We start from the raw sequence: 65284 nt of genomic DNA, 5'->3' as shown, positions 1-65284 counted from the left end.
AACATGACTTAAGAAATTGCAATTTGAGTTTTCTTCAAAGAGGTACTCCCTCCGTCGCAATTTAAATGACGTTTTGGATTGTTGCACAGACATTAAGAAATTTAATAAATATGCACAGATTATAGGTGGAAAAACCCATTGAAAATCACTAAAATATCCTTGACATTAATTATTTAATTCATAATTAATTAATGAGGAGCGATAAATGGCAAAATAATATGGAGTAAGAAAAACTCTAAAATGACAAATAATATAAAATGTAAGGAGTATTAAAAGAAAATGTAAAAATGGAAATTTGAAACCGAAAACGATGTTAGATCACAAAAATCTAATGTGAGTCATCAGCATGTACGCTATGAGTGTATTGTACTATTGTTCATTAATTTGGCTTGGATGTTTGGCCTGGATTGTGTCCCATCACATAGAATGGTCTCCCCAATAATTTTGTTATATTCATTACAAGTATATATTGAGTTTTTTTTGGTCTCCCCAATAATTTTGTTATACTCATTACAAGTATATATATATTGAGTTTTTTTTTAAAATAATATTAAGGGTAAATTACAACCACCCCATGAGGTATGGTTAAATTACGAAAAACCCCTTTTGTTTGGGTAATTACAATTACCTCCCTCAACTATAAATCTTCTTACACGTCCATCCGTGCAGTTTCAAATTTAGTGGAATTTTCTAGATTATATGAAATATTATCACTTTTGTACCCGTTTTACCCAATTCGAACTCCACATTTTGATGCAAGATGATCATAATATGTTTTTTTTGGCTTGTATATATCAGATTGTGGTGCATCAGTAACTGTATTTTTACACAAAATGAGTACAAATTAGAGCACATTCCATGAAATCTAGATGATATATTGCATTTGACGAGTGTACGTGTAAGGAAAAATCATAGTTGAGAGGGTAGATGTAATTATCCAAACAAGAGGGTTTTTTTCTCGTAAATTGATCATACCTTAGAGGGTGGTTGTAATTTACCCTAATATTATTATATATATTGCCCTCTCTAGAAAAATATTAATTTATTTTTTTAATTTAAAATTCTATGTAATTTACTTCTAACAAACTTTTTTTATAACTAATATTTCATACAATCTCAATCCCTTTCATAATAAAAAAAAAGAGTACAAAATTGAAACTCTCGTACAACATTTGAATATATTTTGGGAGTTATTCTCATTTTATTTTGAGAAAATATGTTTTTAGAGAATAATTACACGGTAGCGGTCAAATCTTGTTCAAATGTGTTAGAAAAATCTATTGTACAAGAATAAAAATAATATTTGCTTATAATTTGAAATAATACAAAATGCACTATAGCGGTCAAATCTTGTTCGAATGTGTTAGAAAAAAATCTATTGTACAAGAAGAATTTGAAAAAATAAAGTAACGTTTGTTTGTTTTTCAGTAAAAACAATTTTTACCGTAACAGTCACATCTTTTTACTGCTACAGTCACACCGTGCCTCAAGGAGAGAAAAACTTTAAAAGTTGTTTTAAGAATTTCTTTTTTGGCAAACTTCAAGAAACACGAATTTGTTTCGACTAAAGAATTATAGTGCTTCAATATAGTTTGAGGAGCTTCAATAATCGAATTTTGGTATTACATATATGCACCTTGACAATTAATCATTCAATTTAAAGTTTTGGTATACGACTATTGAGTTTGAATGACCTCTTAAATTAGTCTCCAATCCTATTAATTTAGTTTGAATGGCTTGGTTTATTGAGCTTGACATATGCTTGCTGGGCTTAAAATTTAAATTGGTTTTATTAGTATGGCACATCAATTACGACATATATAGTAACGACTTGTTATAATCATTTTTATTTTATTTTTTTTGTTTTTTTTTTGAATTGAAAATAGGGAATTTTGGGGTTTGTGGAATTATCAAATTAGAAGATGCTGCGAAATTATTGGTTCCTAATTTGGAACCTTACACATTACATGTGCTTCACCCCTCCGCCCACCACCGGCCCCAGTACTCTACAACCACACAAACTATAATAAATAACTGTGTCCCGTAAGGGATCGCCTAGCAGTTGGAGCAAGTGAGTCTGTGTCAATTGATTGAGGTTCGAATCCCCTTACCAACGGTCGTTATGTCGAACTTGTCACACATAGTTAGTCTAATGTGGTTTACGTCTCTCGTATGGTTTGCAAGTTATTATACGAGAGTGTATGTTTACTCAGTGCACCCCTGAAATGTATTAAGGGTTAAATACACTTTGTACCTCTGAAGTATTACATCTGAAACACTTACCACCTTAAAACATCATTTGTAACACTTGATCCCCTCAACATCAATTATTTTATATTTTAAAATTTAAAACATATTAAACATAACAATCAAAGTAACTATTGTATCCTATACAATTGAAAAGTAAATAAAATTACATTATTAAAAAAGAATTAAAAAGTAATATACATTCTATAATTATGAATGAAAATATATTTTAAGAAATTAGTGAACTAAAAAAAATTTAAATACTTGAGATTACTATTAGTTATGTATTCTTAAAATATATCGATATGAATATTCGATTAATTGGTTCAGCAACAATTAAATGTTATTTATTAAATATGTACCCAACGCAAGATAATATTTCTATATTTTAAAGTTTTCCAACATTTTTTTTAGTTGTATAATTAATTATTTTTTTAGTTATTCATTTTAGCAGGCCCGTTCCTAGGAATTCGGGGGCCCAAGGCGAACTATGTAGATCTTTAAAACGGGGGCCCCAACCAGGGGCAACATTGCTTTTTTTTTTTTTTTGTTCGAAGTAATATAACATAGTAGGTTAAAAACTTGGGGGTACGGGGGCATCGCCCCCGATTTTTTTTAGAGGTGATGAGTGTAAGTTTTACACTCAATTTGTATTTTCTTATGAGGATTTTTGTGGAATTATAGGATTTCGATAGCACTAGGAAACTCTTATATATTACCAAGTCTTCACTACACCTATATAAGATAACCTTAAAGACGAAAAACTGGACTTTTTCTACGCAATCTTAGAACAAGAAGAACGAGATAACGGAGAATCGAAGACAAAGACTTGACGAATCTTCATCATAGTTCTTCTTTTATTTCTCTTTTATGAATGTATGTACTTTTATTTTATATATATATATATATATATATATATATATATATATATATATATATATATATATATATATATATATATATATATATATATATATATATATATATATATATATATATATATATATATATATATATATATATATATATATATATATATATATATATATATATATATATATATATATATATATATATATATATATATATATATATATATATATATATATATATATATATATATAAATACTAATGTATAAGGACTATTTTTCTAAAATCGGGGGCCCCTAAAATTCATAAAAAATCGGGGGCCCAAGGCGACCGCCTTTCTCGTCTTCCCTCAGAACCGGGCCTGCATTTTAGTAAAAGAGAAAATTTTAAGACATTAGAATTTAAAATACAAATTAAATTATGTTTGATGGGGTAAGTGTCACAAATAATACTTTAAGGGGTAAACGTTATAGAGGACATACTTTAGGGGTTTAAACTGTATTTAAACTTTTAATTAACTTAATTCTCAATCTCACATTGCATATGCGTGTTAACTGTTTCTGTCTAGATCATTCTGTTTTTCAGTTGGCACGTGTGGTCGACATACGCTCCTCCGTGCTATATGCCGCGACTCACGCTCTTTAGCTTCTTGACCAAAACCAGCGTTTTTTGTATTCAATGAGTTGCTGTAGGGCAAACGCGTTTTTTGGATAATAATAATAATAATAATAATAATAATAATAATAATAATAATAAAAATAATAATAATAATAATAATAATAATAATAATAATAATAATAATAATATTAATAATAATAATAATAATAATAATAATAATAATAATAATAATAATAATAATAATAATAATAATAATAATAATAATAATAATAATAATAATAATAATAATAATACGTGTATGAATTAGGAGATGATTGTGAAAGCTATATGACAGCAAATAAGTTGGACCCCCTAGTACAAAAATAATTCAAAGAGAACAAAAATGAAAATAGCATCAACTGTACTATTACTCATTCTTTGGTTTCATTGTTTTAGGTGTCTTTTATTTTGTATTTTTTAATTTATTTTAGGGTCATATTTTTTAAATATCTATTTTGGAATGGTACGCAAGATAACTAGATAATTAGTTCAAGTTAATAAAAGTTGAAACATGCATTAGAAGTTAATTAGGTAATTGAAATTAAACATGATTGTACGCGGAGATGTCGTCACCTTATAATATATTCGGTTAGTTGTTGGTTCCCCAATTCAGTTTTACTTAACCTAATATATCGAGTCCTACACCCTTAGAAAAATAAATTTAAACAATATTTGAACATTGGTGAAATGCTTCAAATATTGAGTTCTATATATAGTTGTTAAATTGTGAATCAGATCGATTTTTTTTCTTCAAAATTATGGATCTTATATTTTTTTTCAAAATATATAAATAGCATATTAAATGATATGATAACATTTTTAATTAAAAATAATGATATACTAACATTTAAAAGAGATTGCAAATATTTTAGCACAAGTCCATGCCATACAAAATTGTATTTAAACGAAAACAAATGTGAACATTAAGGATATTTTGCACTAAATCTCATTTGTTAATTTTATTGCGTACAAACCAACATATATATCATTTTTCTTGATTAAATTTCTTCTTTTTTTTTTTGTTTAACGTTATGTTTTACATAAGTGATTAGAAAAAAAAAATCAAAATGTCCCAATTGAAAAGTCTTGCATCCAAAAAGTCTTAAAATAGTATTCTTATATATGAAAAGTCCCAAACCAAAAATATTAATAATAAATTGGCCAAACAGTCAACTTTTTCAATTAGTCCTATTAAATTTAATTTAGTGAAATCTATTACCATTCATTAAATATTATATTCAATTCATAATAATAAGTGATAGTGTAAATTCCACTTTCTCCTTGTACTGTGGCTAGGGGTGGAGATCGGACGGATCGGATCGGAAACCACCGGTTTGGAAAAAATCCGATTTTTTTCGGAAGTCAAAAAGCAATTCCGAATCCGATTCCGAAAATTTCGGAATAGAAAAACTCATTCCGATTCCGATTCCGAAAATTCCGGTCGGAATTTCGGAATTTTCGGAATTGACGGTTTACGGCGACTCTGTTGCTTTTCCGCGACGGAGCAACGACGATGGAACGATTTTGAGGCAAACTCATTTCCTATTCCAAAGACACCCTCTTCCGCAAAGAATCTTTCAAATCTTGAAAATGCTTGTGAAATGATGAACGGGCGGATCTTGACAAGAAAATGGAAGAAAAATGTAGAGAAAAAAGGAGGCGGCGAAAGAAGACGTCGCCTGCAAGAAGATTTTTTAACGAATAGAAAAGAGAAGAAGAGGTGGGCGGAAGAGGAAGAAAAAAAAGGGGCAGAGAAGGGGGTGTGTGGCTGGTAGCGGCGGAAGAAGAAAAGAAAGAAAGTTAGGGTTTTGATATTTAATGTTCAGTCATTTAAAATTATAAACATAGAGTTTGGGTTTGGGTTGTAGTTTGCTAAATGGGCTGCAGGCCTATTCTTTTTAAACATGAGATGGGCTTTCTTGAAATTGAAGAAGTAGTAAATGGAAAACAAAACTACAATATAATTAATAAATAGCAATAATTTCGGAAAAAATCGGAAAATTTCGGAATTATATTCGGATCGGAATTCGGAAATTCCAAAATTTTGATATGTATTTCCGATTCCGATCCAATTTTTTTCGGAAATTTCGGAAATCGGAATTTCGGAATTCGGAAGTGAAAAAATCGTTCCAAAATCGGAATTATTCGGATCGGATTCGGCGGAAATCGGAAATTTCGTTCCGATTTCCACCCCTAACTGTGGCTAATATCACTTTACATCTTTCTACTTTCAATTACATCGATTTGCTTTATGTAGTTGAAGAAATTTATCAATGTGGCCTTCGCCATTAGTTTTTAGACATTTAACATTAACACCGTTTGAGTAAAGTCTGAAAATTACCACACAAAAAAAAAAAAAAAATTATTCCTCCCAATTTAAATACTTATTAAAAAGAATTAAAAGATTTAAAAATAATTTGTGGCTGTCGTCGTGGAGACGTGGACTATGTTTTCTCGTTGTCTTGATTTTTTTATTTTTTTTATTTATTTTTTGTTTTTTAATAATTATTTAAACTGGGAGGGGTGGTGTTTTTGTAATTTCAGAGCTTAGACCAAACGGTGTTAAGGTCAAATGTCTGACAACTAACATCGATGGCCACATTGATACAATTTTCAAGTACATGGGCAAATCGATGCAATCGAGAGTAGAATGAGTTAAAGTGATATCAAGACAAAGTACAAGGGGAAAATGGAATTAACCCTAAATCATAATAATAAATGTGATTTGCATGTATATTTTATTGGGCTTGACCCATTACGAGTGAAGGCCCATTAGATATCTCAACGGCTCTCTTAACAAATTCAAATTTGAATCTTCCATTTGTACCTCCTCTCTCTCTCTCTCTCTCCAATGGCGACCACCGGCAGCGGCGTTAACAGTGGAAGTACCACCGATTTCCTCAATACCCCCACTAAAACTCCGTCGGGCGAGAAATCAGCTTCTCGGAAACAGCACCGCCACCACCAACCAATGGACACTCTCGAGAAGGCCGCTTCCGAATTCAAAAAGAGATTTGAGGCCTACAACCGCCTGCAGGCCGCCGCCGTTGCATTTGGGGAGAAACTACCTATACCGGAGATCGTCGCAATTGGCGGCCAGTCCGATGGGAAGAGTTCACTGCTCGAAGCCCTACTAGGGTTTCGATTCAATGTGCGGGAAGTCGAAATGGGCACCCGACGCCCGCTCATTCTTCAGATGGTCCATGATTCCAATGCTCTCGAGCCCCAATGCCGTTTTCAGGTTCTCTATTTTATCTCTTCTGTTACTAAGTAGTATTGTAATTTGAAATAGTTACTACAATGGAGTATTATTTGAAATTTATAGTGAATTTCTAAATCGGGGTTTCGTACATGTAGCTCAGTTTTATAATTTGTAAAGGTTGAATTGTGGAGAAAAGTGAAATCTTGCTGTAATACTCAATTGCCTTTTTGTCTTCATTAATTTGGTTTTCGGGTTTTGGGTTTCGGTTTTTTTAATACACTGGATTCTGAATTTCTGATGTGATTAATTGAACAGGATGAGGATTCAGAAGAATACGGCACTGCCGTTGTATCGTCTACCGTAATTGCGGATACCATAAAATCTCGTACTGAAGCGCTTTTGAAGAAAACCAGAACTGCAGTTTCGCCTAAGCCCATTGTTATGAGAGCAGAGTATGCACACTGTCCTAATCTCACCATCATAGATACTCCGGGCTTTGTTCTCAAGGTATGCAGGGAAATTTGGACAATACTATGACTCGGTGAAAGATTCTTCAGTTTGTTGTTTGCTTTTCGCAATTTGGTTGGGAAATGAATTGAAATGTTGAAATGTAACAGGCAAAGAAAGGTGAACCCGAGAGTACACCGGAAGAAATTTTGTCTATGGTGAAGTCCTTAGCTAGTCCACCACATCGGATTCTTCTATTTCTTCAACAAAGTAGTGTTGAATGGTGCTCGTCTTTGTGGTTGGACGCTGTTCGTGAAATTGATCCATCCTTCAGACGAACAATCATTGTTGTCTCCAAATTCGACAACCGTCTTAAGGTAAGCTGATTGGTGTGCCTTATATTTTAGCATATTAGACTACTCGACTTGTGTTAATTATTTCTGGGGAAAAATACAGAAATTTGCTGACTTTAATAGCTGTGATAAATTAGAAGTTTATAATCTTCAGGAATTCGGTGACCGTTGGGAAGTGGATCGATATTTGAGTGCGAGTGGATACCTTGGAGAGAACACTCGGCCGTTTTTTGTTGCACTGCCAAAAGAAAGAAGCATAGTTTCTAACGACGAGTTCCGCAGGCAAATAGCCCAGGTAGATACAGAAGTAAATCGCCATTTACGTGACGGGGTTAAAGGTGGATATGATGAAGAAAAGTACAAATCCTACATAGGTTTTGGCTGTCTCAGAGATTATTTAGAATCCGAGCTCCAGAAGAAGTATAAAGAAGCTGCACCTGCCACATTGGCCTTACTAGAACAGCGCTGCGGCGAAATAACATCTCTTTTGACCCGAATGGAGAGCAAAATACAGGCAACTTCCGACGTTGCCTATCTTCGGAGATCAGCCATGTTGCATGCTGCTTCTCTCTGCAACCATCTGGTGCATATTTATATCTATATTTTAATTGAAAATATTTCATTTTATATGATGGTTTATTTGGATATATATGAAAGATTAACATAATGATACTTGTAATTGCTAAAAGGAAACACTTCTTGATGGAGCAGCAGATCCAGCACCTGAGCAATGGGGTAAAACAACCGAAGAGGAAAAACTGGAGAGCGGTATAGGTGGTTGGCCGGGTGTTACTACAGACACAAAGCCTCCCAATGCAACTCTCCGTCTTTATGGGGGCGCTGCATTTGAGAGAGTGGTGCACGAGTTTCGCTGTGCCACATACTCTGTGGAGTGCCCTGTGGTGTCGAGGGAAAAGGTACTTTTTCACCGAGGTGAACTTGTTTTTTTTTTCATTTTGAAATTTGGCTGATGTTTCGTTCTTTTTTACCCGATTATTTGACAGGTGGCCAATATCTTACTTGCACATGCTGGAAGAGGTGGGAGCAGAGGAATCGCAGAGGCTGCTGCCGAGATTGCACGTGCTGCAGCTAGGTCATGGCTTGCTCCTCTTCTTGACACAGCGTGTGACCGTCTTGCTTTTGTTCTGTGCAATCTATTTGATATTGCTATCGAGAGAAATCGCCATCTTCACATTGGATGTAAGTTCTAAAACCACCAAATTGTTTTCCTTCACTTTACAATTTCTAGAGAAAAAAAAAAAACAAGTCTTTTTCTCATGGTCGACCCACAAGGCGTAGTTTTACTACTATCATAACTTTCACATTCATCCACTCAGGTTTAATAAAGTTAGGATAATACCTGAATGTTAAATAAAGGTGACAAAATACGCAGATGGTCGTCTAGTTGAAAAGGTTATACAAATACCAATATTATTTAAAATGTTAGCATATTCACTTATTCTTTTATATTTTCTTATGATTGTATTGAAGATGGTCAGCAATCTGGAGACATGGATGGATTCGTAGCTTTTCATGCTGCATTGAGGCACTCTTACTACAGCTTCGTAAAGGATCTTTCTACACAGTGCAAACAAGTAGTTCGACACCACCTAGATTCCGTTACTAGCCCATACTCTCTTGTTTGCTACGAGAGCGACATGATATCAGGCAGTTTTAGTTCAAGTGTGAACTCAATTTTTCGAACAAACCAATCATTCGGTCTCGATCTATCCGATGGGGCCCGCATATCGCGCAAGGAAATCATTAGTGACCAAGAAAACATCCCCCCTGAAAAAAATGAAATAACTCCAGGAAAAGTAGCTGAATCGAGAGAAGCTCTCCGAGAATGCCAGATGACTGTGCCTGAAACCCCATCGCCAGATCAGCCATGTGATGGTAACTATGCGGTTAAGAAGGAACTGGGTAACTGTATCGAAGTTGGTGCAAGAAAACGCCATTCGAGAATTGCTGGCAATAACAGGAATTTGGATCATTTTAGGGCACAGAATGGGGGTGCCCTTCAATTTGGGGGTGGTGAGAATGTTGCTTCGAGATCTGGTTCGGCTTACACAGAGATATGTTCGTCTGCTGCACAACATTTTGCTCGAATACGTGAAGTTCTTGTCGAGAGGGGCGTGGCGTCTACTTTAAATTCTGGATTTTTGACACCATGGTATATACATATTTTTTCGTTCGTGCTTATTTATGTTAAATGATCGTGCTATTTAAATTTCTGATTATTACATTCCGTTTACTTGTGGTGCAGCCAAGAGCGGCTTAGTGTAGCACTTGGATTGGATTTGTTTGCTGTTACTGATGAGAGATTTATGGACATGTTCGTTGCTCCGGGTGCAGTTGATGTACTCGAGAGCGAGAGGCAGTCGCTCCAGAAACGTCAGAAAATACTTCATTCGTGCTTGAATGAGTTCAAAAATGTAGCTAGAGCACTTTGAAGAAACCCTCTGGTTGATTATTATATATATGCAACGCAATGCAGATTGGATTTGACGAGAGATTCTTCGAATATTCTTTGTTTTCACAACTGGTGAAAACATCAGATGCTCTAATGTGTTGATGATACATGCACACTTGTTGATTCATGGATTTTTTTTTTTTTTTTTTACCAGTTCTCTGAATATATCTTGTTGAATCAATTGCAGTGTGGTTCTGGATCTACAATGTTATTACAGAAGAACTGTTGTTTAAGGTTTTGCACATGTGTTAAAAAGGTTGATAAATGTGTATTGATTGCAAGAAAAGAGGATTTAATTTCCCTTTCAATTACTAGTTCTCTTACTATTTCTAGTTGTTATAACTAATATTTGATAAATTTCAATCAAAATAAAAAATAAAAAATAATAATGTTTGATAAAATTTAGGGTAAATTACAGCCAACACCCTGAGGTATGGTCAAATTATGAAGAAAAAAAACCCCTCAAGTTTAGGTGATTACAACCATCCCTTAACTATGAATCTTCTTAAACGTCTATCCTTACAGTGTCAAATTTAGTGGAATCTTCTAGATTATGTGGAATATTCTCAAGTTGTTACCTGTTCTACCCCATTCAAGCTCCATACTTTTGAACTAAGATGGTCATAAAATGTGTCTCTTGGCTTGTAAATATTAGATTGTGGTGAATCAGAAACTGCATTTTTGCACAAACCGAGTACAAACTAAAGAATATTCCACGAAATCTAAAAGATTATGCTGAATCTGACACCATAAAGGGTAGAGGTGTAAGAAGATTCATAGTTGAGGGGTGGTTGTAATTACCCAAACATGAGGGGGAGTTTCGTAGTTTGACATTACCTTAGGGGGGTTGGCCGTAATTTTCCCTAAATTTTATGAGTAATAAGGGGCAAATATGAAAGGAAAAAGAAATTAATCTAAGAGAGAATCTTTGAATCAGTTTTAAAAGTCAGCTTCTTAGCAAGTACTTGGTAGTACAATAGAGTTCTGACCTTCCTCATGTGTTACTGTTAATAATAATAATGTTTGATTAATTAATATGATTAATTCTCTAATATATATATGTGAGATATAAATGAAATCACCTTTGAATAAAGACTGACATCTATATATAATATTTATCAGGCGCATGCCTAGTGAGAACTGAGAACTATCCAAGAACTGAGTAATGAATATTATAACTTATAAGTTGTTGGATTTGATTAACAGCCTGTTTGGCTAAGCTTATAAGCTCCTAAAAACATCTTATAAGATGTTTAGGAGCTTATAAGTTATTAAAAGGTGTTTGGTAAAAAATTGTAAAAGATCTTATTTTTTCAAAAAATAAGCTGTTAGGGAGCTTATAAGATGTTTTTAAAAAAATATTCCTACCCCACATTTTTTCTTTAAGATCTTATTTGCTTCTTTACTAAAACACTTAAAATACAAAATTACCCTCAAATACTTTATTATATTACATGAATACTAATAATATTTATATTTTATCAAAACAACGTATTATTGTAATCAATATTAATAATTAGTTAAATATAATTATTGTTATTATCATAATAATTGTAAAAAAATATTCTCTATTTATATTTTATATGTATATGAAAATACACGAATATTCTTATTATCTCCATAATAAATTATATTTCTTTCATCTATAAAAAAAAATTATATTTCTTTTACAACTTTTATTCTATATTATTATATAATTTTATATTATTATTATTATTTGAAAAAATAATTTGTAAATATTATAATAATATTTTATGAACAAAAGTATTTGAGTCAAATAAGTTTAACAATTATACTGGCGTCATGTACTTTTTTGTCATTATAGCAATAAACAGACCTTTTATTTCCAAACACATGAACAACCTATAGAAACAAAAAGTAACTTATAAGCTACATATCCAAACACCTTAAAAAATAATTTTTAAAATAAGATCTAAGAGCTTATCAGCTCCCAAAACATCTTATCAGATGTAGGAGCTTATAAGATGTTTTAAATAAGCTTAGCCAAACGGGCTCTAAATTGTCCCATTCAACTTGTTTCTTGTAAGCTTAGGGAAATTTAATATTTTACATTTTCTTGGAACGTTTCAAAATAAAGGCTATATTTGAATGTTAATTAATTACTTTGGAAATTAGTTTCCTCATTTTAAATTAATAATGGAGTACCACTAGCTGCCAACAATTACTTATAAGTATACCACCTCAACAAAAAAATTCAGGTTTTAGTAAAATGTATTATTTAATATTAATATCTTCAGTACATTTTCTCAGATGAAGACAAATTACATTTGAAACCTACACTGAATGACCATCTTAATTAAATATTTCAAATGTCGGTGAAATGTATTATTTAGTATTAATATCTCCAATAAATTATAAGAATAATAAATTAATTTTGATGAATAATGAGAGTGGAATTAACAGTCACAAACTGGGAATTAAACGGCTGTGACGGTGAGATGTTAGGCCACCACCCAACCAGTCAGAGTGCAGAGTGGTCTGAAATTTCCTGGTTCCATTATTATTCAAAACTTTAATTAATATATTAATTACAAATCAATGTTTTCTCATCTAATTATATTTGTAATTATTATCTCAAACTTCAAGTCAAGCCGGCCAACTTAGTGCAATTTTCCTTTTCCATTTTAAAATAAGTTCTTTATCGAATTTGAAAATATGGTAAATTACAGCCACCCCTAAGTTAAGATGAGATTACGAAAAAACTACTCGTGTTTGGGTAATTACAAGTTTACAATCATCATCTTAATTACGAATCTTTTTACACGTTCAACTTTACGGTATCAAATTTAGTGGAATCTTCTAAATTATGTGGAATATTATCCAATTTGTAGCCGTTTTACCTCATTCGAGCTTCACAACTTGAAACAAGATAATCATAAGATGTGTCTCTTGGCTTGTTAATATCATATTGTGGTGCATCATAAACTGCATTTTTGCACAAAACAAGTACAAATTATAGAAGATTCCATGAAATTTAGAAGATTATGTTGAATTTGACACAACGAGGGTGAATGCGTAAGAAAATTCGTAGTTGAAGTGTGATTGTAATTATCCAAACAAGACCCTTCAAAATAAGTACGCATTACTAAAATATTATTAATTATGTATGTATAATCGTCATATTAATATATATAAGAAATTTTCGATATTCACCAAACTATATAGATAATAATATTAGATAATACTCCCTCTATTTCATTTTAAGTGTCACTTTAGCATAAAATTTTATTTTCGTATTAAGTGTCACTTTTTAAAATTGTACTTTAGGATAATTTGTTTTTTTCAACTTTACCCTACCAGTAATGAGGTACTAATAAAGAAGATATAAATCGCAAATATGGTAATTTTGTCAACTACGATTCTTTTTACCGCTGAAATCAATAGTACTCCCTCCTTCCCTCAATAGTTGTCACTTTTGTTAGTTGCACACATATTAAGAAACTCAATAAATATGCATAGATAGTAACAAAAATTATAGTAAATCACTAAAATGTCCATGCCATTAATTGATTTTTAAATAATTATATTTCAATTAATTATGAGTAAGAAAGGGCAAAATTGAAAAAATGCAATTAATTATTCATTGGAATAGTAAAATGACAAATAATTTGAAATATGAAAAAATGGCAAAAGTGACAAATATTAAGGGAAGGAGGGAGTATTTAATAAAATCTCTTCATTAGTGTACATTAACTTTAAAAGACACTTATTTTAAAACGGACGGAGTATTATGTTGATGTCGTGACGTTTGAAAACATAGGTTATTTATTACGGCTTGAAAAGACTCGTTATTTTGAGTGGAGTGAGTTAAGACAATAATGAAACCTACTTTGGTCGTGTTCTTTTCTTTTTTCTTTTTTAATTCTATAAGAGCATTCGATATACAGTTATACCTTTTTAAATTAATATAGATTTCATTTAGCATAATATTAAGTAATCGACAACAAAACTTATTAATTATTTAGTTTATAAATTAATTAAGTATTAGTTTATATGCCTATATTAGGCATCATTAATTAATAACACGAGTCACTTTAAATGGTTTTGAGTGGGGAACATGAGGCTATATCTATCATATTGTATTGTTGAAATTTTAAAAAGTAGATTCGAGAAAATAGATTATAATATTATATTTTTATTATTATTATATTATTATTATTATTATTATTATTATTATTATTATTATTATTATTATTATTATTATTATTATTATTATTATTATTATTATTATTATTATTATTATTATTATTATTATTATTATTATTATTATTATTATTATTATTATTATTATTATTATTATTATTATTATTATTATTATTATTATTATTATTATTATTATTATTATTATTATTATTATTATTATTATTATTATTATTATTATTATTATTATTATTATTATTATTATTATTATTATTATTATTATTATTATTATTATTATTATTATTATTATTATTATTATTAGTATAGGCTCTAATTGCAAATGAGAACATTGTAAGTATTTTTTTTGGCACTTATGTTCCCTACTTTATTTCGATTTATATTCCAATTTAATGGGAATTTGATTCTTTTATCAAATGTATTGGGGAATTTAATGAACAAAGAAACCTAATATATTCAGATACACGTCATAATCTTAAGCCATAAGTTTGAGAGCAAAAAATTATATTCTTTCTATTTATTTATTTATTTTACAACTCTTTCTATTCATATCTTAGGCCATATTGAAAGCAAAGATATATACTATACTCTTTTTATTCATTTAAAAACTATTTATTTGATCGATTCAGAATTGTGTCAACACTTTTTAGATCGATCTCATCGCATATGACTTGTTCAGTACTGTTTATAATTTTAGTATATTTTCTGACTTCCACCCAATACACTTATATGATTGCATGTTTTTTTAACAAAAAAAAGGGTACATTAACAAAAAAATAATATCCTGAACTAAGGTCTAATTACGGCGAAAACACCTTTCAAGTATATTCATAATTTATTATTAAAACACCAAATTTCTTAATAGAAATATGTATATCAATAATGCACTTAATAAGATAGCATATAGAGATAGTTGGCAAAATGCCATTTGTAGGACTATAGTGACAACTCCTTGTATCCCAACATGAAAGTTTTGACTTTTTTTTGGGTAATAATTCCTCTATTTGTATATAATTTGGAAATGTGAGTGTAAATTATTCCTTTATTTATGTATAATTTGGAAATGTGATTATAAATTATTAACGTTTTGGTAAATAATTGCAAAAAGAAATAGAAAGCAGTCTGTTTATAGATCCTTTAATAATTTTAGTTAATAGAGTATACTAAGTGTAGAAATTTCAGGTAATATGATTATCAAGTGAAACATGTCTAAAATTCTCAGACATATGCAAAAAATAATGGGTTTTTTGCAACAAAATAAATAAATACATTGCCAAAAGTAGTGTGGATGAAATACTGAATATGCATGCATTCATTAAAAAAAATATCGAGCATGTGTTTTAATATCAGTGGTGGAGCCAGAATTTTATGTGAAAGTACTAAATATACACTATTGTTAATCGGTAGGGAGTTGATATTAGTTTGATTTATTTAAGTTAGAGTAATATGACCCGTGCAAAGCATAGTTTAAACCGTTCAGATGATATATAAGTAAGTTTAGTTAATTAAAATATTTTTTGATAATTTACGACGATCAAAATAAATTAGCTTAAGTAACTTTTTTTGCAAAAAAATTAACCAAACTTTACTAATTTAAGCATTTAAAAAAAAACGTATATATTTTTACTTGCGGAAAAACTCGATGTTTCATATTTTTGCTATTTTTCTTTGTATACATATATGTTTAAGAAACTTGATTTATTTTTATTTTTTATTTATAATATAGGAATTCACAGCCAACTGTATATGTGCATTGGGTAAACCTACAATTTCGTATAATTGTCTGCAAACCGAGAGATGTAAACTTAATATTATTTCTATTTATTGTTGATGATATTTTATATGATGCCAAATGTTTTTTATTTAAAGTACAAATTTGAGAGTGGGTATTTTGCATAAGATGATGGATGGAATCAAATGTTGACATCCCAAATCCCAATCAGGGCTCTTAAGTCAATGCGCCAATTTTATCCAACTTGAAATTTCGAGTTTTGATGCTCTCTCTACCCCAAAAATTCGAAACCCCACTTATACCCTAGGTTTCATTTATGCGACACTCGATGAAATAAATCGAATGATTATGCACTATTGATCTCACATAATAATGCATACATGTGTATGTATATTTAGTGGATAATTATTTGTATAGATCAATAGTGTATAATTATACAATCTATTTCACCAGGTATAGCATCTCATAGATATATAACCTGTTTGTCTCCTGTCTCTTTCCTGATTACTAACAAAAAGAAATGGTTTTTAGCCGTCTACTTTTCTCCAACTTTTGGATTAATTCCGATGTGATATACATTTTTAATGTTTCCAAGTTAGCTAAATTCAAACTTCTTTTACTTTATATTCTTTTATAAAGATTTTAAAATGGAAAAAAAGAACTAAGAACATCTATTTTTTGTAAAGTAAAATAATTTCTTTTTACTAGAAGTATCTGAAATTCATTTGTGCAAGTATACAAACTGACTTGCATTAATTAAATTTGTAGGTTAAACTCAAGGTCGTCTTTGATATGATTAAGTATTTACTATTTATTATTAAACGTTGAATTAATATAAGAATGATTAAGGGCGATGTTTTGAAATGCTTTAAGTTTTTTTGAAAACTAAAGATTAATAATATCTGAATAATACTTTATTCTATCGAAATCTTATAAATAATTTAACAATTAAGTTGTTGCAAATTAAAAGTTTGAGTTACATATAGGAAAATATAATTTTTTTAAATTTTATTGGAAAAAAAAAACAAAAAAAATGTATTACATTACATCTTGTGATGAGAGAGAAAGAGAAGAAGAAGTCTAGTAAGAGAGAGAGAGAGAGTGAAGTCTAGAGAGAGAAAGTGTGGCTGAAAAAAGAGAGTCAGTATTATAACTTCACACCAAAACAAAAGCAAAACAAACCATCTTTTTCCCACTGTCATCAAAGCCTTGTTTTTCACTCATTCCTTCTCCTAAACTAACACACAACCTCTCTCTCTCTCTACTCTCTCTCTCTACTTTCTCTCTCTATCTGGTTATCGGAGGTGGTGGTGAGTTAATTCTTAATTATCTGCAAAAAAAAAAAAAAAAATGGAAATCAATTCATCACCAAGACCTAATAAAGAGAGAGAGAACCCAACTCCGGCGACCTCCCCCACCAGCAATGGCGGCGGCGGCGCCACCGGTAATGGATCGTCGCACCACCTGATATCCACCACCCCACCACTAACACCGAAGCCCATCTCCAGATCTAACGACAACAATCCTTACCCAACTACTTTTGTCCAAGCAGACACCACCACCTTCAAACAGGTGGTGCAGATGCTCACCGGCTCCTCCGAAACCGCCAAACTCGCCTCCAAGACCGAACCCCCTCCGCCGCCGCCGTCCTCCGCCACCGCAAGATGCGGCAACGGCAACGGCAGCGGAAGCATCCCGCCCATCAGGAGCACCGGGCAGAAGAAACAGGGGTTCAAGCTGTACGAGCGGCGGAACAGCCTGAAGAACGGGCTGATGATCAACACGCTGCTGACGGAATATTCGCAGAGCGCGGGCTTCTCGCCGCGCAAGCCGGAGATCCTGTCCCCGAGCATACTTGACTTCCCGTCGCTGGTGCTCAGCCCGATGACGCCGCTGAATGGGGACAATTTCAGCAACTCGTCGCCGTCGCCTCCGGTGGAGGAGGAGAGGGCGATTGCGGAGAAGAAGTTCTACTTCCACCCGTCGCCGAGGAGGACAAATGCCGCCGAGCCGCAGCTCTTGTCACTTTTTCCGATGACTTCGCCTCGTGTTACCGGTTCGTCTTCTTCTTGATTTTTGAGAGAGAGTACGAATTAATTAAATGTATGATTTTGATATATGATTTTGGAGTAAGCTAAGCTAAGGTAGCAATTAATCATGCTCCATTTGTACAATTAAAATATTTTTCTCTTCTTAATTATTATGTTTAGTTACAAAAAAGCCAAAACGAAAAAAAATAAAAAACAAAAAATAAAAAATCAAATTTCTGTTTCATTACATCATCTGCCATTGTTGGTCTTCTTCTTCGGACGATGCCTGCCTGAGTTCTTCTTCAATTAAAAAAAAAAAAGTAGAAAATAAAAAAGGTCCTTTTTTTTTGACAAGTTCGAGGTAATTAAGTTGGTTTTTTAATTTTTTTCTGGGAAGGAAGGAATCAAGAATAATTCAAGAAACGTCAAACCCACCATACGAATTGAATGATGATAATGTTGGGATCGAATTCGTATTCTGTGCAAATTTAAAATTTAAAAAAAAAACGTAAGTGGAGCTATACGTACTACTGCTGCTGTTGATTCTGAGTTGGTGTCGAGAATTCTTACATTCAAGTTTCATTAAATATCGTAGACTCCACATCCACATTATACCAATATATCACTTGATGTAATAAAAAAAATTAGGGTAAATTACGGTCACACCCTGATGTTTGGTTAAATTACGAAAAAAAACTCATGTTTGGGTATAATTACAATCACTTCCCTCAATTATGAGTCATCTCACACGTCCATTATATTCTTACGGTGTCAAATTCAACATAATTTCGTAGATACCGTAGAATGTTCTCCAGTTTGTACTCGTTTTGTGCAAAAATATAATTATCGATGCACTGTTAAGAGACATTTTTTTATTATCTTGTTTCAAAATGTTAAGCTGAAATGAATAATATTCCGCAAAAGTTGAATTGTAAGAAGATTAGGGGTTAACTGTAATCATCCAAAGATTAGCATAGATGGAAAAAAAAAAAGAGTTGGTTTAATTAGCAATAATTGGATAATGCCTATAAATACTGGGCTTCTCCCAATGAGAGAGTAGGCCTACAGGCTACACTTTTTATTTTCTTTATTTGTTTTTTCCCGATAAGTATTTGAATTCTTACTTCTTACCATTTAAAGTAATAATAAGTACTAAATAATTCACTGTTCAAAAAAAAAAAAAAAACTAAATAATTCAAATATATTAGTAGTACTAGTAGATATTGAAGTAAATTTTTGAACTGGTGTTATAAATGAATTAAATACTCTTTAATGTACTTCAACAAAACCATTTACATATTTCAAAAAAGAATTAAGTTCATTTTTCAGACATAAAATTAATCCGATGACGTGGCATCGTGCACGTTAAATTTCAACTAGTACTACTGATGTTTCGTCCTGCTGTTGACAAAACCTTTTTCTTTGACAGGGTTTTATCTGACTTTTATCATCCTAAAGTCATTGTCCCATTACCGGTTCATTTTTTTTTTAATAACTTTAGGGTAAATTACGACAGACACCCTGAGGTAAGACTAAATAACATAAAAACCTTTGGTACGGGTAATTACAAATGCCCCTGAGCTATTTCTCCGTCTTGCAATTACATCCTTACTGAGTTATGAGTAATGAAATCTTGAAGATTTCATAAACTAAATTGGATGGATGGGCGTAACATAAAAAATAAATAATATATAATATAATATAATGAAAACGAAGTGAGAGTGGATTGGAATTGACCCTAAAAGACTATTTCAAAATTTGAAAACAAAAAACAGGTCTCTCTCTCTCTAGACCAGCTAATGGAGGTGAAAACACAATCAAGAAAATGGTGGGGTGGGCACAAAGTGGAATGTATTATCAGTATTCAATTTCAAGTCAACGCAGCCATGGATATGATTATCTCATTGACTAAGACCAGACAAAAATCGAAACCCTTTTTTCTATTTCGAAATAAAGTAGCAATTATGCGACCCTTCGAATTATCTTTTAATTTCATTTTTTGGAATTACAAAAAAAAAAAAAAAAAAAAAACACACTTTAGAATTATCTATCTATCATGAATACTTTCAGACAAAAGAAAAAAAATCTTAATTCTGGGAATATTTTAAGCAATTAAACAAGTTTCGGACAAAAGTTCGCCTCGACAAAAGCGTGTCCGGTTTATTTATTTTTCATTTGATTCAGTTACATCGCCGTTTACAGAGACTAAATTCTTTATTAGATTTCTGAAAAGGACTTGATTGTCCGGAACTCGTTATTCTCCGGAAGAGGTCCATTTCCGGGGCGAACAGATATTATCACTTCTAAACCTGCATTTTAATGCATACACATGTAATAATTAAAACGAAAAGAAATGTCCTCAATTCGCAGATTAACAATTTATTGTCCGAATTTCGAAAAAATAAAAATTGAAGCGAGATAATTTACCTGCTGCTTTTGCAGCTGTAGCTTCTTGATACACATCTGTGACAAATAAAATCTCTGATGGATTATCGACTCCCAGAGACTCCGTTATTTCAATGTAGCTTTTCGTTTCTCTTTTGTTCCTGCATATTTCCGTAACTAGAAAATGAAAAACGAACAAAACCGAAAAAAAACGAGAAATTTTTTAATTGAAACAAATAGTGAATTACCCCACTGTAGTGTCGAAATATCCACACAAGTATTTTCGGAGGTCCCCATAACCTGTATTACCGAACAAGAGCTTTTGTGCCAACCTACTACCGCTCGAATATATGTATACCTAATCGAAGAAAAATAACGGAATTTTGTAGTCAACATGCTAATCAAGAATTTACGGAAAAAAAATTGAAAGTGACAAAAAACCTTAATTCCAAGAGCATTCCACTTTTCAAGAGCTTCAGGTACATCGTCATAAACGACTGCTTCGATTTCTTTACTTTGAAACCCTGTTCGCCATATATGCCCCTGAGGAACAGTTATAAACAATGTTCAAACATCGATCGTTCTTCCTAACAAAAACTGTGCTTGGAAAGAAATTACAAAAAAACGAAATAATAGTTATATAATTTTATTTTTCTTACCTGTAATTGTTTGAGGGAAGTAATTTTCCGGTCAGCTTTTATCATAGCGGCTACATTAGCAACCAAAGCTGCTATTACATCCTCTTTCTCTCCGTCTGAGGGAATAGGCACTGCTCCAACTACATTGTTTTCTATATCTTCTTCTACCTGCATTAAATTGTTGTACCTTTAGTGACCTTTAAACTAGGGGCGGAAATCCGAAGGATCGGATCCAAATAAGCACTTTCGGAAAATTTCCGATTTTTTTTGTAGCGAAAAACTTATTCCAATACCGTTCCAAAATAAAATCAGAAAGCGGAATTTAGGAAAATGTAATGAAAAAACTCTTTCCAGAATCGGAAATTTTCGAATCAGAATCGGCGGAATTCAGAATTTACAGAATTATTTTTGGAAATTAAAATTGGATAGGAAATTAGAATATCATATATATTCCAATTCCATGAAAAAAACCGGAAAATCGGAATCGGATTTTTGGGATTCGGGATAAAAAATCCCAAAATTGGAAAAATTCGGAGCGGAATCGGCGGCAATCAGAAATTCCTTTCTAATATCTGCCCCGACGTTCAACAACTTCTTACTCTGTCTAACTAGTATATCATAATATTTTATAGAAGCAAAAAAACAAGGGTTTTGCAAATAGACATACTATAAAAGTTTTGCTTCTGAAGCGATATTAAAATAAATAAATAAAAACTGACTGACTTGGGCTCGTAGTAACTTGATATCATCTTGAGTTTCTTTCGTTTCATATGTAAGTTCCAAATGCTTGCCCACACTATCACGAGCATATGGAAAGAGAACATCCGTAACAAACGATATCGGAGTGGTGGTTCCTTCAATGTCCAGTACAATGCAACGCTGCAATTAATTAATTTTATTTTAATGTACTTAAATAATACATAACAAGAGCTGCACGAAGAAATTGTAGCCCAGTGCGAAACAGCTATAAAAAAAACTTACTCGTGGTGGTTCCGTTCCGTTATTTAAAGCCCCTGCCTTTGCAGAAACTCCGGCTTTTCGAGTTTGGATTGCACCGTGAGAAGGTGTTGACCAGTCCAACCCTAATTGATGGAGTTTAATTGCGGCATCGAAGAGGTAGTGGTAGCATTCAGCCTGCACGATTTAGTTTGTGAATAAAAAAAAAGAAAAAAATTACAAACATAATTGATTAAGTACAAAATACATAATCGAGCACTTACCTGTGTTTTAGCACTGATCCATGAATCACCCCATATGTATATTCCATGGTTTCGAACAAGTACAGCTGTCGTTTTTGGATACGCTTTAATCTGCAAAACAAGGAGACCAACTCGATATTATAGTATTACATTGTCAATTATATTTCATTTAACAACCATTCCCCATTTCTCTGCAAATCATTACAGTCCAAACTAACTTCGAAATCCACAATTTCCAATGAATCAAACTATGGCCATAGTTACTTTCAAAGATCCCCGGTTCAAAATTTGCCTCAATTTTGAAATAAAGCAGGAGCCCTTCTTTGCAATATTGAATTCTACCCTTATCGGGCTATGGTTTGTAATAATTAAAAAACTACTTATATGCGCAAATGCTAAAAAAAAGGAAGAAAACTCACTGCTTGAGCAAGAGATTCGGTGAGCTCTCTTTCATGAGCAGTATTTTCGATGATCGGAACCACAAGTTCATCATAGTAACCATGTCCTTTAATTCCTTTAATCATTTCCATATGGGTAATCTGTAAAATGAAGAAAAATAAGGAGCATATTCATTAAAGATTGCATTTTTTTGTTATAGAACCATAAATGTCGACACTCGTACCCGAAATTCTTTTGATGAAGGATTAATCATTGTTACGATGCAAGATTCCATTCCGTGGCTGTGGATGACTGCACCAGCATTACACATTTCATATGCCTGCATGATATTTACCCTTTGTGTCATAGAAAATTCAAAAAATAGAGGGACTCATCCTATATCACAGTATATTTTGAAAAGTACGCTCGGTACTGCATAAATAGTTAAACCCAAAATTTTCTTCAAATACTTTTTCAACTGAGGATCGAGTGCTTCTTTTTATGATAGAAGTGTACAGATCGGTAGAAAAAAACAGAGCGAGCGTAATATCATAATACAGGAGCTTAAAACTAACCCTATGTATATGCAGATACATATCATTTGGTTCGTCATATTAGAAAATATATATCCAAAGCTCGAGTGAAAAAAACATCATTATCGACCCCACAAACAAGATCAAGCTTCAAGAAAGAGTACACACTCGGAGAAACATGAATTCGTATCGAATAGATTGATCAGCTTATGTTTCTCTCTACTTATTGACATATGACCAATCAAGACAGTGACAAACAACAAAACACAATAACACAACAACACAATAACACAACAACTACGCAAATATTTAAGCTTTTGAAGTTGATTGATCAAATTAAAAGTTTTCAGAAGCCAAATTTTATTACCTTCAAGAACAGGGGGCCGCAATCAGAACATTTGGGGGGCTTATACGGCCATGGCTTTGCAATTGGCTCAAACAACACAGAACCACTGGGGGATAATACATACATATCATCCTCCATCATCCTTTCCTTCTGCACACCTGCAAAAAAGGGAAAAGAAAAAAAAAACAGAAGCCCAGGTAAAATCAAATCATAAAAAAAGAATCTTGAACCAGAAACACCACACAGGCATTTTTACGAACACAAGATATACATGTTACCTGAGGGGGACATGACGATAAGCTGTTGGGGTTTGGGAATGGAATCATCGTGGACTTTGATGGTGATGCTGCCGCCGGTGCCGGAAACCCAACCCAGATGGTAGAATTGACGGCAGAGCTCCGAAATCAGGGATTTGGTTTCTCTGACTCTGCTGCCGTCCAAATACGCCTGAGAAGTGGTGCCCATTTTCACGGCTCCGTTTATGGCAAGTGGGGCTGCCGAGGCTGCAGCCATGGAGAGCTGTATGTATAGAGGTGTGCGTGGGGGTGTGTGTATTTGGGGTGGGTGTGGACGGGGGGTCACGCTCAATTGATGCTTTCTGAATTTTCTAGAGTTTTTTATAATTTGGGGAATTTATTCATTTTCAGCTTTTGTTTGATTATTTGATTGGGTCGCACGTGCGGATTTCTGGGAGACGTGCTGTGTTTATTGCAGGATTTTAATTTACCATTTTTTTTTTTTAATTTACCAAATCTTAGTTCTTGAAAATTTTAAAGTGTAGACATGGCTTGTGTTACAGGGGTTAATTTATCACCGAAATTTTCCCTTGTACGGCCTGATTTGCCCACCAAACCAGTCAGCCTTCCTCACGATTTTCTTCGCACAAACGCACACAAACACCGAGTCTTTTGAACCACGTAAACGAACACAAGAGTATGCAGCGGAAAACAAACACACAAGCACGTTTACGGGCAATGCCCAACCTTTATATTAATTCCCACAACGAATACAAAGGAGACTAAGGTGCACACACAAAATCCTCACTCAGAATTGCCCAACAATTGCAATCTGAACTCTCATATGCTAGATGATGCTAGATGCCTCGGATTTGTGCACTCATAGCCAAATAAATACAAGGAAAAGGTAGTTTTCACACAAAACTACCTAAGGACACATGGCAGCATACAAACATGACACTTGGCTAACTATTACAAGTAATAAGGGGCAGTTTTCTTGCATTTCCAGGCCTCAACCGCTCCATAACTGCCCTCAAATCCGCCCCTAAGGCTGATTTTCGAAGCCCAAGTTGACCGGGCGCGCCCGTGCGCGCCGAACGGCCCAAACAGCCCGGCCGGTTGCTAGGCAGCCCATCTGCCTTGCCTTTTCCGCACGTCTGCTCGCCTTTACCGATTACTTGCCAGTTCTTTGCCCACACGGTCATCGGCACGCCCGCTCATCGGGCTGCCTTGCTTGCCTTGCCAATTTTGCCCACACTTGTCAAGTCGTGGTCGATTTCCCTCGAACGTTCGTTTGCCCACGTTATCGGCCACATGCCGATTATTGCCCACGCTTTGTCCGTCTTTGCTGCCGAGCAACGCCCGTGCCAGCCACAAGTACTTTCGATCACCGTTCCCACTTGAATCAAGCCGATCCTTGCTTTTCTCGGCCAAGCACCCCAAATGCTTGCCGATCACTCGACCACTCATTGGCCGATTGTGTGGCTGCCTTGTGCCAATCCCCACTTGGCACCATTTATCGGTCATGACTCGGCCACACTCGAGTCATTACCGATATCACCGATTAAGGGGGTAACAGCTTGGCTGGGCTGGTCAAAAGGGAAATTATATGGGAACCAATAAAAAGAAGATTATATTTCTCTTTTATTCTATATTATCTTCTTTGCTTGCAAGTTTAGCTCTCATTTGATTACATGGATCAGTTTATGTAGGGATATAAATCCGACAAATCGAATCGGAATCAGCAAATTTTCAAAAAGTGGAAAACTAGTTTCAATTGCGTTTAAAAAAAAATCAGAATTTCGAAAATTAGAATGAAAAAACTTGTTTCAAAATTTGAAATTTTTGAATAAGAATAGGCGAAAGTTCTATTTTTTGGTCACCTAAAATATGAAAGACACAATTATATTTGTATTTTTAAGTGTTATACTCGGATTTTTTTTTTTATGGAATTTTCACATTATTTTCATAACTTAAAATTGGATCGAAAATCAGAATCTCGTATAAATTTCACTTGCGATCCAAGTAATTTTGGAAAAATCGGAACTCGATTTTTGAAATTCGGATTGCTGATCAAGACCTTTGAACAAATGACGATTCAAAAGGTCAATTGTAATTTGTGGAGTATAACAGCCATATTTTAATATGTAAAAACGCTATGCTGCACGGACACTTCTAGAAGGTGAAGAGTTCCCGTATTCGATACTTGGACATTCGGATACGTTCGGACACGACTCAAACACCCGTGTTGGGACGTGTCGTAATTTTGCTAAAAGTAGAACATCCGTATCGGGTAGTATCTGTATTTTTAAAAAAGTTAGAACACGACTTTTATGTTTTAAGAGAAAGCCCTAATAAAAAGAATACGCATTTTAATTTTTTTGTAATACAAATTTTTTCTATCTTCTTTGAGAGTCCACCAAAAAGTCCAAAACTCTAGCGGCGACGGTGAGTGGCTAGCGACGACGACCAAGAATACGAGCATCAAGGGCGAGCGGTTCTCTTATGCGATTTGACGACTTATAAATATTTTTTTACAATTTAAAAATGTACCACTATATTTTTGTAATTTAATAATATACCCTATATTTTTCGTATTTACGCGTATCCCCGAGTGTCCGTATCCTAGCTTTTTGGAAATGTTGTATCAACGTGTCTGTATCCGCGTATCGCCGTGTTCCCATATCCGTACCCGTGCAATGTAATTATAAAAGTGTAGTTATGTTATTTTAATTAAAAGCCATAAATAATTACTTATATTATTCTATTGTTTGACAATTAATATATACGTAATTTACATTACGCATTTATTTTCCCCAAAATTTTCCTAAACATCAAAGTAACAAAAAAAGTTACAACAAACAAATAATTGAATATACATATACAACATAATAGTATTTATATATATCTCGAATTGATCAAAACTAGTGGCAATTTGCCAATAGCATTAAGCAGCAATACAAACTGTGACATCAAAAACATTAGTATTTTCTCAGTTCTACCATTTCAAATCGATCAACTCAATATACAAAAACAAAATAAATATATAAAAAACACATAAAATTTCCAAAAAAAAAAAAAAAAAACCAGAAGAAAAAAAATAAATAAAAAAAAATCCCTTATTATTCATTCAACCTCTCCGCCACAGCAAACCACCCATCCCACGGTTATAAATCGACGCCGGCAAATTAATCAAGCGCGTGATCAACGGTTGTTTCTAGCGCACCTGGTGGCTCTGGTGCAGCCGCGTTTGTAGGGGTGGGCGGCCTGGTGGCCGCGGCAGTTGTAGTACGAGTGGCCCCGCTTGTTGCACGGCACGTTGTTCCTCCTCAGCGCGGCGTAGCTGATGTGGCCGCGGTGGCGGCCCCACAGCTGGCGTCGGGCGCTTTCCGATTCCATCATGAGCTCCTCGTCGAAGTCGAGCGCGTCCGCCACCATGCCGTGGCCGTCCGGTTCGCCAATCAAACCCACGTCCATTGTGTAGTCGTCGTCCGCACGCGCGGCCATGGCCATGGCGGCCACGGCAACCACGAGGACGAGCAGAGCCAATCGGAAAGCCATCGCCGCCATTAATCGTGGAGTTTGTTCGGAAAGTGAAAACCAAAACAACCGTAGATTAATGAAGTTGCGAAGATGGCCTTTGTGTGATTTTATATTTTTTTTTTTTGTGTGTTTTTTCTTCTTTTTTTCCCTCAGCCCGCCGCGTAAGCTCGCAGGGTGAGAAAAAATTACTTATTATTATTACTATTATTATTTTTTTTGTTTAGGTGGAGGAGTGGAAATAAGGAGAGGAATAAGAGAATTTGAATGGTGAGTTTGCTGAAAATTAGGTTCCGGTTTTTGCTCTTTGTTTTCTTGGTTATGGGGCTTGGAGCAAATATTGGATTGTCTATGGCTATTTTCTGCATATTTCTGTTATATACATTGTGTGATTCCCAACAAATATATTATTTGTAGATAGTAAAAATAATTAATATTTACAATAGAAATTAGAAATATATATATTTTTAAACCCATTTACCACGTGCAACACAAGAGAAACAAGATAGTTTAGTTATTTACAGTTGAAAAATCACATTAGAAAATGTATGACCATATTTCAAATGTTATAATTAAATCATCTAGTTGTTCTAAGGGTACACTTTGGAGGTCAAGGTATATACATGCATGCAGTTGGAATTACTAGGGATGGCAATTTAATCCGTGTCATTGAAAATTAGCTGCACTCTATCTTGGATTTGCCGGGTAATCCCCGCCCTGTTTACTAATGGGGAGTAAATGGGGCGGATGTGGGTTTTAAAATATTCACTCGCAACACATACGAAAGCGGGTATGGGTTTAATTTTGAATATATACACTTGTATCCATCCCCTATCCAACTCGCTTACATATTTTTATTAATTTTATAACTTTTATATTATAAAAGTATTGTTTTTAAGAGATATTTTAAATAAAAAATTATAAATTTAGTTTTTTTTTTACGAGTATTGGGCGGGGTCGGTACCCGCGGGCTTTAAACGGGCGGGGCAGGTATAACAAAATTACATCCGAAACGTGTGCGCGGCAGGGGATTTGCTAGCGTGGCGGGTGCCGCAGGTTTTCAAAAATCCGCTCCGTACCTGCCCCATGGCCATTCCTAGGAATCACACCATGTCATCACCAAGAGTTTAAAAGCTTACAGGTTGAAAAGAAAGAAAAAAAAAAATAATCTTGAGAAGGGATGTTCTTGAGAAATTGGGGAGCCTAGGCGAGTTTTAAAATTTACCGAAAATGATTCCCCGCTATACAATGTGTGCATAAATTTGCTCTTACGAACACAACTGGACTAGAATTTTTTGTCGAGCCCCGAAGTTTTCTTTAGGTACTCATAAAAATAGAATTAAACAAAAAATAAGTGAGAAAAATTGTTTAAATATAGTAAAATAAATTATTTATGAAATAACGATGATTATTTATGTCTTCTAACTCTATATTATATATTATTGATATGCTTAATTGGGCCAGTCCAACAACCTTACAATCTCTCTATATACTGGGTTACGAGCCCGATTTAGAAGAACATTATTACGAAACTTCAATCACCTTCAAATAAGGTTTGAGCCCAATAAACCGCAACCCAATCGACAAGGTATAAATAACGATATAATTCATTTATTAAAAATACACCCTATTATCTGAACAATTCTACAATTCGTATCCTCTCAACTATTTCTATTATCCGCACGTCTGACTTGAACGTTGGAGGGGTTTCTGCCGGATCAACTCCCGCCCTATTTCACGTGTTCTCTGTTCACAGGTATCTCAGAACCATCTACCTCATGAGCCAATAATCTACTTTGCACTCCTAACTCACCCTACCTCATTTATTTAAGGTGATCTATTTCTAGCATCATCAGTTATCTAAAATATATAACGTAAGATCTTACTTTTTGAAATAAGATATAATATTTTATAATTTTCAAAAAGGATTTGTACAAAGGCATAGTAACTATTGAATTTTTTAAATAAATATAATTCAGCATTAAGTTGCCAGTCAATTTAAATTATCTTACTCATATAAGTAACTGATGACCTAATTCTTATGCTGAATAATTAATTCCCCCATTATCTGGCCTCTGCCCATAAATTAAAACAACATTCAACGCATTTTAATTTTCCTTTTTGTCTTTAATTTACATTTATGAGTACTAATTACTAAATTGAACGGATCATTTCTTGTGTTATGGTTTTATTACAAAAAACCCCATCATGTTTGGATAATTACAATCACTCCCTCAAGTTTTATTATTTTTTTTCTACTAATTTTTTGATTATGTTTTTTCTATTTTATATAGAAATGAGTTGTTTACTGCTTTAATTTCTTTGTTATTTCATTTTCTTTGTTAATGACATCTTTATATATTTTAAAAAAATTCTTTGTATTTGTTATATACTAATTCTCTAATTTTCGCTTTTGAAATGCTATATCACGTGCTACACACGAGGAAAATGCCAGTTGCAAGAAAACAAATACCATAATAAGACCTAACAAATATTCCAATATTCATGTAACAATTAATGTATATTAAATATCAAATTCATTGGTGTATTATCTAATATTTTACTTTATAAATATAAATATAAATGAAATAGGTACAATAGTAATTCATAAAATGCCAATTAAATATCAAACAGAAAGTAATAGGACAAACTATTCCAACAATACACCAGAAAAAAAAAGAAAAAAAAAAAGAAATCCCTACTAAAAAATTAAATAAAAATAATTAAAAAAGGGAATTTTTGAACAACCTAAACAAAAAACATTTAAAGAGAAACAATAAATCCACCACCGCACACACTCAAGACAAGCGAAACTGTCAACACCAACGCAACAGATGGATTCCACGCCGGCGCTGCAAGAGAGCGGCGGTGTGGATGCGGCGCTTCTCCACCAGCGTCCGCCGGTGTAGAACTCGCCGACGGGCCGTCGCCGGATTCTGGAGCCGGACCCTCAGCAGGCGGAAGTGCCGGAGACGGCGCCGGAGATGGAGCCTTCGGCGGAGAAGGGTGGTTCCTGACGGCCATGACGACGACGATCAGCTTCTGGCCGGCGGCGCAGTTGGATTTGTTGCCGCTGATGAAGAACACCGGCCCGGATCGATCGAACTTGTAGACGGAGTTTCCGTCGTCGAGTTTCAGTTTAGGGTTTCCGGTGTTGCAGTTGTCGTAATCGGATTTGTTGTTCACCACCACCACCGAATCTGATTCTTTCTTGTATTTGAACACTAAAACAAAAAAAACATCAGTTTCGATACAATCAAATGTTGTAGAAACAAAAAATAAAAGCACGTGTCTATATATATATATATATATATATATATAATACTTACAGAGGGTGTCGTTGACTTGAAATCTCAGCCGTTCAGCCCAGTGATTGTAGTTTTCGGAGGGGTTGACCACCCAGCCATTCTTGCCGCCGACGGTGAGTTGATGAGCACGTGAAGAGCACGTGATCAGAGCAGAAAACAACACAAGGAATAAGTAATAAACACGATCCGCCATAGTAAACTTATAATGTTAGAATTTTTACAGAAACTGCAGATGTTTTATAGAGAGAGAGAGAGAGAGAGAGAGAGAGAGAGAGAGAGAGAGGGGTATGGAAGAAAGGGGGGTGGAAATGGGAAAATATATAGGAGAATTAAGGGAGAGATTACCGTTGCAAAATACACTAGAGAAAGTAATAAATCAGGGCAATAAAGTTTCACGTATCGAAAATTAAATTCAGGTTTACCCGTATTCAACATTCCTGCTGGAATGGTAGTGTACACGTGGCGACCATATAGAGACTCAACGGTCAATGAAATATTTTAGGGTAAATTACACATATCTACCCTATGGTTTGGAAAATTACACAAACCTACCTTAAGGTTTGATATTAGTTGAAAGTTAATCCGTTTTGACAATGGACTTATTTTAATTTCGATTTTTAAGTCCGACCAAATATTTAATAAATTACAATTGTATTCTCCAAGTTTAGGTATAATTTACATATAAACTCTTTATATTTGAAAAATAATATTAACTTAATACTTAATTTAAACTTATTAAATATTTTTTGTATTTTTGCTAAAATATTATGAACAAATAATATTATCAATATATAGCAAATAAACGATCAAATATGATTAAATTTTAGTTGATAATAAACTTCGAGGGAAGTTCGGGTAAGCTTAAAAACTAAATCTTCGTTTTTCACCAACAATAATGAAAAAGTTCTCAAGAGAATAGAAACGCAACGACCAGGTGAAGATATCACTGTGCTAGATGAACAAGAGTGCAATACTATAATGTGCGGTAAAAGGAATTGTAATTTTATTATTTTTAAAAAACGAGGGATCTTTATATAATTATATATAATCTCAGAGGAGGAGAATATAATTTACTCATCACTATTAGCTGTAGAATGTAATTTACTGCCTATTAGCTGTCATTTTCTCGCAACTTCCTTAAATGGGTGATTGGCATTTTACACCCTCAAATTAGATGTCGTTGACATATTGTACCCTTAAATTGCAAAAATAGTAGAATGCACCCTCCAATTACATATTACTTGGCAAAGTGCACCCTGGTTCAATTTTTGGCTAAAATTATGACCGGCTTCCTACTTGTGAGATTGAAGAGGAAAATTATTGGATCACATTCACATTTTTATGAATTGATGAAAATTAAATACGAAAATATTTCCATGTTTTCAAAAACTGTTTGTACATCAATCGAAATTATGTTTGAAATTCTAATTTCCGATCCAATACTCTCATAGTTTCATACAAAAATAGTCGATTTAATATCTCAACTTTCTCTTCTGTCATTTACAGTGGTTTCAACTTTCAAGTCCACCATCGAGTAGAGGTTTCTATGTTATATTTGTACATCATTAATCCTTAAGCCCCATCACCGTGGCTTCATTAGAAGACCAGCATGAAAACCACTCGATATAAACAACTATATAAACATGAAAACCCCTCTGTATAAACAACTATATAAACATGAAACCACTATATATACACAACTATATAAACATCGAAAACCACTATGAATTTATCAGAAAGCACTATGAAATTAACGCGAAATTCAAACAAAATCCACTATAAAGTATCGAAAACCACTATGAGATCCACAAGATTGATGATGACTAAAACCAACCAAAACACGTCCTTCTTCTCCCGTGCAAGTAGTGGAATTTAACCTAAATTATAACAAGCTCTCCAACCAGATCTGTAAACGCTCCTCTATCCCAGCCCCCGTTCGTCCCTCTGTGACGCGGATCAAGAAGAAGAAATTAAAAGAATGGCTTCTAGGAATTTCTCATGGTTTTTTAACACTGCAAAACTTTTCGATAAAACCTTGATTTTGACAGTTGTTGCTCAAAAGAAAGCCAAGAAACCGTAGGGCGGTGCTGCCACGCTTCTGTCACCAGTGGCGGGTCTTTGAAGAAATTGAATAATCAACGATTCAATTTCACGCCATTTGGTTTGTCTTCGATTTTAATTTTTAATCGCTTGTTCGTCTTCTCTGATGTTTATTCACAATTATCTTTTATTTCCTTTCTTTTTTTGTTTAATTTTCTTGATTTAAATTGGTCATTGTCCAGTTTTCAGTTTTCATGTCCCAAATGTTACTATTCTTACTGAACAATAGTAACATATGTTGACTAAAATCAATTCATTGAATTAATTATATCAATTCTTGCGGTGAAATATTTTGGATAAATTGCTTGACTACAAGACCTTGTTTTGTTTGTTGTTTTGTTAGTCCAATAAATTTTCGACGCCCCAATAATTTGATAATCTGTTTTTTTTTTCTTTTTTTTTTGTAATTTGGCTTTCATTTTTGAGGATGCTAGAACTTGGTGAGTGTATGAAGATGAAAGCAAAATCTAGTGACCCTATGAAGAGTAATGAATTTGAATATTCTGATATGTCAAATAAGGGATAAGCTTCATACACATTGTGAATACGGATCTATAAAGACAAGATGAAATATGTAGCTTTGTTTGTCCCAATTCTTACATTAGACATGATATAGACATATAGCAGTCTAACCCCGACAAAGGTAGTAGGAAGGCTATGAAGGACATCCTTGAGTGCTTGCGAAACAATAAATACTTATTCATGGTCTACGGGGACTCTGAGCTGAAAATAAACACCTTTAACGACTTTGATTTTCAATCAGAAGTGGATGAATGTAATTGACGTATGGATTGATTTACATACTTAATAACGTTGTGCCATGTGGTGGAAATATTCCAAATAAAATGCAATGGCGGATTCCACCACCAAAGTTGAATGTATATTGCAACATTGGGTGCTATAAGTGTAGATGTTTTGGATACGAAACATCATTCAAAGAGTTGAATGAAATTTTGAGCTCATCATAAATCCAAGCAAGCAAGTACAGAGTAAGTATTATCGAAAAATAATTATAATAGACTAGCGAAATTTGCCTCGGTAGATAATGTTATAGATCTCTTTACCAAGCCTCTACACGGACCAGTCCATGAGACGCATCGACAGTCAATGGGAAAAGGGTACGTAAGTAGTTGGCTTCAGGTCAAGTGGGAGATTATTAGAGTAGGTGATTGGCAAGCTACCTTGAGGTTGTGGTCTTTCATGTACTTGTCTGAAACAATCTATTTCATATTAATGCAATACACCTATTGGCATTCTATATCTACAGTCCCACAGATATAGTCCTAACGAGTTACTCTATTACATTGAATTGGTTTAGTAGAATCATGAGATAATTCAATATAAGTAATGTAACTCTTAAACTAGTTCCTCTTCGATATCGGCCTTTCTATTTCGAGACTAGAACTTCGTTTATGTGTACCGCTTCCATCAGTCATTGTGTTGTGAGATTAGCATACTTGAGTGGGTGCTCATAGAGATGAGTTCACTGAATCTCGCTTAAATAATGGTTTCTCTTGGTCCGACTCGGTGAGAATTTATGAAATTCTTAACTCGATAATTTAATAATCGCTAAATTAATAGAATTTCTCTTGTGCCAACTGTATTAATTACTTATAGATGTTTAACTGTATCTCATTTTTGATAAATTTGTTATATTTGATTCTAATTTAATGTTATCTATGTGGATAAATATCACTTTATCATTCGCAACATGTCCGAAAACTATATATAAACGTAATAAGATTAACCATTCCTCTAATAAGAAACAAACTTCTTACTTTCATCATTTACCCTTTGTTTTCAAGTGCTAATAATACTCATATTAAATATGGTTTATGTAATTTATTTATTTAAAAAAAAAGAAAATAAAAACGAAATACTTATTCGTCCGGAGTTGAATGAGTTGATGAATCTTTAGATAGCTCTACAGCCTCTACTCTTGTCCATTTTGTGAACTTCATAAGCAACAATACCCCTATCATCTGTGCTGATAGCCCACAAATAAATCCAATCCACAATCCCTGTGCATAAAGATTATTAACTTTTAAATTAAGGGTCTGCATGCAAATAAAGAAAATAGGAGGTCTTAAGAATAAATACCTTGGCATGTAGATTGAACTTGAAACCAAGAAGAGCAGCAATAGGCAAGCCAATAAAATAGAAAGCACCTAAATAAATAAAAATAGCCAAATGCTGCCAACCACATCCTCTCACCACCCCTACAAAAAAAATTAATTTGATGCAAAATTAATTAAACCGATATGACTGCTTGAACGAAATAAACGACAAATCTTCGTACAAACCTGATAGGACTGCTTGAATGAAATCGAATGATACGGACACCGCAAGTAGGGGTACCATCGAGGCGTAAGCGTTAATGACGACAGGGCTGTGACTGAAGGCTCTAGCCCAAATATTATGTCCAAAACACAATGCTAAAACAACACATAGTGCAATAACAACTGTCAGTTTAAGAGTGACAGCCACCGCACGCTTAGCTCGGTCCGTATTTCCAGCTCCTAACTCATTTGCTACCCTCGTGCTGCATTTATATATATATATATATATATATATATATATATATATATATATATATATATATATATATATATATCAACCACATGATTTACAATTTAATGCTCTAACAATTATAAGAAGAAGAATATAGGAAGTTGAAAAATATTTTTTAAGATGAATGTTTTTTTTACCTGACAGTACCACTTAGACCATATGCAACCAGGTAGCAGATGGCTTCTGTGTTCACACTGTAAATGTAAAATTCATGGTTGATTACTAATTAATTAATAATAGTGGTTTATTCTATGCTACATTTGGGATTAAAATAATTTCTTCGGTTTCTATAATCCCCAATTATCTCTCGTCTAACCACTTTAAAAATACACGTGCAAGAGGTTCACAAAGAATTACTCCCTCCGAATCCGGACCATGTTATATGTCGTTTTGGGTTGTTGCAGAAATATTTAGAAAATTATGTATGCATGGATTAAAAAATAAAAAAACAAAAATTGTGGGATAGAGGGAGTATGGAAATTATATATAATATAAGTATATAACTGACCACATAGCAATTAGAGAGGTACTGATTTTGGAGTTTGGCATCAATCCCGCTAGCAAAACGAGAATTTGGAAAGCCCAACACTCCAAGCTGATACAAATATGTAAAAGAAAAAATTGAGAATTCGTCGGAAAATGTGAAACGAGTATATATGAAACAATTAGAAAAAAATCTTACCAAACCATCGCTGCAGAAAGCAAAGCCAGCTTTAAATTGGAATAAACGTAACTCAACGACTCCAAAGTGAACCCTTCCCAAGTTTTCTCAATCTTCTTAGCTTTAAAAACGTATATGAGTAACATAAAAGTTGATAACCATAACGAAATCGAAGCTGCTAATGGAGCTCCCCTATACGCAAGTGGGGTCCGGTGAACCAAAGCATAAGCAATTCCAACGTGGAGGACAAGAGGAACGAATGAGCACACAACAAGTGGCATAACAACAGATTGTGTCTGTAGAAACCTTAATACGTTTTGAAATAAACCGACAGCAAATATGCCGGGAATGAGATACTTGAGATAGAGACCGGCTGCTTTTGCAATTTCATGATCTTGATGTAGTAATATCAGAATAACGTCGGAATACCACCATAGAACAGATACTACGATTGCGAAGATTAGTGTAATGATGCAAGAAGCCTGAAGGTATATTCCTAGCATCCTGTACTTTTTCGCACCGAATGCTTGCCCGCATAATGTTTCAAGTGCACCACTTAAGCCAACCTACACCAAATAAAACTAGTGGAAACAAACTTCGACAAGTCCTGATTTGGCTGGTAGGATTAGCCATGATTAATTAAATAATTGAATTTTACTGAATGTTCGGTTAGTCCAATAACTTTTTGGGTATGAACTCAATTGCAACTTTTGGGATTTCAAGGTATAGTGTTGGACCATAGAAGGTTCAATAAAAAAGTTCTATAAACGGCAAGGTAAAACATGATAAAATAGTATTTCAGGGTCGGTCCGACAAGTTATTGTGTTTATCAAAGATCAAACAAAGTCCAATTATTTTGCTAATTAATTATGGATGATCGCCCCAACCAAACGAGGCATTACTTTAAATTTGAAGAGGTTAAGTAATAATTACCATGAAAGCAAAACCGGAGACGGAAGCCCATGAATTGGCGAGGTTAGAACCGGCGAGCTCAAGGTCGCCTAGGTTGCCGGCAAACATGACCGACACAAGAGGGATCAAGTAATACGCAATATTTAGAAGTATCATCGGCAAAGCAAAGAGTATCTGATCCTTGGCCTCCGCCACGTCAACAACCTTGCTCCACCACTTCTCTGCCGCCCTCGATCTCCGGGGCCGACTCTCCACCGCCTCAGGGTCGCCGCCTTGTGAAGACATTTTCACCTAACCCCACCTACACCAAGTTACAATTCAAGCCAATGCATTCAAAAAATGATGTGACTGACAAATTAAATGAACTTTTATATATATAGAGTAAAATACAGTAGAAGAAGTAACATGAGTAGATATAGCTAAAAGTGGGTTGGTTAATAACTTGCATTAACAGCCTAGATTGCACAATTCTAACTAACCATCTAAATTACAGATTCTCATGTTAGGCGGAAATAAGACGGTTGGGCCTAATTCTTTAATAAATAAAGTTAATTATAATTTCTATTTCTTTATCTAAAATATATTTTTTTTAATGAGTAATTAGTATTTGATCTAAAAGTCTTTATTCTTCGAATTCAAATGCATGAACCCCAAATTCTCAAATTATGCTCCTTGTTATATCAAGCTAAAAAAAATATCAAAACAAAATATGGAATCAGATATCGATCGAGATGAATAAGTTTAACGTTAAAAAAATTGCCGAAAGAAGTACGACTAACCAACTAAAATATTGAATTACTTAAATTAATATTATTATAGATTTTCGATACATCAGTTGTTTATAGAGTATTGGGGATAACAAGTTGCCTCTGCAAATAATTTGTTCGAGGTTGAAGTTAATTAAGTTACACCTGGCGTTTATTTTAGAGTGGTGTTATTTCCACTTCAAAAGTATCTTAACTCACCACCCAAGATATATAAAATATCATAAATACCCCTCAAATTTATAATTCATCAGTCTTTCTGTAAGTTATTTCTATTTTATTTTGTTTGTTTTTTTTTGTTTTTTTTTTATTTTTTTAACTTTTTTAATTTTTTAAACTTTTAATTTTTAAAATTTTTAACTTTTTTTGTGCAATGGAATATCTATTACAATGTATTTAAACTTCCATATGAGATGACCTACATATTATATAACTTTTTTAGGAAACAAAATTATATATGGCCAATTTTGGAGAAAGTTCAGGACCTCCCATACAAACACTTTTAATTTATTTCTCGAAGAATGTAAACTTTTGCTCTTTTTGACCTTCGAAAATGTTTTTCTCTTAGGAGAGTATTATTCACTTAAGCTGTAGCGGGGGAGATTTTGCAGTAAATATTCCAGTGAAAATGGTGGGGTTCTTTTTATAAATATTTTAATTTTGTTTATAAATTTGTAAAAAATATAGATAAAAGAAGAAGAAAGGGATAAAATGAAAAATATATTTAATATGGTGGTGAAATAAGATATTTTAAGGGTGTAAATAACACGTCTCTAATTTTATTGTTTAACTCCCCCGTGTTTCCATGAAAATTCATATTCCGTTAACAATTAACAACATTTGAAATGGAGGATGCAAGTTCTTGTGCAATTACATGGGCCTTTTGTGCATGTTTTCTACAATAAAAAAGGAGAATTAAAGCAAAATTAATTTATTCATTTAAAACTCATATTTTTTTTTTGTCCTCAAATTAAGTCGAACACATTTATTTCGTTGCAATATGAAATGTAAAATATTAATAGTAAAGGTGAAATTTTGAACGCATGTTTGTTCAAGATATTCGAAAATTATAAGTGTAATAAGATTACCCATTTCGTGTGTTTTTCATCTCTAATTCCCTGTGGACGACATTCCGTTAGTGGAGCAACAGGATGTTTGTGGTTGCAAAAAACTATGTATTAGCCGACTTTAAGATAAGTATACACCCTTCTGTGACTGTAAGAGTGCGATTCACTATCTTTAATAAAAAAAAAAAACAAAAAAAGAGTATATATATATACCAAGAAACAAATTTCTTACTTTCATCATTTACCCTTTGTTTTCAAGTGCTAATATTACTCTCACATATCAAATATGGCTTATATACTTTATTTATCCATTAAAAAATAAATAAAAACGAAGTTATTATTCATCCCGGCGAGGATACATCGATTGAGTTGATGAATCTTGAGATAGCTCTACCGTTGTCCATTTTGTGAACTTTGTAAGCAACAACAATAGCCCCACCATCTGTGCTGATAGCCCACAAATTATGAGATTAATCCAATCCACAATCCCTGTGCATAAAGATTATGGTTTAATCTCAAAAAGATCCATGACAAAGACACTTAATTAAAAAAGAGACATCCAACTTTTTTGTCTTTCAAATATTTCTAGTTCATTCAAACTTATTTGTAAATAAGGAAAACCCTTTATATATATATCAAAATTACCCCAAATTCTTGAAACCCAATTCAACTCAAATTTCATGATTTACACCCCAATTTAGCCAGATTAACCAATTTTGACCCTAATTTCAATTTTGACCCGTCACCACCGAAGACCGCTGTTGACCTTTTTTTTTTTTTTTTTTTTTTTTTTCGGTAGGTTAACCGCCGTTGACCGCCGGGTCTCCGGCGTTGACCTTTTTTTTTTCTTTTTTTTTTTTTTTACTTTTTTTAAAAAAATATTTTAATTAATATTACTGTCTTGGCTGCTAAGTTACTGTCTCCTGCAGTTATTTAACTGTCGGTGACAGTAATTTACCTGTTAATTGACCTTTTTTTTTTTCTTAAAAAAATATTTTAATTAATTATTACTATTTTGGCTGCTAAATTACTGTCTCCAGAAGTTATTTAACTGCTAATTGACCTTTTTTCTTCAAAAAAATATTTTAATTAATATTACTGTCTTGACTGCTAAATTACTGTCTCCAACAGTTATTTAACTGTCCGAGACAATGATTTAACTTTTAATTGGCCCCTTTTTTTTTTTGAAATTTTGTTTTTTCTTACATAAAATTATTTTTAATTAATATTAATGTCTTGGCTGCTAAATTACTGTCTCTAACAGTAATTTGACTGTCTGAGAAAGTAATATTACTGTATTAATTAATTTTATCATCTTGGCCTGCATTTTTGCTGTCTTCGACTGTAATATTTCTGTCTCCAACCGTAATATTACTGTCTTATGCAATAATATTACTGTTTGGGACAGTAATATTAGTAAAATTACTATTCGGAAAAATAATATTCATAATATTAATGTCCCAAAACGTAATATTACTGTCTGAGACAGTAATTTAGCAGCCAAAACAGTAATATTAATTGAAATATTTTTTTCTAAGAAAAAACAAAATTTCAAAAAAAAAATAATAATTATAAAAAAATCAACGCCAGAAGCCGGCTAAAAAAAAATTCAGAAAAAAATGGTTTTCAGAAAAAAAAAGTCAATGCCGGAAAAAAAATTCGGAAAAAAACATATTTTCTGAAAAAAAAAAATCAAAAAATTATTAAAACATGGGTTAATGTGATATATTTGTTTAAATACGGGGTCAATATGTAATATTAAGGAAGTTAGAGTATAATGAATGGAATTGATAACAATTATATTATGGAGGGTATTTTAGAATAAAGACATTGGATAAGTTTATTTGAAACACTTTTTTCTTTTTTTTTTGAATCAATGTTCATTTAAGTCCATTGTCATGTCCCTTTTTATAGGTTAAACTTGAAACCAAGAATACCCGCAATAGGCATGCCAATAAAATAGAAAAGTAGCTAAAGTTGTAGAAGCACCCAAATGCTGCCAACCACATCCTCTCACCACCCCTATAACAATATTTAATTTGCTGCCAAATTAATTAAACCGATACCAATTCAGGATTTTCGTTAAATCCTAAACCCTACACTACTCAAATAAAAAAAAAAAAAAATCAGATCTTAATATAAGTTGCTAGGTATTGATTTTCCATTAAACAAAATCTTATAGGACTCCTTGAACGAAATCGAATGATACCGACACAACAAGTAGGGGTGACATTGTGGCGTAAGCGTTAATGATGATGGGACTGTGACTGAAGGCTCTAGCCAAATATTATGTCCGAAACAACACATAGTGCAAGAAGAACTGTTAGTTTAAGTGTGACAACCACCGCACGCAGGGGCGGAGCCAGGATTAGAAAGTAGGGGGGGTAACTAAAATTCCGGGGTTCGGGGCAGCGCTCCGAAAAAATTTTAGGTTCACAAGACATTAAAAAATAGGTTTATACTGCGAATTTTTAATTAAAATAATATATATATATATATATATATATATATATATATATATATATATATATATATATATATATATATATATATATATATATATATATATATATATATATATATATATATATATATATATAATTTTATCATATTTTCAAGTATGACAAAAAAATCTAAATCTTAATGGGATTCATGGCACGTCTCGTATTATTTTTTAGAGACATTGATATAAAAAATCAAAGATCGATAAGTAAATATTCATAAATTTTATTTAAAATAGTACAAGTTTTAACCATTTTATTTTATATTTTTATATTAAATATAATATATATCTATAATTTATATAAAATTGTGGAGAATAAACAAAAAAATTAAGGGTTAAGATACATATTTACAAAACCTTTGGGGGGCCAAAAGTAATATTCAAAAAATATTATGCCAAAACAGCAATTTTTTTTTTTTTTTCTTGGGGGGTCAACTGCCCCCCTGCCCCTATGTAGTACCGCCACTTACCGCACGCTTAGCTCGGTCCGTATTTCCGGCTCCTAACTCATTCGATACCCTTGTGCTGCATTTATATATGTCTCAACCCACATGATTTACAATATAATAATGCTTTAATTACATTTGAAAAATAGTTTTTAAGATCAATGTTTTTTTTACCTGGCAGCAGCACTTAGACCATATGCAACCATGAAGTAGATGGCTTCTGTGTTCACACTGTAAATGTAATAATATTCATGGTTGATTACGTAATAGTGGTTTATTCTATGCTACATTCGGGACTAAAGGAGTTTATTCGGTTTCTATAACCCCCAGTTACCTCTTACCTAGACACGGCTATGGGCCGGTTCACTCCGATTCGTGGTTCACTTTTTCTGAAATCGAAACCGGCCCGTAGGCCCAAAAATTTATATATATATATATATATATATATATATGGATAAATAAATTAAAATAATTACTTTTAAATAGGAAAAAACAAAAGGAAATAAATAAAAAGACTTTAACTTAATTTTATATGAAAAAATGGGGTGTGAGGGTATTTATAGGAAAAAATGGGGGATAAAAAAAGATCAAATAACGGCCGGTTCAGCTTTTTTTAATTTTTTTTTTTAAATTCGGGTGAACCACCGAGCCGGCCTGGCGGTTTACGGTTCACCTATTTCTAGAACCGGACCTGTCCCGAGGTACACGGGCCGGTTCACGGTTCCGGGACCGGTTCACCGATCAATGGCCGGGCCGATTCGTCAACAAGTTGGTTCGGGCCGATTCCAGTCCGAAAACCGGCCCATGGTCGTGTCTACTCTTACCTAACCACTTTAATAATACATGTCCAAGAGGTTCACAAAGAATTACTCCTTCCATACCATGTTATATGTCGTTTTGGGCTTGTTGCGTGAATATTAAAAAAATTAATAAAAATATGCATAGATTTAGAGAAAAAAAACATAGAATACTTAATATGAGTACATTGTAAAATTACCCCCGTGTAATCCCGATTGCTAAAAAAGTGCATGTATTATAATAATTTGCCAAAATCCCCCTATATAATTTTTTTATTAGCTCACCGCACCTATTGTGATTTTAGTCATTGACCAAAGAAGAAAGACAAATATACCCTTCAATTAATAACAAACAATTAGAATTAATATATAATAGAGGCCAAATTGCAATTTTACTAAACTTTTGGAGCTTAAATTAGATGACTGAATTGTAATTTTCCCAAAATATTATTAAACCGTGGTTGAAACACACACTACGCACACCATCACCGCCAACCTTCTGAAACTCCAATCCGCCACCAACCTCTCCGCCGCCAACTAATCACTAATCGTCTGAAACTCCCCAAAATCCGCCGCCACCTTCTTCACAAAATGCACCGCCGCCACTGCTTAAAATATATATCTCCAACAGAGTCCATCGCCGGCGATCTCGTTAAAGACGAAACCATAAAATAATTACCAAATAAATCGAAATAAAAATGGAAGTTCGAAGTTTTGAGAGGCGTGCGCTTAGTAAGGGTGGTCGGCGAGAGAAGCCCTTTTCAGAGAACCATGATTTTCTAGTGTGGGGGATTCTACCGAACGCCACCGTCACCTACTTCGACAATTATGTATAAAAGGGTGTTTATGTCATTTTTCCCCAAAATTTACAAAGAGAACTGCACAACCCGCGTGTGAGTACCACAATAAGGGACTTTTTCGCATTTGATTTTGGATTAACTGCAAAAAATCCCCTAAACTTTGGGTGTTTTTGCGCTTTATCCCCTGAACGGAAAAAAGTTGCACGAGCACACCTCAACTTACTAAATTGTAGCACAGGTGTTGAAATTGACCATTTTTAGCCAAATTATTCCCTGAAATGCACACGTGCAACTCACACGTGCAAATAAAGGGGCAATTTCGCCACCTCACAAGGTTTTTGAAAAAGGAAAAAGAAAAAGAAAAAAGAAAAAAGAAAAAAGAAAAAAGAATAAAAGAAAAAAAAGAGAGAAAATTGGCCTGCATCTTCGAACATGGGAGAAGAGGTTTTCACCTCTTATAAATCAGAAGAAAAAAAATCAGACACCACCACCACCATCTCTGTTCCGCCGCTGCACCACCACCACCACAACAGCAACACCAATTTCATTCCTTGACAAGAGGCTAAATATAAATAAATCACAAAAAAAAAAAAAAAAAAAATCATCTTCTTCGCGTCACCAACACCCCCACCAAATTAATCTTCATCCACCCTTGGAGCATTCAAACAAATCCAATCTTGGGCCAAGCGTTGCCAGCCGGTAATAGCCGAAGGCAAAAAAGGGAGAGATAGGGAAGAGGAGATGTTGGATAGTCACTCCACTCCATAGATAGTGCACACAGATTCCTCTTTCATTTTCAATTCATTTCGGGTCGGAAACGCGGGCTGCTGGTGGGGCTGTGCCCATTCTCCCTCTTCTTCCCCATTACAACCGGTTCCGACCGACAACTAATCAATTCATATCGGTTGATACCATGGTCAAGTAGCGTGGCTGAGCTGATTACAGGGGTCCACAAGATGAATGGAAATAACACAATTTGGGGGTTTTGAAAGGAAATAACGCAGTTTTTGGGGGTTGGTTGTCAATGGCGACCGGAAAAAAGTCAAGAAAATTGTTTGACTATTAAGAGCGGGGCGACGGTGCACTGGTCGGGGGAATTGGGTTCGGGAAATCGACGGCGATAGAATGGTGGGGTTGATGAATTGGGTCCTCTATTTCAATGTGGTTGAGTAGTTCTCTATTTCCGTTTGGGGGCGAATCAGAGTCGGCGGGGCGGTGGACGGCGGTGGGCTGAAGGACGAAGAGTAATTTTGGGTTTTGGTGGTGGTGATGTGAAGAAGATGATCTTTTTTCCTTTTTTTTTTTTTAAAGAATTATTTATATTTATTAAAAAAATGAAGAAAATAGTAATATTAGGAAAAGACCAATTTATCCCAACTCAAAACATGTGCTTCCCACGTGTTGTGGATGGATTCCGATCACTCTTTGCTAAAAATAGACAATTTTTGTTCCGATGCTACAAATTAGTAAGTTCAGGTATGCTCGTGCAATTTTTTTCCGTTCAGGGGGTAAAGTGCAAAAACGTCCAAAGTTTAGAGGATTTTTTGCAGTTAACCCTTTGATTTTTAATCACAAGGGGATTTTGCTAATTTTTATAATATAGAGATTTTTTTAGCAATTCAAGATTATACAGGGGTGGTATTTGTAATTTACTCACTAAAATACCCATTTATTAATTATTGGGTAAATTACACACACACCTCTGAGGTATGCTTAAATAACTTTAAGGTCCCTGTGGTATCGATAATTACACTCACCCCCTTGAAACGTAGTTATAAACTCTAATGAGATAATGCATTGGATACGTTATTAGTATAGAGTTCTAACGCTCTATTGGTTTTAGGAAGTGGTGGAGACAACAAAGAGTTATGGGTGATTTAAGACATATTTGGGGAGCCATGTCACCACATAACTCCCCATAACTCTATGTTATCTCCACCACTAGCTAAAAATAATAGTTCATTAGAACCCTATCGGAATAATGTATCCAATACATTATCCCGTTAGAGTTTATAACTACGTTTCAGGGGGGTGAATATAATTATCAATACCATAGGGACCTTAAAATTATTTAAGTATACCTCAAGGGTGGGTATAATTTACCCTTAATTATTTCTTAACTAACTAACTACGAGTGATAAAGTGCTAAATTATAAAAAAGAATTAATGATCAATTGGATTTCTAAAGTGACAAATAATTTGAAAAAAAAAACTCATCAAAAAAGCTAAATACTGTGGGACGGAGGAAGTATGGAACTTGTTATAATATAAGTATATAACTAACCACACAACAATAAGAGAAGTATTGATTTCGGAGTTTGGCATCAATCCCGCTAGCAACACAATAATCTCAAAAGCAGAATACTCCATGCTAATCAATATACATGAAAAACAAAATTGAGAATTTCGTCAAAAAATACGAAAAAAATGGATACAATTAAAAACACAAAATTCTCACCAAACCATAGCTGCAGAAGGCAAAGCCAACTTTAAATTGGAATAAACGTGACTCAAGGACTCCGAAGTGAACCCTTCCCAAGTTTTCTCAATTTTCTTGGCGTTAAAAATGTATAAGACCAACATTAGAAGTGATAACCATAGCGAAATTGAAGCTGCTAATGGAGCTCCCATGTACGCAAGTGAGGTCCGGTGAACCAAAGCATAAGCCAACGTGTAGCGCAAGTGGAATGAATGAGCATACGACAAGTGGCATAACAACATATTGTGTTTGTAGAAACTGTTGGGTTTTTTAATAAAAATAATATTTTATTAAATATTTTCTTTGACCAATTTATGAGGTTATTTGGACCAACATTTTGAAACCTACAAAGACTTTATTTTGCCTCATAAAACCTCCATAATTTCCTTTAATTCTATATTAAATAGAGGTTTTATGGTGCTTATAATTTATAGTATATAAAGGGGACTTTTGTAGCTTTGTAAAGGGAGGAGAGAAGAGAGTACAAGAGAAGATAAAATAAATACTTTTCTTCTATACTATATACTTATACTTTGAGTTTTTGTTGTGTGTCGGGTGTAAGTTTCTGCTTCACTTGAACGTGCATTTTCGGTGAAGTTACAGCGGAGAGATAGGCTGGGCTGTTGTATCCCATAGGCGACACGATCGGAACCTTTTTGCACCTCATTAGAGAAGGGGTCGTGAAATTCGTCTTAAGAGAGCGACCTAGTCCGCGCCTCACCTTGCCTATCTCCATATTATCGTGGTTTTTATTGCAGCAACTTATTACATATAAAATTAGAGAACAAATGGAGTACAAGCCTCAAACCACAAGTTTTGTGATCAATCGTCAAATTACAGCCGTGGTTCCAACAGAAACCTTAATATGTTTTGCAATAAACCGTCTGCAAATAGACCGGGGATTAGATATTTGAGATAGAGACCGACTGATTTTGCGAATTCATGATCTTGATGTAGTAATGCCAGAATAACGTCGGAGCACCACCATTGAACAAATACTACGATTGCGAAGATTAGTGTAATGATGCGGGATGCCTGAAGGTATATTCCTAGCATCTTGTACTTTTTCGCACCAAATCCTTGTCCGCATAATGTCTCAAGTGCACCACTTAAGACAATCTACACCAAAAAAATTAGTGGAAACAAATTTCGACAAGTTCTTGTTTGGCTGACAGGATTAGCAATGATTAATTGAATAACTAAACTTTACTGAATATATATTCTTCAGTTAATCCAATAACTTTTTGGGTATGAGCTCAATTGCGAATTTTAGGGTATGCCCTCAGTTGGGGGAAACAACTGGCTCTAATCAGTGGTGGAGCCGGCCGGGGTTTTATGTCGAGGGACCAAATATGCAATTAAAAAAATTATGGGGAGATAATTGGGATAATTTCACTTTTGGTCCCTATATTATACACCAAAATTGATTTTTGTCCCTATTTTTTTCTTGCCGCGATTTTTGTCCTCAATCATAGAATTTTTTAACAATTTTAGTCTACCGTGTGATTTCGGTGTTAATTTGGACCGGAAAAACACGTGTTTTGCACGTGAGGACGCTGAAAGAACACGTTTAGCCCCCTTCTTTAACTATATTTATCAATTAGCCCAAAGTTCGCTTTATTGCTACAAATTCGTCCAAAAAGTGAACTTAACAATTGAATTTGTAATTTTATATTTTTTTTCTCACATGCTCCTCCTTCCCAATATCAGTCTTTTATTTTTTGTTTATTTAATTTGATCTGTCAATATTCAGATAAAGACGAACGAAATTGAGATTATTTATTGTTCGTGCCCAACCCAAAAATCACAATAAAAATTAAAAAAAATATCTTTATGTTGTAAAAATTAAAAAAAATATCTTCATCACTGGTTTTTTATAGGATTAAAGAAAGAGTGGTACTGTAACGAATCACTTCCGCCGCTTCAAATCACATGCAATCAGGGGCGGAACCAGTAAGAGACCGGGGGTGGCACCGCCCCTGCAGAAGAAAAAAAACACATTTTTTATTATTATTATTATTTTAATTTGGTATTTATCTATTATGTTATAGACTTTCACCCCCCAAACTTTATTCGTCCAGGGTTGATTGAGTTGATGATTCTTGAGATAGCTCTACTCTTGTCCATTTTGCGAACTTTGTAAGCAACAATAGCCCTACCATCTCTGCTGATACCCCACAAATTAATCCAATCCACAACCCCTGTCCAAAAATATAATGTCACATACAAGAAAACGAAAAAGTTTTAAGTGTGTGTAAAATGTAAATTATGGTAATTGTCTGCAAATAAAGAAAATAGGTTGTCTTAATTTAATTACCTTGGCATGTAGGTTGAATTTGAAACCAAGAAGAGCAGCAATAGGCATGCCAATGAAATAGAAATTACCTATAACAATAAAAACAGCCAAATGCTGCCAACCACATCCTCTCACCACCCCTATAACAACATTTAATTTGCTGCAAAATTATTAAGCAAATCCAATCCAGGATTTTCCCTCAAACCTAAACACTACACCACTCAAGAAAAAAAAAATGAAAAATTATGGTCACCCATGAAGTAAAGTCAAATTATAAAAAAATTTCTCATGTTTGGGTAATTACAGTCACCCCCTAATTATGTATTGTCTTTCGAAAAAACTCCTCCAATGAGTAAATTTATGGGCATTCATTCAGTAAAACTGTATCGAAATTTCTGTACGCCAAAACTGCATACAGTTTACCGAACCGAAATATGTGGTTCGGTTCGGTTCGGTAAATAACCGGATTACCGAAATTTTATTAAAAATATTTAAAAGTTTGATTTTCTTCAATAGATTTTAGTTCAAATAATAATATTACATATGAAAAAAAAAAACGAATACCGAATCGAGTTCCCGGTCGGTAATCGGCACGTACTGAATTTTCGTTTGGTTCGGTTCGATCGGTTTACCGACCCAATGAATACCCATAAGTAAATTTAACATTGTAAGGACGGATATGTAAGACAATACATAGTTGAGGCCTGAGGGGAGCTTGTAATTATCCAAACATGAGATTTTTTTTAGTAATTTGACGTCATCGTCTCATGGTATTAAATAAAAGATCTTCAAATAAGTAGCTAGGTTTTAATATTTTCCCAGAAGTAAAACAAACCTGATAGGACTGTTTGAACGGCATCGAACGATACGGACACCGCGAGTAGGGGTGTCATCGAGGCGTAAGCTTTAATGATGTCAGGGTTGTGACTGAAGGCGTTAGCCCAAATATTATGTCCAAAACAGAGTGCTAAAACAACACATAGTTCAAGAACAAGAGTCAGCTTAAGAGTGACAACCGCTGCACGCTTAGCTCGGTTTGGATTTCCAGCTCCTAACTCGTTCGACACCCTCGTGCTGCAATTATATATATCAGCCACGTTTATTTACAATATATTTCTTTAACAAATAACGATAAGATAATAGAATTCGAAAAGCATGTTGATTTTAATTTTCTTTTACCTGGCTGCAGCACTTAGGCCATATGCAACCATGTAGCAAATGGCTTGTGTGTTCACACTGCAAATGTATAGTGGTTATTTTACGCTGCACTCAGGATTTAAAATAATTTCTTCTGTTTGATGTCCAAATTACATGTGTAAGCAGTGACAAATGCATGATTTTATTTAAGGGTGTTCGAAATTAAAAAAAAAAAAAATTAACACGACTAAAAGAATATATAACTGACCAAATAGCAATCAGAGAGGTACTAATTTTGGAGTTTGGCATCAATCCTGCTAGCAAAACAAGAATCTCAAAGGCCCAACACTCCATGCTGATACAAATGTGTAAAAATAAAAATAAAAAATTAAAAATGGAGAATTCGTATGAGTATAAATGAAACAATTGGAAAAAATTCTCACCAAACCATAGCTGCAGAAGGCAAAGCCAATTTTAAATTGGAATAAACGTAACTCAAAGACTCCGAAGTGAACCCTTCCCAAGTTTTCTCAATCTTCTTGGCTTTGAAAACATATAAGACCAACATAAAAAAGGATAACCATAATGAAATCGAAGCTGCTAATGGAGCTCCCCTGTATGCAAGTGGGGTCCGGTGAACCAAAGTATAGGCGATTCCGACGTGTAGGGCAAGAGGAACAAACGAGCACATGACAAGCGGCATAACAATAGATTGTGTTTGTAGGAATCTTAATATGTTTTGCAATAAACCATGAGCAAACAAACCGGGAATGAGGTACTTGAGATAGAGACCAGCTGCTTTTGCAATTTGACGATCTTGATGTAGTAATGAGAGTATGATGTCGGAATACCACCAAAGAGTAGATACGACGATTGCGAAGATTAGTGTAATGATGCAAGATGCCTGAAGGTATATTCCTAGCGCCCGGTGCCTTTTCTCACCGAATCCTTGCCCACATAATGTCTCAAGTGCACCACTTAACCCAACCTACACCAAATAAAACCAGTGGAAACAAACTTCGACAAGTCCTGGTTTGGCTGGTAGGATTAGCCATGATTAATTAAATAATTGAATTTCATTGAATGTTCAGTTAGTCCAAAAACTTCTGGGGTATGACCTCAACTGCAACTTTTGGGATTTCAAAGTATAATGTTGGACCATGGAAGGTTCAATAAAAAAGTTCTATAAACGGCAAAATAATACATGATAACATTGTATTTCAGGGTCGGTCCGACAAGTTATTGTGGTTATCAAAGATAAAACAACGTCTAATTATTTTGCTAATTAATTATGGATAATCACCCTAACCAAACGAGACATTAGTTTAAAAATGAAGAGGTTAAGTAATAATTACCATGAAAGCAAAACCAGAGACATTAGCCCATGAACTAGCAAGGTTAGAGCCGACGAGCTCAAGATCGCCTAGGTTGCCGGCAAACATGACCGACACAAGAGGGATAAAGTAATACGCAACATTTGTAAGTATCATCGGCAAAGCAAAGAGTATCTGATCCTTGGCCTCCGTCACGTCAACAACCTTGCTCCACCACTTATCCGCCGCCCTCGACCTCTGAGGCTGACTCTCCACCGTCTCAGGGTCACCGCCTTGTGAAGACATTACACCAAGTTACAATTCAAGCCCATGCATTCAAAAAATGAAGTGACGATAAATTAAACGAACTTCGATTAAAAAAGAAATGTATATATATATATATATATATATATATATATATATATAAAGCCGACTAGTTAATAACTTGCATTAACAACCTAGGTTGCACAATCCTTAACTAAACTATTCTCAGGGTAGGCGAAAATAAGACGGTTGGGCCTAATTCTTTAATAAATAAAGTTAATTATAATTTCTATTTCTTTTTCTAAAATAATTTTTTTAAATGAGTAATTAGTATTTGATCTAAAAGTCTTTATTCTTTGCCTTTCTATTTGTTCTTTTCTTTCTTCAGAATTCAATTGTATGAATCCCGAGTTCTCAAATTATGCTCCTTGTTATATCAAGCTAAAAAAAATAAAAAAATCAAAACAAAATATGGAATCAGATATTGATCGAGATGAATAATTTTTACGTTAAAAAATTTGCCGAAACTATTGAATTACTTGAAGTAATATTATATTATAGATTTTCAATACATCAGTTGTTTATAGAGTATTAGTGATAACACGGTGCCTCTGCAAAGAATTTGTTCAAGGATGAAGTTAATTAAGTTTTACCCCTTGGCGTTAATGTTATTGTTTAACTCCCCTGTGTTTCCATGGTTCATATTCCGTTAACAATTAACAACATTTGAAATAGAGGATGCAAGTTCTTTTGTAATTACATGGGAATTTGGTGCATGTTTTCTACAATAAAAAGGAGAATTAATGCAAAATTAATTTATTCCTTTAACTCAAATTAAGTCGAACACATTTACTCAGTTGCAATACGAAATATAAAATATTAATAATAAAGGTGAAATTTTGAACGCATGTTTGTTCGAGATATTCGAAAATTATAAGTGTAATATATCCATTTCGTGTGTTTTCGATCCCTAATTTCCTGTAGAAGACATTCCGTAAGTGGAGCAATGGGATGTTTGTGGTTGCAAAAAAATATGTATTAACCGACTTTAAGACAAGTATACGCTCTACTGTGACCGTAAGAGTGCGATTCACTATCTGTAATAATAATAATAATAATAATAATAATAATAATAATAATAATAATAATAATAATAATAATAATAATAATAATAATAATAATAATAATAATAATAATAATAATAATAATAATAATAATAATAAAAGTATATATATACCAAGAAACAGATTTCTTACTTTCATCATTTACCATTTGTATTCAAGTGCTAATATTACTCTCACATATCAAATATGGCTTATATAATTTATTTATTCATTAAAAAATAAATAAAAATGAAGTAATTATTCGTCCTGGCGAGGTTACGCCGATTGAGTTGATGAAGCTTGAGATAGCTCTACCCTAGTCCATTTTGCGAACTTTGTAAGCAACAACAGCCCTACCATCTGTGCTGATAGCCCACAAATTAATCCAATCCACAATCCCTGTGCATAAAGATTATTAACTTTTAAATTAAGGGTTTGCATGCAAATAAAGAAAATAGGAGGTCTTAATAATAAATACCTTGGCATGTAGGTTGCACTTGAAAGCAAGAATACCGGCAATAGGCATGCCAATAAAATAGAAAGTACCTAAATTAATAAAAGCACCCAAATGCTGCCAACCACATCCTCTCACCACCCCTATAACAATTTTTAATTTGCTGCCAAATTAATTAAACCGATCCAATTCAAGATTTTCGTTAAAAACCCTAAACCCTACACTACTAAATAAAAATAAATAAATAAAAAATCAGATTTTAATATATGTTACTAGGTTTTGATTTTCCCTTACACAAAACCTGATAGGACTGCTTGAACGAAATCGAATGATACGGACACCGCAAGTAGGGGTGACATCGAGGCGTAAGCGTTAATGACGACAGGGCTGTGACTGAAGGCTCTAGCCCAAATATTATGTCCGAAACATAGTGCTAATACAACACATAGTGCAATAACAACTGTCAGTTTAAGAATGACGGCCACCGCGCGCTTAGCTCGCTCCGTGTTTCCGGCTCCTAACTCATTCGATACCCTTGTGCTGCAATTATATATGTCTCAACCCACATGATTTACAATATAATAATGCTTTAATTGCATTTGAAAAATATTTTTTAAGATCAATGTTTTTTTTTTTACCTGGCAGCAGCACTTAGACCATATGCAACCAGGAAGCAGATGTCTTCTGAGTTCACACTGTAAATGTAATAGTATTCATGGTTAATTACTAATTAATTCATAATAGTGGTTTATTCTATGCTACATTAAAGGAATTTCTATAATCCTCGATTATCTCTTATCCAACCACTTTAAAAATACATGTGCAAGAGGTTCACAGAGAATTACTCCCTCCGTACCATGTTATATGTCGTTTAGGATTTGTTGCGCGAATATTAAGAAAATTAATAAAAATATGAATAGATTATAGAAAATATATATATATATATATATATATATATATATATATATATATATATATATATATATAAAATTTTGAAAATTGTTATTTGGTCCTTTAAATTTGAATTATTTATAATTACATCAAATTTAACATACATTTATGTGTAAAAGGGTGTTTATGTCATTTTCCCCCAAAATTTACAAAAAGAACTGCACAACCCGCGTGTGAGTACCACGATAAGGGACTTTTTTGGCTTTGACTTTTAATCATAAGGGGGATTTTGCTAATTTTTATAACATAGGAACTTTTTAGCAAGCATTTCAAGATTACTCACTTAAATACCTTTATTATTAATTATTTTTTTAACTCACTAATTAAGAGTGATAAAGTGCTAATTTGTAAAAAAAAAATATTAATAATTCATTGAAATTCTAAAGTGACAAATATTTAAAAAAAAAAAAGCTCATCAAAAAAGCCAAATAATGTGGGGTGAAGGGACTATGTAAATTATATAATATAAGTATATAACTAACCACAAAGCAATCAGAGAGGTACTGATTTCGGAGTTTGGCATCAATCCAGCTAGCAACACAAGAATCTCAAAAGCCCAATACTCCATGCTAATCAATATATGAAAAACAAAATTGAGAATTTTGTCAAAAAATACGTAAAAAAAAAATTATACAATTAAAAAAAAAAAAAAAATCTCACCAAACCATAGCTGCAGAGGGCAAAGCCAACTTTAAATTGGAATAAACGTGACTCAAAGACTCCGAAGTGAACCCTTCCCAAGTTTTCTCAATCTTCTTGGCCCTAAAAACGTATAAGACCAACATAAAAAGTGATAACCACAGCGAAATCGAAGCTGCTAATGGAGCTCCCCTGTATGCAAGTGGGGTCCGGTGAACCAAAGTATAGGCAATTCCAACGTGTAGGGCAAGAGGAACGAACGAGCACACGACAAGTGGCATAACAACAGATTGTGTTTGTAGAAACCTTAATATGTTTTGCAATAAACCGTAGGCGAAGAAACCGGGAATGAGATACTTGAGATAGAGACCGGCTGCTTTTGCAATTTGACGATCTTGATGTAGTAATGTCAGTATAATGTCGGAATACCACCACAGAACGGATACTACGATTGCGAAGATTAGTGAAATGATACAAGATGCCTGAAGGTATATTCCTAACATCCTGTACTTTTCCGCACCGAATCTTTGCCCGCATAGTGTCTCAAGTGCACCACTTAAGCCAATCTACACCAAATAAAATTAGTGGAAACAAACTTCGACAAGTCCTCGTTTGACTGACAGGATTAGCAATGATTAATTAAATAATTGAATTACTTTACTGAATATTCAGTTAGTCCAATAAATTTTTGGGTATGACCTCAATTGCGACTTTTAGGGCATGCCCTCAGTTGCGGGAAACAACCGGCTCTAATGAGTGGTGGAGCAGGAGTTTTATGTCGAGGGAACAAGTATGCAAATAAACAAATCTTATGGGGAGATAATTGGGATAATTTCATTTTTGGTCCCTATATTATTCATCAAAATTGATTTTAGTCCCTATATTTTTCTTGCCACGATTTTAGTCCTCAAACAGACCATTTTTATAACAACTTTAGTCTACCGTTTGATTTTGGTGTTAATTTGGACGGAAAAAATATGTGTTTTGCACGTGAGAACGCTGAAAGAACACGTTTAGCCCATTTTTTTTAACTATATTTTTCAATTAGCCCAAAGTTCACTTTTGTTTTACAAATTTGTCTGAACTTTATAATTAGGGGTGAAAGTCGGATGGATCGGATCGGAATTAGCCTTTTCGAAAAATTTCCAAATAAAATCGGAAGTACAAAATCAATTCCAATTCCAATTCCAAAATTTTTTGAATCTAAAAATTTATTCCAAATTCCGAAAGGCCCGAAAATTTCGGAATTTCGGAAAAAAATCGGAAATCACATAAGCTTTAAAATTTCAAAACGTAGCCGAAATTTTCTAAAATGTTCATAATTTTTCAAAAATAAGAACATTCACGTCGATAAAAGTAAAACTAAGAACTACTAAATTTCAATTCAAAAAAATAAATAAAAATAAACACTGCATAATATCCAATAAAACTTCTAACAACAATTCATTATGTCCAAATCCTAAAACAAAACTTATAGGTGTATTTTTCAGAAAATAAGTATTATATAATATATACTATTTATAAGTGTATTTTTCGGAAAAAAAATCGGAATTTTTGGAATTAATTTCGGAATTAAATCGGATCGGAAATCGGAAATTCCAAATTTATTTTTATATAATTCCAATTCCAATCCAAAAAAATTGGAAAATTTCGGAAATCGGAATTTCGGAAGTCGTAATGAAAAAAGTTGTTCCAAAATCGGAACTTTTCGGATCAGGACCGGCGGAAATTGGAAAATTCGTTCCAACTTGCACCCCTATTTATAATTGAATTGTAATTTTATGTTTTTTTTCACATGCTCCTTCTTCCCAATATCAGTTTTTTTTTTTTTTTGATCTGTAAATATTCAAATAAAGATAAGCGAAATTGAGATTATTTATTGTTCGTGCACAATCCAAGAATCACAATAAAAATTAAAAAACTATCTTTATTTTGTAAATTTAAAAAATATCTTCACCACTGGTTTTTTATAGGATTAAAGAAATTGAGATTATTTATTGTTCGAGCCCAATACAATTGGGTTTTAATAGGATTAGTTATTTAATCCTATCTTTGTTGATTTTATCTTAGGATTTTTTTACTAAATCCTTATTAGGAGAGTTCACATGGTTTTTAAAAGTCGGATTTTTTGTGCATAAGTCTCCAACCAAACATCTTTATTATTCTAGGTTTAGGAGCCATATCTCTTTCACCAATAAGCTCATCCATTTAATATTTATTATAAATAAAGGAAACATTCATGTATATCCCAATATTACCTTCAACCATTTATACCCAATTCTAAATTGTAACCCCAATTTAATCAATTTTGTCCACAAACATCCAATTTTGACCACAAAAATCCAATTTGGACTTTATTTTTTGAACTTTGTTTTTTCAAAAAAAAAAATTTTGCTGCCGGAGTCCGGCATTTTTTTTTTCTGGTCTGTTGTTTTCCGGCGTTGATTTTTTTAGTGTTTTGTTTAGGTTATTTTTTTTTTTTTTTTTTTTTTTTACGTCCGCCGCTAAATGTTGACCGTAATTGTGCTGTCACTGACAGTAATTTAACATAATTATACTGTCAATGACAGTTAATTAACGTAATGGTACTGCCGTTGACAATACATTTATGTAATTGTTCTACCGTTGACAGTAAATTAACGAAATATATTTTTTTTTTTATTTTTTGTTATTTTTTTTTATTTTGTTTGATTTGTTGACAAGTCAACGTAATTATATTACTTTCGTTGACAGTAAAATTACTGTAAACACAATAATATTGCTGTCAACAATATCAATATTATTATTTTTTTGGGTTTTTTGTTTTGTTTGAGTTATTCACGGAGTAACGTAATAATATTACTGTCTATTATTGTAATATTACTGTAAACACAATAATATTATTGTGGTTGACGGTAATATTACTGTTGTTATAGTAATATTGTTGTCAACCACATCAATATTATTATTTTGTTTGGATTATTTTGTTTGTTTGAGTTTTTCACGGAGTAACGTAATAATATTGTTGTCTATTATTGTAATATTACTGTGGTTGACGGTCATATTACTGTTGTTATAGTAACATTACTGTCACTCACAGTAATATTAATTCTTTTGGCATTTTATTATGTTTACATTTGTTGAACGGTCAACATAGTAATATTACTCTATTAGACAATAATAATGAGTTTTGTTGTGTTAATATTACTGTGCTAGAGATTGATATAGCAATATTGTTGTGTTAAACTGTAGTCTACTTAATTTTACTATGTTTAACAGTAATATAGTTAATATTACTGTTAGGGATGGCAATGGGGCGGGTATGGGCGGGTTTTGCAATCCCCATCCCCGCCCCGCTATGGAAATCCCCATCCCCATTCCCGTCAAAAATCCCCATGGGTATTAAAAGAATCCCCATACCCGCCCCATAAAATCCCCACGGGTATCAGGGCGGGTAAAAATCCCCGTCTATCTTTTTTTACTTTTTTCTTAATAAATAAATATGCAATTTACTTATAATTTAAAAGTTTATTTCAACAAATAAATCAATATTTAATTATAATACTAATATTTAATTATATAATGGAAACCTAAAAATTCCCATTTTTCTCATTTTTAACTAATATTTAGTATATTACTACTATTTAATTATTTATATTTAATATAATAATTTAAAATATATATATATTATATATATAAATAATGCGGGGCGGGTACGGGGACGGGTACGGGGCGGGTCTACGGGGCGGGTATAGGCAAACCCATCCCCGTACCCGTACCCGGTCAAAAAAAAATTTCAATCCCCATACCCGCCCCATTTTTTTTCGGGGCGGGTCAAATTGCTATCCCTAATTACTGTCAATCATAGCAATATTGCTGTTTAAACGGAAAAAAAACAAAAAAAAAAAAATCAACGTCGGAAACCGGCGAAAAAATCCGGAAGGCAAAAAATAAAATAAAATAAATAAATAAATCGAAAAGTCAATGCCGGAATCCGGCGGCAAAAAAAAAATTGAAAAAAAAAAATTTTTTGAAAAAAAAAAAATTTGGGTCAAAATTGAATAATTGTGAAATTTGGGGTCAAATTGAGGTTAAATTAAATTGAGCTAAAAAATTTAGTCTTTTACAAAAATCTGGACCATATGTGGACTTATTTGTAAAGGAGTTTTTTGTCTGGATCTCTTTATGAATAAGTACCAATTGATGGGCTTATCGGTAATGACCCAGAACCGACCCGTACATATATATATATATATATATATATATATATATATATATATATATATATATATATATATATATATATATATATATATGTACGGGTCGGTTCCGATAAGACCCGTAACCCGACCCAGAACCATCCGGTTCTAGAAACTTAAACCCATTACCCGACCCAGAACCATTTAGCTGACCCATACCCGCCCCAAACGGGTCGGTTCCGGGTCCAAGACCCGCCAAACCCGTACCCATTGCCATCCCTAATCTTGTCCTCCTGTATTTTCCTATTGTACCAGAATTTGAACTTATAAGAAATTATTTTATGAACCAAACGATGCTATTAACTAATAGCATTAAAACTCCAGGACCATCGGTCACTGGGATTTGAGCTTTGTTTGATTGTCAAGATATGATTAGTCAACATAAAATTAAATAATTTAATGAAATAGGCCATGGAAGGTCCAATAAAAAAGTTCCCTAAACGACAACTTAAAACATGATTACACAGTATTTTCGGGTTAACCCGACAAATTATTGTGTTTATCAAGTATCAAACAAAGTCCAATTTATTTTACTAATCATGCATACCAACCAAACGAGGCCTTAGTTGTTCAATTTGAAACGAGTTAAGTAATAATTACCATGAAAGCAAAACCAGAGACATTAGCCCAGGAATTGGCAAGGTTAGAGCCGGCGAGCTCAAGGTCGCCTAGGTGGCCAGCAAACATGACCGATACAAGAGGGATCAAGTAATATGTAACATTTGTAAGTATCATAGGCAAAACAAAGTATATCTGATCTTTGACCTCCTCCATGTCAACAACCTTGCTCGACCACACCTGCGCTGTCCTCCACCATCGGAGCTGACCCTCCATCGCTTCGAGGTCGCCGTCTTGTGAAGACATTTTCACCTAACCCTTGCCAACTGAAATCGTGAAAAGTGAGTTTATTACAATCCAAAGATATGGAGTTTGTTATATACACTACAAGAAATAATATGAGTACAGAGCTAAAGTCGGGCTAGTTAATAACTTGCATTAACAACATAGCTATCAACATGCATTAAGTACCTATCAACTTGCACAATCCATATCATCGTACAAATTACTTTTCAAGGTAGGGAAAAGAAAGATTTGGCGAACTCTAAAATATAGCCGGTTTTAAGGTCCACAAATATATCTATTTATGGGCCTAATTCTTAAATAAATAAAGTTAATTATAATTTTTATTTTTCGGAAAAAAAATATTTAAATGAGTAATTAGTATATTTGATCTAAAATTCTCTATTCTTTGTCTTTCTATTCGTTCTTTTCTATCTTCGTAATTCATACACATCCCGAATTTTCGAATTCCCCTCCTTATTATATTAAGCTCAAAAAAATTCAAAACATAATATGGAATCATAAATCGACCAAGACGAATTAAGGGTTCACGGGTCCTACGGTTCACGAATCAGAACCAACAACGGTTCACAATTCGAAAATATAAGATCAGTAATTAGTCGTTCATATTAAGGGTTTGATTATGATTCCAAAATATAATTTCACAAATTCGAGTGTGGGTTCAATCAACGATTACCCGCCAATGTAGGCTGGTCAACCATGTTAACGGTTAGAAACACCGATTTAATCAAAATTTAAATATTGAATTATGTTTCATTGTTGAACACGTGTTCTTTTTTTTAATTAAATTCAATTTTTCATACACCGTAACTTAATATGGAAGGAACCACCTATCATTTACACTTTTATATATGGTATACCTATATAATAGATTTAAATGTATAGATATAGCCTATAGGTGTATATGTACCACCAAATCAATTGTTGAGTACAAATGTGTAGCAAATTACCAAATTTTCGGGAAAATTACATTTTTCGTCCTCATACTTTATCCACTTTTTAAAAACTGTCCCTAAACATTTTGGAGTTACGATAGTAGTCCTTAATCATGCCATTTTTTGACAGAATTGGTCCGCCGTTAATTTTTGCAGTTAAGTTGGATGGAAAATGGCATGTGCCTCTCGCATGCCTTCAATTTACAACACTACATGAAAACTTTCAACAAGACGCATTGCGTTGTTAAAACATAATTTTTATAATTATTATTTTTAATTAAAATTTAATATAAAATCGAAGTCACGCAAATTCCAAAAAATCAACTCGTTTCGGAAATATTGTTTAAAAAAGGGTAAAATACACTTTGCACCCCTATACTATTGAAAAGGTCGCATTCACCCTCCTATAGTATTGAAAACTACAAACAACCCCTTACTTTTAACAGTCAATGGTCAAGAATTTCACACCGTTAAAAATCAACATGCATTTATGTTTGTACCCTCTCCCTTTGCTAGAATAACCCACCAATATTTTTCCCTATCTTCCCTATTGGCAGCAACTCACTCACTTCGTCTTACTCTCCACTCAGCACTCTTACCCTTCTTTCTCCTCCAGTCGATCCATCCCCACAACCATCACTAACCGCGAGCAGTGCGACGTCGCGGAGTGACGTCGGCAAATGGCGGTTGTCATAAATTTGAGAATGAGTGGTAATTGTAATAAAGGCAACGACTCGTTGTTTCGAGATGACGGCTCGGTGCAACCAAGGGTCGGCTCAATTAGAGCCGAAGTTAGCTTAGATTGTTGCTCAGGAGAAAGGAATGACGGCTAAGAGGGAGGGAGATAGCAGCTCCAAAAGTCGTGTATTTAGCCTTTTTCGAAATTTTCTTGGGCACAATTCTGGAACTTTTTTAGTTAATTCAGGAATGAACTTTTTTTCTTGGGAACAATTCTTGGGTGGGCTCAATTTATGTTTTTTTTTTTTGGTTTTGGTGAATGATTTTCCTTGATTTGTGTTCAATTTGCTATATTGATGTCCCTTTGTTGATTCATATTTAGGAAGATAATCAATTGATCTGTTTAATGGGTACAATTTCTTTTTTTTTTTTAGAACATCTTTTTTAGAGGATATTTAGAACATTATAAACATGAAGAAAATATAAGTAATTTAAAATATTTTTCGAACTTTCACACTGATATGCCTAATTGACCCAACCCAATGGGCCTACAAATTATTTACCTATTGGGCCACGAGCCCAATATTGAAGACCACTATCACCGAGGCCCAATCACCTTCAAGTAAGGTTTGGACCCGACAATCTCAACTAAGCTATAAATAAAGGTTTGAACTCATTCCTTAAGGTACGTCCTATTATCTGAGCAATACTATTAAATGTATTCTCTGGACTATTTCTACTATCAGCACGTCTGACTTGAGCGTCGGAGGGGTTTCCGCCGGATCAACCCCCGGCCTAGTTCATGTGTTCTATGATCGCAGGTATCTCAAGGTCATCTAGCTCGTGAGCCAGTGATCCACTCTGCTCTTACAGCTCATCTTATTTCAACTCTCTAAGGTGATCTATATTTAGCATCATCACACACGAATTTTTTTGTAATTTTACAAACTTATTATTGTTTATATAATTTCGTATTTAATATTTTGCGGAATTTCCATAAATGAAATAGTTTATTAGTTTTAACTGTATTTGCCAATTTTTTGAAACATTTAATTCATAATTATAATTGAAAATGGTTGTTGATAATTTTTTGAGTCTGTGAACTGAATTTTAATTTTTTTTTATTTTATATTTTTTTATAATATTTATGAGATTTTTATAATAATGGTTTTCTTTGTATGGAATAGTAGGCTAAGAGGGGTAAAATTGTCCGAAATTCGAGAAAATGTGGTCAATTTGCCACATCAGCTTTGACTAGCATAATGGTTAACAACAGGGGGTTGTTTGTAGTTTTCGATACTATAGGGGGGTGAATGCGACATTTTCCATAGTACAAGGGTGCAAAGTGTATTTTACCCTGAAAAAAATTTATCGTTTCAAACCAAAATAAAAGACCCGATAGGAATTGAGGAATTAGAAATCTCCATTCCAATTTTCACCTCTAGTCAATTCCAAAAATCTCAATTGTGAGACAATGTCGAGTTTTGGGTGAAAATTGGAAAGGAGTTTTCTTATGCTGCCTAATTTGATCGAATTTTTATTTTATTTTAAAATAATATTTTCTTTCAATTTCCAAAAATGCCAATTTTAAAACACAACATTATTTTTTTAGACAATATTATGATTTTTTAAACAATATTTCTGAATTTATTTTGAAAAAAAATATCGAGTTTTAGATTATTAAATAAGGGTGAAAATTGGAACGGAGTTTTCTTACCCCGCCTTTACTACGGTCAGATTTTTATTTTATTTAAAACAATAATTTTCATTTGGATTCAAGAAATTCCGGTTTTAAAACATTATATTATTATTTTAGACAATACTTCTAAAAATATTTTGAAACAATTTATCGAGTTTTACATTATTAAATTAGAGTGAAGATTGAAATTGAGGTTTCTTATCCCGCCTATTCGGATCGGATTTTTATTTTATTTTGAAACAATGTTTTCATTCGAATTCTGAAAATCTTGATTTTGAAAGCAATATTTCATTTTTTTAAAACAATGTTTCAATTGTTTAAAGAGTATTTCTTAAAGTATTTTAAAACAATATTTATCAATTTTTTTTTTTTTTGGAATTTATATAATTTGGAATATCAATTAAGTTTTAATTATGAAAAATCTTTTTTAACAAGATGCAATGCGTGTTGTTAAAAGTCAATTTTCATATAGTGTTGTATATTGAAGGCATGTGAGAGGCACATGCCATTTTCCATCCAACTTAACGACAAAAATAAACGGCAGACCAATTCTGTCAAAAAATGGCATGATTAAGGACTACTATTATAACTCCAAAATGTTTAGGGACAGTTTTGAAAAAGTGGGTAAAGTATGAGGACGAAAAATATATAATTATCCCCCAAATTTTCCATTGAAATCGTTTGATAATACTAAAACTGTTTTATTATCTTTTTATGTTTTTATTTTAGCATCTTGTTTTAAAAATTGGCATTCAGAGATAAATTATTCAAACGAGGTTTTCGAAACAATTTTGAAAAACCAAGAAGGTAATTAGTAGAATTGCATTCCAGTTTTAAGACATGTTTAAAGATAAGGCAATCTAGGGCAACTGACAAATAAGTTCATGACAAGGGATTCCAGTGCACACACGTTTAGACAAAAATCAGTCTCGCAAATAAACAAATCTCATGTTTTTCTACTAAAATACCCCCACATAATATAATTTTCATCAATTCCATCCATTATACTTTAATTTCATCAATATTGTACATTGACCCCGCATTTGAACAAATATATCACATTAACCCCCATTTTCATATTTTTTTCAAAAAGTATTTGTTTTTTAGAAAATGATTTTTTTTTCCGGCCAGTTTCCTACGTTGACCGCACGATTCTCCGGTGTTGAATTTATTTATTTTGAAAAGAAAAAAATTCTGAATTTTTTTTTCCGGCCGTTCAACCGTCGGTCTCTAGCGTTGATTTTTTTTTCTGAAACTTTTTTTCTCTCTAAATTATTGTGTTAACAACAAAATTATTGTCTGAGACAGTAATAATGCCAAAACAGTAATATTACCAATATTATTGTCCCAAACAATAATTAGTAATATTACTGTTGCATGAGACAGTAATATTAACAGTCGGAGACAGTAATATTACAATCGTAGATAGCAAAATTGCAGGCCAAGATGATAAAATTAATGAAAATATATTTTATAAGAAAAATAAAAAAATAAAAAATGAAAAAAGTCAACGCCAGAGACCGGCGGCTGACCGGCGGTCTCCGGCGATGGCGGTCAAAATTGGCTAGTTGGTCAAATTGACTAAATTGGGGTGTATATCATGAAATAGGAGTTAAATTAGGGTTTCAATGAGTGGGGTAATTTTGAAATATATAAAAGAATTTTCCTTATTTGCAAATAAGTTCGAATGAGGTGGATTTATTTCCAAGATAAAAAAGTTGAATATTCATTTTTTAGTGAAGTGTTCTTGTAACAAAAGTCACACGTGGCATTCATAGATTTTAGGATCTTATTTTTGTGGAATGATTAAATATTTACTTTAGCTTTGTGGGTGGGTGACCAGCAGAAAACTAACTCTTATGAATTAAAGAAAATTTAGAGTAAAACCAACAAAATATAAGTTTAAATAGAGAGTATAGGTAGGAGACTAGGGGTGGTAAACGAGCCGAGCCGGCTCACGAACTCGACGACCGGCTCGAAAAAAGCTCGAACTCGAGCTCGAGCTCGAGCCCAAAATTAGTTGTTCGGCAGCTCGCGAGCAGCCTTCTTTTTTTTTTTTTTTTTCTTTCTTTCTTTATATATATATATATATATATATATATATATATATATATATATATATATATATATATATATATATATTATTCTTATTATTATTATTAGCTAAATAGTAAATAGTCTATAATAATAAATATATCTAGTATTTAAATAGAAACAAATCTATATTACTTAAATAAATCATAATAATATAAAATATTATAATAATAGAAAAAATAAAATATATATATATATAACTAGAGTTCATTATTTATTTTATAATCTTTTTTATTTTCCTATGAATAATTTTTAATAAAAAATAAAATGATTTTAATAAAAAAATTAAATAATTAAAAAAAAAATTAAATAGGCTCGAGCTCGAGCTCGAGCCAAAAAAAATTGGCTCGATGAGCTCAAGCTCGGCAACATGGACTCGAGCTCGAGCTCGAGCTGGCCAAAAGAGCCGAGCAGCCGAGCTCGGCTCGTTCCCACTCCTATAGGGGACTATAAATGTATTTCAAAACTCAAGTCATATTGTCATAATAAATCTAAGTAATTCTTTGTAGACAAATACAAAGTAATATTTTATGAAAGATAGTAATTTTATAAATCTTAGTGTAAATTACTAAGAAAATGGGTTCTTGAACTTAGGCTAAATTACAAAAATACCCTTATATATCCGTAAGAGTAAAAAGCAGTTTGCCCCCTAAACTAAGGACCGATTTGCACTTTACCCCCCAAACAAAAAAATTTGCACGTTTTTACCTGAATTTGTTAATTGGTTGCACGGTGCCCCCTGAACTCAATTTTCCGGCAATTTTATCGG

At 33.3% G+C, this 65284-nt stretch overlaps 8 protein-coding genes and 1 pseudogene across 10 annotated transcripts; 2 read left to right on the top strand and 7 right to left on the bottom strand.

Annotated features, from left to right (window-relative positions):
- Window positions 1-6535: 6535 nt before the first annotated feature.
- DRP5A (Dynamin related protein 5A) lies at window positions 6536-10430 on the top strand. Its single transcript, XM_012992337.2, has 8 exons — window positions 6536-7015; window positions 7292-7483; window positions 7594-7800; window positions 7931-8359; window positions 8466-8693; window positions 8781-8976; window positions 9268-9949; window positions 10043-10430. Exons 1-8 carry the CDS (start codon window positions 6626-6628, stop codon window positions 10227-10229), a joined length of 2511 nt encoding a protein of 836 aa, XP_012847791.2. The 5' UTR covers window positions 6536-6625; the 3' UTR covers window positions 10230-10430.
- Window positions 10431-17242: 6812 nt separating this feature from the next.
- Window positions 17243-18442, top strand: LOC105968678 (VQ motif-containing protein). The gene has a single exon (XM_012993321.2). The coding sequence runs from the start codon at window positions 17511-17513 to the stop codon at window positions 18231-18233; it is 723 nt and encodes a 240-aa protein (XP_012848775.2). The 5' UTR covers window positions 17243-17510; the 3' UTR covers window positions 18234-18442.
- Window positions 18443-20254: 1812 nt separating this feature from the next.
- On the bottom strand, window positions 20255-24348 carry LOC105967721 (haloacid dehalogenase-like hydrolase family protein). The gene is made up of 12 exons (XM_012992339.2): window positions 23948-24348; window positions 23691-23827; window positions 23035-23130; window positions 22832-22951; window positions 22434-22523; window positions 22195-22347; window positions 21937-22092; window positions 21235-21381; window positions 21017-21118; window positions 20824-20933; window positions 20618-20736; window positions 20255-20499 (listed from the first exon to the last, which is right to left on the bottom strand). The coding sequence occupies exons 1-12, from the start codon at window positions 24180-24182 to the stop codon at window positions 20408-20410; spliced, it is 1557 nt and encodes a 518-aa protein (XP_012847793.1). The 5' UTR covers window positions 24183-24348; the 3' UTR covers window positions 20255-20407.
- A 2409-nt stretch (window positions 24349-26757) lies between these two features.
- Window positions 26758-27676, bottom strand: LOC105968414 (protein RALF-like 19). Its single transcript, XM_012993041.2, has one exon. The coding sequence runs from the start codon at window positions 27473-27475 to the stop codon at window positions 27110-27112; it is 366 nt and encodes a 121-aa protein (XP_012848495.2). The 5' UTR covers window positions 27476-27676; the 3' UTR covers window positions 26758-27109.
- Window positions 27677-30049: 2373 nt separating this feature from the next.
- On the bottom strand, window positions 30050-31109 carry LOC105968688 (early nodulin-like protein 4). The gene is made up of 2 exons (XM_012993333.2): window positions 30775-31109; window positions 30050-30669 (listed from the first exon to the last, which is right to left on the bottom strand). Exons 1-2 carry the CDS (start codon window positions 30944-30946, stop codon window positions 30209-30211), a joined length of 633 nt encoding a protein of 210 aa, XP_012848787.2. The 5' UTR covers window positions 30947-31109; the 3' UTR covers window positions 30050-30208.
- Window positions 31110-34591: 3482 nt separating this feature from the next.
- On the bottom strand, window positions 34592-37338 carry LOC105967748 (protein DETOXIFICATION 18). The gene is made up of 7 exons (XM_012992366.2): window positions 37019-37338; window positions 36107-36651; window positions 35933-36019; window positions 35562-35618; window positions 35157-35395; window positions 34954-35072; window positions 34592-34874 (listed from the first exon to the last, which is right to left on the bottom strand). The coding sequence occupies exons 1-7, from the start codon at window positions 37280-37282 to the stop codon at window positions 34734-34736; spliced, it is 1452 nt and encodes a 483-aa protein (XP_012847820.2). The 5' UTR covers window positions 37283-37338; the 3' UTR covers window positions 34592-34733.
- Window positions 37339-39165: 1827 nt separating this feature from the next.
- On the bottom strand, window positions 39166-47854 carry LOC105968424 (protein DETOXIFICATION 19-like; annotated as a pseudogene).
- LOC105967728 (protein DETOXIFICATION 18) lies at window positions 47602-50990 on the bottom strand. Of its 3 annotated transcripts, none has more exons than XR_016029017.1 (7): window positions 50642-50988; window positions 49730-50274; window positions 49555-49641; window positions 49329-49385; window positions 48985-49223; window positions 48171-48361; window positions 47602-48054 (listed from the first exon to the last, which is right to left on the bottom strand). XR_016029017.1 is itself a non-coding variant. In XM_012992349.2 (7 exons), the coding sequence occupies exons 1-7, from the start codon at window positions 50903-50905 to the stop codon at window positions 47923-47925; spliced, it is 1443 nt and encodes a 480-aa protein (XP_012847803.1). In that variant the 5' UTR covers window positions 50906-50990; the 3' UTR covers window positions 47602-47922. The 3 variants fall into 3 exon arrangements, 2 of the variants coding, with proteins under 2 accessions (XP_012847803.1, XP_012847807.1); XM_012992349.2 differs by having other exon boundaries at window positions 48171-48289; window positions 50642-50990; XM_012992353.2 differs by lacking the exon at window positions 48171-48361 and having other exon boundaries at window positions 50642-50976.
- Window positions 50991-52075: 1085 nt separating this feature from the next.
- LOC105968430 (protein DETOXIFICATION 18) lies at window positions 52076-59148 on the bottom strand. Its single transcript, XM_012993064.2, has 7 exons — window positions 58849-59148; window positions 54032-54576; window positions 53854-53940; window positions 53059-53115; window positions 52722-52960; window positions 52445-52563; window positions 52076-52365 (listed from the first exon to the last, which is right to left on the bottom strand). Exons 1-7 carry the CDS (start codon window positions 59110-59112, stop codon window positions 52243-52245), a joined length of 1434 nt encoding a protein of 477 aa, XP_012848518.2. The 5' UTR covers window positions 59113-59148; the 3' UTR covers window positions 52076-52242.
- Between the last annotated feature and the right edge of the window lie 6136 nt (window positions 59149-65284).

Source organism: Erythranthe guttata, chromosome 13 (assembly GCF_056151865.1).
Source record: "Erythranthe guttata isolate IM_541 chromosome 13, IM_541, whole genome shotgun sequence".
Lineage (NCBI taxonomy): Eukaryota > Viridiplantae > Streptophyta > Magnoliopsida > Lamiales > Phrymaceae > Erythranthe > Erythranthe guttata.
The sequence above is the reverse complement of the archived record's forward strand: the minus strand, read 5'-3'. Positions and strand labels throughout refer to the sequence as shown.

What these genes read in the sequence shown, in the direction of transcription:
- DRP5A (XM_012992337.2), top strand. Translation starts at nt 6,626, where the DNA reads ATGGCGACCACCGGCAGCGGCGTTAACAGTGGAAGTACCACCGATTTC. An exon ending in CTCCGGGCTTTGTTCTCAAG is followed by an intron (nt 7,484 to 7,593) that starts GTATGCAGGGAA and finishes GAAATGTAACAG; the next exon opens with GCAAAGAAAGGTGAACCCGA. An exon ending in TCTGGATTTTTGACACCATG is followed by an intron (nt 9,950 to 10,042) that starts GTATATACATAT and finishes CTTGTGGTGCAG; the next exon opens with CCAAGAGCGGCTTAGTGTAG.
- LOC105968678 (XM_012993321.2), top strand. Translation starts at nt 17,511, where the DNA reads ATGGAAATCAATTCATCACCAAGACCTAATAAAGAGAGAGAGAACCCA.
- LOC105967721 (XM_012992339.2), bottom strand. Translation starts at nt 24,182, where the DNA reads ATGGCTGCAGCCTCGGCAGCCCCACTTGCCATAAACGGAGCCGTGAAA. An exon ending in TCAAGTTACTACGAGCCCAA is followed by an intron (nt 21,382 to 21,936) that starts GTCAGTCAGTTT and finishes AATTTAATGCAG; the next exon opens with GTAGAAGAAGATATAGAAAA. An exon ending in CTTCCCTCAAACAATTACAG is followed by an intron (nt 21,119 to 21,234) that starts GTAAGAAAAATA and finishes ACTGTTCCTCAG; the next exon opens with GGGCATATATGGCGAACAGG.
- LOC105968414 (XM_012993041.2), bottom strand. Translation starts at nt 27,475, where the DNA reads ATGGCGGCGATGGCTTTCCGATTGGCTCTGCTCGTCCTCGTGGTTGCC.
- LOC105968688 (XM_012993333.2), bottom strand. Translation starts at nt 30,946, where the DNA reads ATGGCGGATCGTGTTTATTACTTATTCCTTGTGTTGTTTTCTGCTCTG. An exon ending in TCAAGTCAACGACACCCTCT is followed by an intron (nt 30,670 to 30,774) that starts GTAAGTATTATA and finishes TTTTTGTTTTAG; the next exon opens with TGTTCAAATACAAGAAAGAA.
- LOC105967748 (XM_012992366.2), bottom strand. Translation starts at nt 37,282, where the DNA reads ATGTCTTCACAAGGCGGCGACCCTGAGGCGGTGGAGAGTCGGCCCCGG. An exon ending in CTTTCTGCAGCGATGGTTTG is followed by an intron (nt 36,020 to 36,106) that starts GTAAGATTTTTT and finishes TATTTGTATCAG; the next exon opens with CTTGGAGTGTTGGGCTTTCC. An exon ending in CATTCAAGCAGTCCTATCAG is followed by an intron (nt 35,073 to 35,156) that starts GTTTGTACGAAG and finishes TTTTTTTTGTAG; the next exon opens with GGGTGGTGAGAGGATGTGGT.
- LOC105967728 (XM_012992349.2), bottom strand. Translation starts at nt 50,905, where the DNA reads ATGTCTTCACAAGGCGGTGACCCTGAGACGGTGGAGAGTCAGCCTCAG. An exon ending in TCTCTGGTTTTGCTTTCATG is followed by an intron (nt 50,275 to 50,641) that starts GTAATTATTACT and finishes TATTTGGTGTAG; the next exon opens with GTTGGGTTAAGTGGTGCACT. An exon ending in CGTTCAAACAGTCCTATCAG is followed by an intron (nt 48,290 to 48,984) that starts GTTTGTTTTACT and finishes ATGTTGTTATAG; the next exon opens with GGGTGGTGAGAGGATGTGGT.
- LOC105968430 (XM_012993064.2), bottom strand. Translation starts at nt 59,112, where the DNA reads ATGTCTTCACAAGACGGCGACCTCGAAGCGATGGAGGGTCAGCTCCGA. An exon ending in TCTCTGGTTTTGCTTTCATG is followed by an intron (nt 54,577 to 58,848) that starts GTAATTATTACT and finishes TATTTGGTGTAG; the next exon opens with ATTGGCTTAAGTGGTGCACT. An exon ending in ACCTCTCTGATTGCTTTGTG is followed by an intron (nt 53,116 to 53,853) that starts GTTAGTTATATA and finishes TTACATTTACAG; the next exon opens with TGTGAACTCAGAAGACATCT.